Raw genomic sequence first — 72,089 nt, 5'->3', positions numbered from 1 at the left:
GCATTTACACGTGAAGAATACAATGATTAAAATATAACAAGTAACAACTTAGCCTAATGGTAAGTCAATTGTGGCTTAACTTGGAGGTGCAAGGTTCAAACCTTACTTGCACCCCTTGGTATGCACGAAAATGCTACTAGGACTTAGGGGTTCTCATTTCATTTATATTTACAACATGCTAACGTAGGCGTGTAACCATCACCCCATTCATTCGTGTGCACATTGCACCTTCTCGATTTTCTCCGGTCCACGTGATTTTCACACCGTTGCCGAAAATCTTCATGACAACGGTCTCAACAAGGATTGGTCCGAAGTGGAATGGATATGCCGGCGACACAATGAGAAGCGGTCGGCGACAACACGGCCCGAGGGCAGTGAGTGATGCACTACCACCGGAAGAGAGCTCAACGCATAATGGTTCGGAGGAGTTTGACCTAGAAGCATTGATATGTGAGGCGTACAAAATTGTGAAGTAGAAGATCGAAGCCGAAGAGGGGTTTATTATGGAGTTGGGTTCGACAGGATGCCTCCCTACACGCGGAGGACGGGGCCTATGTGGAGGCCGAAAGAGCACACAACGGCAGTGACGTGGGAGAGGGTGTGGAGCAAGCGACCCTCTCGTCTTGCAGAAAAGGGACGGCCATGGAGAAGGTCGGAGACTACGGAGCAATGAGCGCCACTTCGAGAGTGGGCAGAAGTTATGGGACATGGTTGCCTGAAAAATCGAACAAGGAGGAGGCTTGTGTAATTGAGAATGGGGTAGCCACGGACAACGGCGTCCAAATGGAGGTGGCTACAGACATGACATCAACGAGCGATGGTGCCGGGACTTTGCCTACACCGGTTCTAGAGACTTCGGCGGTCAGCCACGAGAGCCCACGTGAGACAAGAGAGACAGAAGGTGGCAGCAGCAAAGCAGGCAACCGAGATAACAACAAGGAGAATTAGGAAGTTTGTAGCGGACAAAGACGAGATCCCTCGACATCGGTGTCGGAGACTACGACGGTTATGCCCGAGTGCCAACTTAAGACCAGAGAGACGGCGGGTGGCGGCGAGGAGTCGAAGGCCGAAGCATATGAGCGTGCCGGAATAGGCATCCGGTGCGGAAAGACGGACGAACGGGGTCAAGAGGGCCAATCGGAATTGGAAGGGACTACGACGACAAAGGAAGAAGAGGCCAACGCGGAGGTCAGGTCTACGGCGGGTGAACGGCACGATACGAAGCATGGATTATGGATGGCGGAGGGCCAAGAAACGAGCATGCATCCGGAGGAGCCACAACGAGTGACCGGAAATAGCGGACCAGTTGAGACTTTGAGAGGCAAGTACGAGACGGAGGCCGAAGCGGTGAGTTGCTAAGATCGACGAATGAACGGCGTGAGCGGAAGGTTGTGTCTTGAAAACCAAAGGAGGTCCGTGGAGGACAAAGGGCTACGCACTGGGAAGAGAAAACGTGGCATCCCGGAGGACGTGCAAGGCCAAGCGGGTCGAGACAAAGCGGTAACGAGAGCCACAAAGGCGCCGAAGCGGGGTACACCGACACGGATGTCAGGATGGAGGTATGCTCTACCGCAAGGGATCACCGCAAACAAGGGAGAAACGAGGGGCACGTAATGTTACGGGCATAACCATTTAATATCCCGTGGTGAGAATTTACCGTAGTATTCTATACACGTGGATAAGTGTGAGGGTTAAACGAGAGTGTAAAGAAGGGGAGGATTACTTTTAATCCTCGGGATTGAGACAACCCATTAGGTCAAGTGTGAACTTGCCTGGGGGCCTTGGGTATCGCTATAAATAAGAGGCCTAGCTACCCTCATTTGATCATCTTTTGACTACATAAAGACTCTGCTCTTGTGGTGGATCAACTCTTGTAGCGAGCGCGCCAGCACCAAGTACGACTCGACGCCACGGCAATGGTATGGGACGCCGATCGAGGCTCAAGTTCGTCTCGATCCCTTCGCTCGGGGGTGGTCGGGTGGATCGGCACCCTTCTTTCTCTTTCTCCTTTCTATTTATCATTAGTTTATCCTTATCTTAAGCTTACTTTAGTACCTAGATCTCTAATATTTGGTATCAGAGCTATGTACTAATGTTTCTTTGTTTGTCTTTTGTCTTTTGATTGATGGTGATCGATCGATGTGCGGTCGGCCTTGATCTAGACAATGATCAACAAAGAACTTCGGTAACTCTTTCCGTAATTTTCTTTTCTTTTCTTTTCTATTCTCTCTTCTCCCATCTAATCATGTGTTTAGTTTATATGTCATTTTTTTTCATTAAGTCAATGATGTTGTAGTGGTCTTTAATTGATTATCTAAAACGTTTACATATGCGCACGAGGTCAATACCTCGTTTGACATATAAATAATATGTGATGAGTGTCGTATGCGTACGAGGTTAATACCTCAATTACGTATTACATTCACGAACATATGTTACGTTTGCGTATGAGTTTAATACCTTGATTTGTTGTAAAGGATATGTGTAAGAGGTCAAAACCTCAATTTCGTATTACGATGATCTCTTATTTGTGGATGTTTCGTGTGCGTAGAGGTATATACCTCGATTATGTATCTCGATCACATCATTTGTGGCTATTTAATATAACGATATGTTTAATATAGGCATATGTGGTCACCTATATACGTATTTGATCGTATATATGTGATAAGTAAACATATGTGTATATTCGTTATTACGTGATTATATCGAAAGTTGTCCTTGTCGGGAAAAGGATGTTGGTGGCCGTCCTCACATTTTTGTGAGAATGGCGTTGTCACCATCCCTTTTTCATAAATTTTTTATTCTTGACAACCCCGTTGATGACCTCGATTTTGTTACGTTGTCGTGAAGATTTTCGTCCATAGGCGGAAACCGGGGTGGAAGGGGCAAGTCGGTGGTGTGCAACATGTGCACATGTATACTAGGATATGGTGTATAGAAAGAGAGGGGAAAATTTTGTCCCACATTGTAAGGTCCCTCCCTCCTTGGGCTATAAAAGGAAGGGAGGGGTCACTTATGAAGTTGTTGCCTATTTTGTGCGAGTAAGGTATACCACTTAGTCTAGGGTTCTCCCTCTTCCCATTTCGTTTTAGGGTTAGGGTTGCGGTTAGGGTTTTCTTCTTGGGTTTCCCTTTAGGGTTTTCGGATAGTCATTTTGTTGCGGCCATGGCGGCCACCATTGTTGTAACCATTCATTGTTTTAATATAACTTGTTGAGCATCTTGCCTCCGCCGATCCCTCCTTCGATGTTGTGGTCTTATTCTTTCCTCTTCTCCTCTTGAGCTAAGCCTCCATATCATGTCCTATTCTTTCTCCTCCACTCCCTAGTCCAAGACCCCCGCGGTCCCACCCCTTCTACACGCACGCGCGTAACAACGCGACATCCTTGGTGAACCCGACGTGAAGATGGAAGAAGACTTGGACTTCGAGGAGATGATGGCAAAAATCGTGATGGAAGCCGGACGGAAGATGGCGAAGCGAGATGCGGCTCAACAAGCCGTCGAAAGGGTGGTCGATCGAGTCGGCCGGTTCGATGGGAATGAGGTCCCAAAATTTTTGGGAGCCTACGAGGCCGAGATGGCGAAAGGGGGCGTGGACAAGGAGATGCGGCTAGAGTATTTTCCTCGAGTGGCGGCCGCATCGGTGCACAAGGAGGTCAAGGAGCTACGAGAAGCTCACGAGTTGTGGGTGTCCTTGAAGGTAGCCCTATTGGAAGCGTGCGGATACGCGAAACCGGAGTGGGTATGCCGGCAACCCGATGGGGAGCAGTCGGCAACAACGTGGCCCGCGAGCGGCAGAGAAGAGAGAGCGGCAAGTGAGTACGCACTACCGCCGGAAGAGAGCTCAACGCAAAACGGTTCGGAGGAGCTCGACCTAGAAGCGCTAATACGAGAGGCATGCGAGCTTGTGAAGGCAAAAATCGGAGCCGAAGAAGGGCTTGTTATGGAGACGGGCCGGAGGCGATCAGAGGATGCGGAGGAAGAAGCCTCCCTAGACGTAGAAGACGGGGCCTATACGGAGGCCGGGAGAGCGTACGACGGCGAGATAGGAGAGGGTGCGGAGCAAGCGACCCTCTTGCCTTGCGGTGAAGGGACGGCCATGGAGGCTGGTAACTACGGATTCGGGACATGGCGGCCCGAAACATTGAGTGAGGAGCGGACAAGCGGCGGTGCCGCGACCTTACACACACCGGTCCTAGGGACTCTGGCATCCGGCCCGAGAGCCGGTGTGAGACCTAGAGTGACGGACGGTGGCGGCGGCAAGGCGGGCAACCGAGATGACGGCATGGGATAGATGGTGGCAAGCGTAATCGAGGTTTGCGGAATCGGAGATGGGGTAGCCGCGGACAACAACGACCGGACGGAAGCGGCTACTGACACAACGAGTGGCGGTGCCGGGTCCTTACCCACACCAGTCCTAGAGGCTCCGGCGGCCGGCCCGAGTGCCGGCGTGAGACCTAGAGCGACGGGCGGTGGTGGCGGCAAGGCGGCCTACCACGGCGACGAAGAGAACGAGGAAGAGATAGCCACGGACCACGGCGTCCGAACGAAGGTGGCTACGAACATGGCATTGGCGAGTAACGGTATCGGGACTTGTCCCACACCTATACTAGAGACTTCGGTAGTCGGCCCCGAGAGCCCACGTGAGACCGGAGAGACGGAAGGTGGCGGCGGCAAAGCGGACGATCGAAACAACGACGAGGAAGGTCATAGCGGACGGAGGCAAGACCTCTCGACACCGAGACCGGAGACTACGGCGGTTGCGCTCGAATGCCAACATAAGACCGGAGAGAAGGGCGGTGGCCATGAGCAGGTGTGGCCCGGAGCGAACACGTACGAAGATGAGGACGCGAGGCCCGGAATGGGCATATACGAGAGGACCGACGGAGAGGTCGGGAGCGGCAAAGAGGAGAGAGTCGGGAACCGACCCGACCGGAAGATGAACCGGTCGATAATCTGACATGACCGGAAGACGACGCGGAAGAAGATTGGAGCGGGGTCCGGTCAACCGGGCCCGAACCGAAGAAGAGCCGACAAGGCTGGATTTGTTCGGACAAACATGTACCAGCCGGTTACGATTACGGAAGGGAGCCGAGCAAACCAGGACTCGATCGGCCGAGACCGATCCGGGCGAACGGGCCACAACACTCGGTGGGAGCCGGTGAGCACAAGAAGGAGGCCAAGCATGCACAAGGAGTACGACTCGGTGGGAGGCCAAGAGCGAGAGGGACCCTCCTCACCTATTCTTGAGACTTTGGCGGTTGCGGATCGACGTAAGACCAAAGAGACGGCGGAAGGCGGCGAGGAGTCGGAGACCGGAACGGATGAGGCTACCGGAACGGGTACCCGGTGCATGAAGGCGGACGGGCACGGCCAAGACGGCAAGCCGGAGTCGAAAGGGGCTACGGCAACGAAATACGAAGAGGCCGATGCGGAGGTCGGGACTACAACGAGGGAAGTGTGTAACACAAACCATGCATTACGAGGTAGAACGGAGCGTGCACTACGGTCGGCGAAGGGCCAAGAAGCAAGCATGCACCCGGAAGAGCCGCAACGAGTGACCGACGATGACGGTCGGGGAAAGCCTTCAAGAGGCAAGTGCGGGACGACGGGCGGTGCGACGAGACGCCAAGATCAACAAAACGAGACGGGCGTGATCGGCGTGAACGAAGGATTGTGTTTGGGAAAACGGAGGGGATGCGCGGAGAACAACGGGGTACACACCAGGAAGAGAAAATGTGGCGGCTTCCCGGAGGGTATACAAGGCCAGGCAGACCAAGAGGGTGTACCTCGGGGCGAAGCGGCAACATCAGAGGTTGTGGAGGACACCGAAGACGAGAGCACCGACACGGATGTCGGGGAAGCAACGTACCTTTTCGAAAGGGGACGCAGAGCGGAGCGGAGTGCGAGACGTGCGATGTGGCCGCGTAAGGGCCGAACGACAAGCATGAGGATGATCGGCGAGCGTGAAAGGCTATGTCTTGAGAACCGGAGGAGGTGCGTGGAGAGCAACGGGCTACGCGCCGGGAAGAGGAAGCACGGCTTCCCGGAAGGCATGGGAGGCCAAGCGGGCCAAGAGGACGAGAGTCGGGATGAAGCAGTAACGGGAGTCGCGAAGGACATTGACATGGTGGTCGGGATGATGGTACGCTCTACGGCAAGAGAGCACGACGAGCAAGGGAGAAGCAAGGAGCGCGTAATGGGGTCACGTAAGGACCGAAGAACGAGCACGCATTCGATGGACGACAACGACGCACGGAAAGTGACTACGGAAGCCGAGTGCAGAACGAAGGGAGTCGGTACAAGGTATTCGGGGCGAGGAGAAGGTCGAGCCGGAGGTGGAACATACGCGATATGCGAGGAGCGGCACCCGACGAGCAATCGAAGTAATTGGGGGTCTAACCGGAGGACATGCGCAGTGAGCGAAGGAAGGGAGACCGGATCGGCAACGGTGTTCGGGATGGCCGGTCGAAGAAGAAGGTGCATGCGCCGGACATGGCGGATCGAATGGAGCCGACGGTTCGGGGAAACGCGGTGGACGTGGTGGATCGGATGGAGTCGGCGGGTCGGGGCCGGCAAGACGGATCGGCGCTAGCAAGGGACTGGCAAGGCGGTTGGGTGTCGGTAAGGCGAAAGACCCGGTTAATTACCATGGACGAAATCTCTCACCATTTTCCTTTCTTGGCACATACCGGTGGATGTGCGGTTTGGTGGGGGTGGATGTCGTGAAGATTTTTGTCCATAGGCGGAAACCGGGGTGGAAGGGGCAAGTCGGTGGTGTGCAACATGTGCACATGTATACTAGGATATGGTGTATAGAAAGAGAGGGGAAAATTTTGTCCCACATTGTAAGGTCCCTCCCTCCTTGGGCTATAAAAGGAAGGGAGGGGTCACTTATGAAGTTGTTGCCTATTTTGTGCGAGTAAGGTATACCACTTAGTCTAGGGTTTTCCCTCTTCCCATTTCGTTTTAGGGTTAGGGTTTCGGTTAGGGTTTTCTTCTTGGGTTTCCCTTTAGGGTTTTCGGATAGTCATTTTGGTGCGGCCATGGTGGCCACCATTGTTGTAACCATTCATTGTTTTAATATAACTTGTTGAGCATCTTGCCTCCGCCGATCCCTCCTTCGATGTCGTGGTCTTATTCTTTCCTCTTCTCCTCTTGAGCTAAGCCTCCATATCATGTCCTATTCTTTCTCCTCCACTCCCTAGTCCAAGACCCCCGCGGTCCCGCCCCTTCTACACGCACGCGCGTAACAACGCGACAACGTAAAGAAACGCCTATAGCCATAATGATGTTGAGTACGTAGGGCTTGACCCACTTCAAGTGAGGTCGCTCCAATGACACACGTATCCAACATCCCTCCCTCGTTACATGGATACGATGCCACCATGAGCTCGTTCTTACGAGAGGCATTCGTAATGACGTGACCATGTGATGGGCCACGTGGGCCTACTACGAAACGAGGGCTCATTTGGCTTGACCATTAGGTTGCACTTTGGCGTATGCCATCGTAATTACGAGACTTGAGGTTAGGTAACGTACCAACATAGTTTTGGTAAATGAGGGCGAAATAAGGACCCTTGACATATATGTTCTTTTAAAAAAAAACATATATGATCAAATGCCTCGCATATCTCTTATACGCATCAAACATTAAGCATTCGAGAAGAGCAACTTACTTGGTTGGCTCAAGTGTTTAATGAATATGTGTTCTCGAGGTCTTGAGTTCAAATATGACCAAGACCATACAACATCCTTGATACATATGACTATAACACATGTTTAGACTTAAGGTCTAAGTGCACTTCGGGGTCCTCGTAATAGGACTTAAAGAGCCAAAACCACATACGTGGGCAAAGAAACATAGTTTATTGTTAACATTTTTTTCGTGTATAAACTACTCATGACGCGAACATACATGGTTGAGCCTGTTGGAAGTAATGTCGTCTGTGCGGAAGATCTTGAAGCACTCGATTCCTGTTTATTCCCTGTGTATGACAGAATGTAGGTCGTTGCACAGAGAGAGAGAGAGAGAGACACACACAAAAGAGTTTCTTATTTCATAAAGCAACAATACAACAACCAACCTCACAAAGAGGTTACAAGGTCACTATATATAGTGACCGACTTAGGGCAACTGCCCTTTATGCTAATTACATAAATGGCCAAAACGGGATGGTGTGAATACGTCCATTATACACAGGTATTCGACACTCCCCCGTAATGGGCGTATACATGGGTTATCTAAGGTTACAGGTATAGACTTAGGTTCTCGGACATATCAGCTTTGTTCGAGTCGGCAGGGTCCGAAGGCAGAAGACCGAACTGGTCGGGTCGGAACAGTTGAAGCCGATCATTAAGGAACTGATGTCGGTTGTCGGGAACCATCCTGCTCTGTGTCCGGCTCTAACCGGACTGGTTTGTCGTTACGCCCATCTGATGCCGAAGAGACCGAAAACGGTCTGCCGAAAGACACTTGGTCATTCCATCTGCGACATTGTCGGTTGTGGATATTTTCTCTAGACCGATTTTCCCTGAAATGACGCAGTCCCGAACGAAGTGATATCGAACATCGATATGTTTGGAGGCGTTGTGGTGAACCGGATTTTTCGACAAGGCAACAGCACCTTGACTGTCGCTGTAGACAACTGGAGCCGAGTCATGTTCGACTTGTCGAAACGTGTGCGCCAGCCGACCGAGCCACAAAGCTTCTTTTGTTGCGTCGGACGCAGCTACATATTCTGCTTCGGTCGTTGAGGTCGCTGTGCACTCCTGAAGTTTCGACTTCCACGAGATTGCTCCATTGCCGAATTTGAAGCAGTATCCGGTTGTTGATTTCCGACTGTCTATACAGCCGGCGAAGTCCGAGTCGGTGTAACCGACTACGCCTGAGGTTCGGTTCGGACCGAAAAGAATGCCGTGATCTTTTGTGCCAGCCAGATATCTGAACACATGCTTGACTGCGTTCCAATGCGATCGGCCAGGATTGTGCATAAATCTGCTAACGACTCCTACGGCATGAGAGATGTCAAGCCGTGTCGCGACCATCAGGTACATAAGGGAGCCGACTGCCGGTGCATACGGTACCGACTTCATATCTTCCCCCTCCGAACCGGATGTCGGGCAGTCTCGCTGAGAGAGCCGAAGATTCATAGGGAGTGGGGTTGAAGCAGATTTGGCTGATTGCATGTTGAAGCGTTCCAAGACACGTCCGATATAGTCGGTCTGAGACAAAAAAAGATGTCGTTTATCGCGATGCCGACTAATCTTCATGCCAAGGATGTGTCGTGCCGGACCGAGGTCCTCCATGGCAAACTTCAACTGCAGTTGCCGAACGAGATCGGCAAGTTCGCCCGCGTGGCGTCCAAAAATTAGCATGTCGTCCACGTAAATGATGAGGAAGATGGGTGATCCATCTTGAGCTGTATTGGTGAAGAGACAATGGTCCTCATCGCTTTTGGAGAAGCCGATCGATTGGATGAAGTCGTCGAACTTCTTGTACCATTGTCGCGGTGCCTGTTTGAGGCCGTATAGACTCTTCCTGAGTCGGCAGACTAGATGTTCTTGGCCAGTTGCCACGAAGCCTTTTGGCTGCTCCATATAAATTTCCTCCTCGAGATCACCATGGAGGAAGGCTGTTTTGACATCTAGCTGAATCAGCTCCAAGTTGTCGGCTGCCACGACGCCGAGCAGAAAACGAAGGGTTGTCATTTTCACCACTGGTGAAAAAATCTCGTCGAAGTCGACGCCATATTCTTGTCGGAAGCCCTTCGCAACTAATCTGGCCTTGTACTTTGGGGTGGTCGAATCAGACGTCTCTTTTAGTCGATAAACCCACTTGCAAGGAAGAGCACGTCGGTTCCTAGGTAATTCGACCAGATCCCAAGTCTTGTTTGCACGGATGGAGTGCATTTCCGACTCCATCGCCAGATGCCAGGTGGCCGAATCGACAGATGTCGATGCTTCTTCGTAAGACGTCGGTTCGCCGGCGTCGGTGAAGAAAATTCCAGGAGAATACCTCTCCGGAGGTTGCGACAGTCTCTCGGATCGTCGAGGTATGATTGGACTGGTCGCATCGGGTATCGAGGTCGGATGGTCCGAAACCGAATCATTCGGGCTGTGCCGAGTCAGAGTTGTCCGAGTCGGTAGTATAAGGTTCAGCTACCCGTGAAGCTGACCGTGTGTTGAGAGCGGGGCCTTCTTGAAGGGTCGGCACATCGGAGAATGTTACCCTTCGGACTTCGATCGGTTTTTCGACTGATGGATTCATAGCCGACTCGTTGAACACAACGTCCGAACTTCGAACGATTTGTCTGCGTTCGGGGTCCCAGAGTCGGTATCCCATTTCGCCGTCTGATCCATATCCAAGGAAAATGCATTTCCTGGACCGAGGTGCAAGTTTTCGGCGATCATCTTTCGGAATAAGGGCGTACGCCTCGCATCCGAAGATCCTCAGCTTGTCGTAATTCGGCTTGCTGCCGATCCATAGTTCCTGAGGAATTTGAAGTCCTAGAGGTCTACTTGGCGACATATTGATTATGTGTACTGCCGTGAGTAGAGCCTCTGCCCAGAAGCCATCCGACAGTCCGGAGTGTTGGAGCATGGAAACTATCCTTTCTTGGATTGTCCGATTCATTCGTTCTGCAATCCCGTTTTGCTCCGGACTGTGTGGTGCCGTAAATTCATGTCGGATGCCGCGTTGTCGGCAGAATTTGACGAATTCGTCGGATTTGAACTCTCCCCCATTATCGGTCCGAAGGCATTTCAGCTTTCGGTCGGTTTGATTTTCTACCATAGCGAGCCAATCGGTGAAGATCGAGAAGACACGATCTTTGGTGCGAATTGGATAAGCCCACACCTTTCGAGTCGAATCGTCAATAAAACTGACGAAGTAAGAGGCACCGCCTAGAGACTGATTCGGCATTGGGCCACAGACGTCCGAATGGACTAGATCGAGAGGTCTCGTTTCTTTTGGTGCTGATGTCGGGTGTGATGCGGCTACTTGTTTGCCATACTGGCAATGCTCGCAGAATTGATGGTCGGAGAAGGAGAGTTTGGGGATGTACCCGGCTCTGGATAGATGCGTGATGCCGGCCTTGCTGAGGTGTCCTAATCTTCGGTGCCATAGTGATGACACAGGAATATCCACCAAAAACAGGTTACCCTCTCTGAGCGTAACATGTAACGGATACAATGAGTGTATCTTAGGTCCTCTAGCAAGCAGGAGGTTCCCCCTGTGGAGTGTCCACCCTCCCGAAGAAAAACCGGCACGAATGCCGTCTTCATCTAGTTGTCCGACTGAGATCAATGGCCTTGAGAGCTCGGGTACATGTCGGACATTGTGGAGTACAAGTGTTGAGCCACCTGCAAGGTTGAGCTCTACTGTGCCGATTCCGATGATGTCACAGTGTTGCGAGTTACCGACTCGAACTGAGTCGGAGTGACGGATCGTATATTGCCGAAATTGGGATCGATGAGGAGTCACGTGAAATGACGCGCCCGAATCTAAGAGCCATGTGTTCGACTCTTCAGTCGTGAGTAGAACTTCTGATCCGACTGGATTTTCGATTGATAGTATATTCGGGTCGTCTGGTAGCACATCAGCTGAGAAGCTGACGTAGTTGACCTCCTCATGCCGGCCACTCTTCTTGTTGTTCTTGTTCTTGAGTGCGCGGCAGTCGGCTTTGATGTGTCCGGGTTTCTTGCAATAGTTGCAGATTCGGTTATCCCGTGACTGGCTCCGTCTTCGCTGATTGTTCGGCGGTCGTGAGGAATCTCTTCCTCGTATGTTCGATCGGTCTGTCGAACCTTGTACTACGTAAGCGTCGTCTGTTGAGTCTTTGGCAAAAGACTTTCTCCGAGCTGCTTCGGTCAGAATTGCGCTCGTGACTTCGGAGTATTTGACAGCCGTGGTTGACGCGTTGCACACGGTTGTGACGAAAGTTTCCCATGATGAGGGAAGGCTACTCATGAGTATCATTGCTCTGAGTTCATCCTCGATTGCCGTCCCCTGTGACGAGATTTGGGAGCTTATGCTTTCGTACTCATTGAGGTGTGCTTGAACCGAATCGGACTCTTTCATCCGCAAGTTGTAGAGGCGCCGGATCAGAAACATCTTTGTTGCGGCGACCTTCTTTTCGTAAGTGTCCGACAGTGTTTTCCACAGTTCGAATGCTGTCGTACACGATTGCACTGTGAAGTATACTGATTCCGATAGGTGCATCCGAATCGTGGCGCGGACGATTCTGTCCAGCTTTTGCCACTCAATTGGTTTGTATCCTTCTGGAGGTTCTTCATTTTCGATGGGATCGATCTGCCCCTTGACTATGAGATAGTCCTGCATTTGTTCCTTCCAGAAGTTGAAGTTCGATCCATCGAACTTTCGTAGACTCATTTCTGACGAGCCGGATGTTGATGCCATCAAATTCGGTTTCAGTTGACGAAGCTCGGTTCGAAGTTGACTACGAACCTTGTTGGAGTGCAGCCGGTTGGCTCACCCGATATCGTTCTAGTCAGATTTGAACCCGAGTCGGTTCGGCTTCGGAACTTGCTCGAATTGACTTCGGTAGCTTGAGGGACAGAACCGACTGGTCTTCCCGAATGTTGCCGAGTCGGAGCCTGGTTCGTTTCGGATATATATGCCGAATACCGATTATTAAAACCGATTATCTGAACCGATTTTGCTTCGGTTGACTGCAGCGACGAGAGAGACGGATCCGACTGATCCTCCCGAATGTCGATCAGCCAGATGAAGCACGAATTTGGGTTGTTGTCAGAGTTGCACAAGGGGATTTCACCTCGAGCGGTTACGATCACGGGGAGCGGAGTACAACCTACTGGCTTACTCCAAACAAAGATGATCTAACGCGATGAGATGCAAACCTGGTTTTTCTTCTTCTTCTCTCTTCTTCGAATGACGCAGGAAACCGAATGCAGAGACGACGGCCGACAGCGGATTGAGGGACCGACTACTGTGCAGGCTCTGATACCAGATGTTGGAAGCAATGTCGTCTGTGCGGAAGATCTTGAAGCACTCGATTCCTGTTTATTCCCTGTGTATGACAGAATGTAGGTCGTTGCACAGAGAGAGAGAGAGAGAGAGAGAGACACAAAAGAGTTTCTTATTTCATAAAGCAACAATACAACAACCAACCTCACAAAGAGGTTACAAGGTCACTATATATAGTGACCGACTTAGGGCAACTGCCCTTTATGCTAATTACATAAATGGCCAAAACGGGATGGTGTGAATACGTCCATTATACACAGGTATTCGACAGAGCCTTGGGGAGCCGCCATGAAAAAATCGATATAGAGATCAGGGAAAGACATTAAATTGTCACCCCCATGGTTTTTAAAACACCTTTGTGTTACCATAGTAACTTGATCTTGAACCTCATCTCATACGTCTAGAGGGGTATTGACGTGAGATCATGATATCGATTAATGTTTGCCCATGATATGTTTACATCACGACATGATGTTATGACTATCTCTCTGACCTTATCCTATTTCTTTTCCAGAAATAATCTTTAATGGCTCAAATTAACGACCTGATGTCATCCGCTCAAGCGGAAGGAACTCGAGGGAATCCTCCTGGACAAATGTCCACTGAGATGTATTTGGCACAAATAAGCCAATACCTTAGTTTCACCGCTCAACAAATGACCGAACTTCGGCAATCTCAGAGTGCTCTTGAGGCACGTGTCATTAGTCTACAACGTGAGACTAATAGACCTAATGAGAGACAAGGTGAACCATCATTTGTTGTTAAGCCATTTACGGGAGACAAAAAGGAAAGAACCGAAGAAGCAATCTGCACATGGCCGGGACGATGGGAGTCTCATTTTGAGCTCTATCCCATGCCAGATAATACGAAGATTTCATATGTCGGCCAAGAACTCAGGGGTAAGGCCACCACCTCGTGGCGTGGGCTCCGTACTATGGGGAAATTGCCCGATACCTGGACAGATTTTGTCACGGTTTTTAAGGGCCAATTTCTCCAACCTCCCTCTCGAACCGAGGCAACACAAGCTTTAATGAACCTCTCCAGCAGGAAATTTTCCTCTCTAGAAGACTATGTTCACCATGCTAGAACCCAAATCCAAAAATCGGGTCTAGAAGGGGACAATTGGTTGATACATTGTTTTGTCAATGGCATCCCCAATTCGGACTATCACTGGATAGTGCACGATAAGGATCCAAAATCCTTCGAAGAGGCCGTTGAAATAGTTCTTCGCTACCAACGCACTTCGAAGAAGGACCACAACAAACCCAACGAAGCGCCCGGGACTAAGCAGTCGCAATTTGTTGGGAAACGCAAGACACCCAACGAATTCCTGGATCACGATTGTAAGCGACAACAACCGTTTTGCATATTCTGCAAAAAGAAGGGTCACACAAAAGAGCAATGTCGAAAGCTCCAACGGAAAGAGCACGATAGCAAACCTAAAGCTTTAGACCATAAAGGTCAGATTCCTAATGTCCTTCAGGTCTATACACATCATTTAAGTAATTGTCAATGTTCTTTCCCTCACTATGTATTGGGTCCCAATGATTTACTACATGCAAATGGGTATATCAATGAATCTCCTGTACAATTTTTATTTGATTCGGGAAGCTCACACAATTTTGTGAATGATCGTTTGGTTAAGATATGGGGAATCCAACCCACCGTAATCACACCAACACGGTGCACTTGGCTGATGGAAGAGTACAATACATCAACGGGGCGATTCATTCATTAGGAATTTCTATTGATACTTATATAGAGGAAGTAGACTTCCATGTAATGAATCTTTGTACCACCAATGTAATATTGGGTTATCCCTGGTTTTATAATAAAAACTCTTCTTTATTTATTGATTGGGTTCGCCATTCCATTTCTTTTGTACTGAACAATTGTACGCATTTTATTCAATGTATCAAAAAACAATCCCTCTCGATTGTTTCCTCGTGTTCATCAAAATCCGAGTTGTCTTGTTCTACGTTATTTAATTGTGTACTTGATCCGGACATTCACATTTACAATATCGATAATGTCCCGGTTCAATTAACATATTTTGAACAATAACTTGATGAAATCTTAAATGATTTTCATGATGTTTTTCCAAGTGAACTACCTGATGGGTTACCTCCTAAACGTAATATAGACCATCGTATAGATATTGTACCTGGTGTTGCACCAATAAGTATACCTCTGTATCGCTTAAGTCGATCCGAAGAAGATGAGGTATCTGAGCAACTCAAGGACTATTTACGAATGGGTTATATACGTTATAGTAAATCTCCATTCTCTTGGTAAAAAAGAAAGAGGGCACATGACGTATGTGTATTAATTACCGACGCTTGAATAAAGTGACGATCAAGAATTCGTACCCATTGCCCTGGGTTGACGATCTAATTGACCATCTCCAGGGAGCTCGGTATTTTACGAAACTTGATCTCCGTACTGGCTACCATCAAATACGAATAAGTGAGGACGATGTTCCTAAAACGGCATTTCGTACGCGCTATGGCCATTACGAGTTTTTGGTTATGCCTTTTGGTTTGACCAATGCTCCAACTACTTTTCAACAAGAAATGAATGACATTTTCCGAGAACAACTTGGAAAATTCGTCGTTATTTTCTTGGATGATATTTTCGTTTATAGTCGTACATTAAAAGAACATGATAGACATGTCCGCTTCGTTTTACAAACATTGCGTGACAAACAGTTTTATGCGAAGATATCAAAATGTGAGTTCTTCAAGAAATCAATTACTTATCTAGGACATCTCATAACCGAACGAGGAGTTGAAATTGATCCTTCTCGCATTGAGAAAATCAAGCTTTGGCCCACTCTTCGGAATATTCGAGAAGTTCGATCATTCCTTGGTTTTGTCGGGTTTTTGCGAAAGTCTCTTTGTAATTACTCCCAATTGACGACGTCGTTTACTGATCTTTTAAAAGGTCAAACGCGTAAGTCTGCAAAACCTATTGTGTGGAATGTTACACTAGACCTCGCCTTTAAGGAACTCAAGGACCTGGTTTGCAAGGCTCCTTCAATTCTTTTACCTGATCCTTCAAAACCTTTTGAGGTTGAAACCGATGCAAGCGATTATGCTATAGGTGTTTTCTTGTATCAAGATGGTAAACCAATAGCATTCGAGAGTAAGAAACTTGATTCTGCTCAATGTCAAGTATACCGTTCAAGAAAAGGAATTATTTGCAGTTATACATGCGCTCAAAACATGGCGCCATTATCTTTATGGAAATCGCTTTGTGGTAACTACGGACCACGAGTCCTTGAAATATTTTTGTGACCAACAAGACCTGAAAGGTCGTAAGGCACAATGGGCTAATCTCATCCAGGACTTTTATTTTTCCATACGATATCGTAAAGGTTCCATGAACACTTTCGCTGATGCACTAAGTCGCATTCGTGAAGTTAACATGCTTAGCTTCACTGAAATAACATCAGATCTTTATGATCACCTTCGAGGAAAGTATCCTGATGACAGTTATTTTGCAAAATACAGGGCAAGAGTTGAGTCTGGAACAGACACCACCACATCCTCGAAGGAATACTTCCACATTACTAACAGTTTGCTCTACCGTAATGGGAAGGTTTGTGTTCCAGATTTACCCGAGGTCAAAAAGAGGATTCTTTGGTTCACCCTCAGTTGGGCACCCTGGAATACATCGTACACTCATTCTCATCTCCACTCAATTTTATTGGCCTAAGATGCGTCTTGACATACATAGCTATGTGACTAAATGTCACCAATGTCAGGTTAACAAAGTCGAGCAACTTAAAGCCGCAGTACTTTTACATCCCTTGGACATTCCCAATAATAAGTGGGAAAGTATATCCATGGATTTTATTGTTAGCCTTCCTCGCACCCGAAAAGGTCATGATGCCATCTGGGTTGTCATTGATCGACTAACTAAAATGGCCAGATTTATTGCTATTAAAACCATGGTAACAGCTCCTGAATTGTCTTACCAATTCGTTGACGAATTATTTCGTTTTTATGGGTTACCGATGGATATCGTGAGTGATCGAGATCCAAAGTTTACTAGTGACTTCTGGATGCAAGTCTTTAAGAAGTTAGAAACTACGTTGAGCATGAGCTCCACGGATCATCCTCAATCCAATGGACAGACAGAACGAGTAAATCAAATTATTGAGGACATGCTTCGAGCATACATTGGTGCAAAACCAACAAAATGGGAACATTATCTCCCAATTTTGGAGTTTGCTTATAACAGCTCCAAGCATACGTCGACGGGATATAGTCCTTTTATGTTGATGTATGGTTTTCATCCACGAGCCCCGATTGATGTTAATATACATCATGATGAGTTACGAAGTACGCAAAACTTTCTTCGGGATATGGAAGATATGTTGCATATTGCACAAGATAATATAAAAACAGCTCAAGATAGAGCGCGTTTTTATGCCGACCATCATAGGCAACCTCGTGTATTCAACCCTGGACAGAAGGTATTTTTACGTGTACCTCACAATTCTAAGACATTGTCTACGGGTAAGTGCGCTAAGTTAGCCCCACGGTTTTGTGGACCTTTACAATCCTCAAACGCATTGGGTCATCAGCTTATCGTCTCGCTCTTCCCGATGGCGTTGGAATTCATCCAGTCTTCCATGTGAGTCGTCTAAAAGAACTTCTAGGTTCTGGTGACAACACAGTTACAACTGAAACTCTGGTTACTTCTGAAGATTTATCTTCGAAACCACATGTACCAGAAAGAATTCTCGATGTTAAAACAAAAAAGTTACGTACTAAAGAAATCCGAGAATTTAAAATTAAATGGATGGACAAATCTATCAAAGATGCCACATGGGGACGTGAGAATACTCTAAGAACAAACTTCCCTAACTTTCCATTGCAAGAGTGCAATGTTTTAAAGAAGGGGAGTATGTTACGGGCATGACCATTTAATATCCCGTGGTGAGAATTTACCGTAGTATTCTATACACGTGGATAAGTGTGAGGGTTAAACGAGAGTGTAAAGAAGGGGAAGATTACTTTTAATCCTCAGGATTGAGACAACCCATTAGGTCAAGTGTGAACTTGCCTGGGGGCCTTGGGTATCGCTATAAATAAGAAGCCTAGCTACCCTCATTTGATCATCTTTTGACTACATCAAGACTCTACACTTGTGGTGGGTCAACTCTTGTAGCGAGCGCGCCAGCACCAGGTACGACTCGACGCCACGACGGTGGTATGGGACGCCGATCGAGGCTCGAGTCCATCTCTATCCCTTTGCTTGGGGGTGGTCGGGTGGATCGGCACCCTTCTTGCTCTTTCTCCTTTCTATCTATCATTAGTTTATCCTTATCTTAAGCTTACTTTAGTACCTAGATCTCTAATACGTAATGTGGTCACATAAGGACCTAAGAGCGAACGCGTATTTGAAGGACAACAATGACACATGGGTAGAGCCTACGGGAGGCAAGCGCGGAACGGAGAGAGGATGCACGCCGAGGTGCTTGGGACGAGGAGGCGATTGAGCCGAAGGAGGAACGCACGCAGTATGCGAGGGGCGGAATCCGGCGTGCAATCGGAGTAACTGGGAGCGCATCCGGAGGACATACACGACGGACAAAGGAAGAGTGACCGGATCGGCAACGTTGTTCGGGAGGACCGATCGGGGAAGAAGGTGTGAGCGTCGGATATGGCGGTTCGGATAGAGCGGAGGACGTGTGGCGGACACGGCGGCCCGAGAGGCATGCTTGAAATGGAGGACACGGCGGACACGGTTCGTGTGGAAGGGACGGGCATGCTTGAAATGGAGGACGAAGTCGAGCAAAGCCAACGAGGACACGGCGGAACCCGGTTGATCATCATTGCCGAAAATCTCACCTCTTCTCCTTTCTTGGCACATACCGGTTGATGTGCGGTTTAGTGGGGGCAGATGTCGTGAGGATTTTCGGCCATGGTGAGAAAACCCGAGCAGGAGGAATAAAACAAGATGTGCAACATTGCACATGAACTTAGGAAAATTGTAACATAGGAATAAAAGACAAATATAAGGAGGAAAAGTAAGATGTAAAGGTATAAAGGTGATGTGCACTTTGTAGACTAGAGTGAGGCACATGAAGTATGGGTGTAGGGAGTAGTGGGCATTGAGTATGTCGGTGAGAGGAGAGGGAGTTAAGACCCATCAATCTCACCTCCTAAGATCGAGGTCAAATATTATCCTTTGAAAGAAAGGGGATTTGACCACTCCTTTTGTAATGTGCCTCACCCCTTACTAGTATAAAAGGGAGTGAGGGGTCTCTTGTGAAGGGGTTGCCTATTTTGAGTGAGGAGGGGCTTCCACTTTTGGGTTTCTTTGGGTCGCCATTAGGGTTTAGGGATTTTGGGTTTTAGGGTTTTACTATTCTTCTTCTTCTTCTATCTGATTAGGGTTTCTTATAGTGGGTTGGTTCGGCCTACGCGGCCATGGTTGTAATCGTTTTGTGGATTCTTATTATAGCTTCTTGATGTCTCTTGTCTCTATTTTCTCATTCCTTGTTAATCTCCTATTCTTTCTCATTTCCTCTTGAGCTTGAAAGTCGTAAGGGTTAAGCTCCCATTTCTCCATTACTCCCTAGTCCAAGACCCCCGCAGTCCCGCCTAAGATCCTACACGTACTCGCGGAATACCGCAACACCGGCTGAGTAGCCCGAATGAAAAGCTGAGTCGGAATGACCAACCCAATGGAGAGTCGATGAGCAGTGACGACTCGGTCGTGCACTCCCCGCACAAGGAACTGAGGAGATGGTTCACGCACAAAGAGAAGGGGAAGATGAAGATGTTGGAGTACGGCAAAGACAGAGGTGCATCAGATCAAGAAGAATCTGACACCAATCGAAGCAATAACGGACCTCAAGAGTTGAGGTCTAATGCGGCCAAAAGGGCTCTGAAATCGGAAATGAAAAGTTACGCCGATCAAGTCACCACAAGAACCTACTGATCCGGTTTGGATAGAACATGACGCACCACTATGCGTACATGACGAAAGTGGCAGAAGTCCACAAGTTGGAGACCTATGCAGAGGCATCACATGATGCCAAATGGCGATCAACCATGGATGAAGAAATGCGGGCACTTGCTCCCAACAAGACATGGGACCTGGTTGACCCTCCCCAACATTGCAAACCAATTGGATGCAAATGGGCGTACAAGGTAAAGTACAATGTCGATGGTTCAGTCAACGATACAAGGCTTGATTGGTGGCCAAAGGATATGCGCAGAACCATGCATCGACTACGACGAGACCTTCACACCGGTGGCGAAGATGACAACTATCTATGTGGTGCTGACGGTAGCAACGAAAAGGGGGTGGCATCTCCACAAGATGGATGTAAAGAACGTGTTTCTTCAAGGTGACCTTGAAGAACAAGTATTTATGGTCCAACTCCCTAGTTTTCAGTCTGAGGTGAACAAATTGGTGGTATGCCGACTAAAGAACTCGCTTTATAGACTCAAGCAAGCCTCCCGTGCTTGGAACTCGAAAATCACGCACCGGTTGCGTAAGATGGGGGTTGCAATCTCCAAATCCGAATCTTCATCCGGAAAGGTCCGATGTGTATATTACTATATGTGGACAACTTGGTCGTCACCAGCCCCAACCTTACTGAAATCAACCAAGTCAAGTCCCAGTTGTCGGGCGCATTCGAAATGAAAGATTTAGGGGACCTTCATTACTTCCTTAGGATTGAAGTGATCCACGCCCCCAATGGCATATTGCTCACTCAACGACATTATGTGTTTAATATGCAGTACAAATTTGGGATGAGGGATTGCCGATCCATCTCCACTCCTCCCGACAAAAACCTGAAGCTTCATCCTAACTCAGGAGCGGCCTGCAATGAGAAACGGTTACAAATTGTCGGAAGCCTCATCTATCTAACCATTATCTGACCCCATCTTAGCTATCCAGTGAGCGTGATAAGTCAATTCATGCAGAAGCCGACAGTTGAGCACCTTCAATGCGCACATCGGATATTGCGATATGTTAGCGGCATGAAGGATTGAGGATTGTTGTACCAGTAGCATAACCGAGCAGTTGGTCGGCTATACTGATGTCGATTGGGCCGGATATGCGGCAGATTGACGGTGAACATTAGGTTTCATGTTCTCTCTCGGGAGTGCGGTTGTAGCCTAGAGTAGCAAGAAGCAGCCGATAGTGGCCTTATCAAGCATCGAAGCTGAGTATCATCGCAACTTGTGATGTTGTATGGCTCCGACGATTGTTGCAAGACTTATGGGTCGAAGTTCCTACTCCGATTCCAATCTATTGCGACAACATTAGCAACATGTAGCTGGCCAAGAACCTCGTGTTCCATGCTTGCATGAAGCACATAGAAGTGCATTATCACTTTGTGCGCGAGCGGGTTCTGAGTGGTGAAGTCAAACTTTAGTATGTTCGCACCGATCGGCAGGTGGTCGACATCTTCACCAAGGTGCTTGGGACGGACAAGTTACAACACTTCTTGGAGAGCCGAATTTCATGAAGGCCAAGTCGACAAGGAGACAGCCGAAGTTGACACCGAAACGAAGGTTCGACAAGTCGAGGGGCTCCAATACTACGACAGTAAGGGATCTGACAAGGGCCTTACAACCAAACAAGCCAATCGAGGAGGTCCAAGAGTGCAGGATCGGACAGGTCGAGGAGCGCGTGCCAGAAGACAAGCTAGCAGGAGAAACCGGGGCGAGGAACCATCAGATCAAATGGAACCTCAAGCTGAGCTTGAGGGGGAGTGTTGAGATGCAAGCTCAACATGGGCCGCATCGAATCAGATCCGTGGGGAGCCGACAAACCCTTTTAGAGGCCTACGCTCCTAGTTTAGTATGCAATTATGCCCTTAGGAGTTAGTGTTAGTAGCTCAATTATGAGCATTGAAGTACTTGTTAGTACTTTTGACCGTCCTTTATGGACTTGTATAAAAGTGCCCTCTGAGCACAATTGTATGTACAAAGTGTTATTATTTTTTAATCTGAGTTTTAGACTTCTGCTCTCTCTGTCTCTCCCACGTACTACTATGTTCTCCATTGCTCTTCTCTGTGTTTCTTTGTTGCTATCTGGTTGAGCCGGTTGTGTTTTGTTTAGCATCCGCACATTAATCTTTACACACATTCATGTGTCCTACACACTGTAAAGGACTTCTCTGATCATCGAGTCCTCCAGGGAGAGGATTTTTCTTGATCATGAGTCAGCAACATTGATTTGGTTGCCAATTGGAGAACGGTTCGAGTCGGATTGTCCTTGTGTCCTATCAAATCGCCGACATTCTCTTTTCTCTTTATTGACCAATAGTCGAAAACTTTGTGAATACTCTTTCTACAATGAGTGTAGAAATCACTTGATCAACTATTCCTCGACTTCAACTATTGTTGATCTTCCCTCCTTCTTGGTCGGCTAGTGTTTTGACTAGTTCTTTCGGCTTGTTCTCTCAATTGCCTGGTTCGTCCAATCGACTTAGTCGAGTAGTGAGCTTCTATCAATTCATCGATGGTGAGTCCCATCGATTTTCGTCGAATGTCCTCAGTGAGGACTTGTCTGATTCTCTCGTCCAAATTGAGTTTTGCTATTGGCGAATGTCATGAAGAATACCTCCCGACTCGCCGACAAGCTCAAGAGGAGGGCAAGGGCTTTAACTTCTTTGAAGTTAATCCCTTGAGAGGAGAGAATTCAAACAACACCCGGTTGAAGGTGTTGATGTGGGAGGTCACTGGATTCGTCTCTCTCAGCTTCATGTTGAATAACCATTGAATCAGTATTAGCTTCGATGAGGACTTTTTCTTGTACAAAGCCAGGAGTTTCTCCCATAAAGAGAATGTTGTCATCTCCTTTGCCATGCTGACATAGAGGTTCTCGGCCAAATGCATCTAAATGGTCAATCTGGCTATCTCCTCCATAGATTGTCATTCTTCAGTAGACATTGAAGCCGGCTTGGTATTATGCCGAATGGCTTCAACTTGTCGTCGGATGTTAAGAACATCCTGCATCATCTCTTTCTAGAGGGCGAAGTTCTTCCCATCGAACTTCCGGATTTCCACATTCGTGCCGGATTGTGTCGCCTTTTTTTGAAAGTAGATGTTGTTGACCTAGTCTTTTCTCTCAACCAGATAGCTTCTTTTTCATCTTTCTACCGTTCGTTGTTGTTGGACAGCAAGATCACTCTAATACCACTTGTATAAAATATATATATAAGAAGATGTGAGGACCTGCAAGTTAATGTGTCAAGCAAACAACATTGACACGACAGGAAGACAAAGTATGCACAATAGACAAGAAGTAAGAAGCAAGATAGATAGTGTAGCCTGCTCTAATGGAAGTTTTTGTCGAGAATCAACCGGCCACAACTGATTGTCAAGTATGCATATCGAGAATGACAATATGCAGACATGCCAAAAACAGAAATACAGAGACCCAAGTGTTTTTACATGGAAAACCTGAAAGGGAAAAACCATGGGGGTCCACAAACCCCAAGAAACAAATCACTATATAGAGAGGGGAATACAAGGAGACTCATAGGCACCGACCTCAAGCACGTCTTTGTCGGCGGTAGAGTTACAACTCTCACTCACTCACTTGGTTACAGTGGCAACAACCAACTACGACTTTCTCAACAATGATCAACTAGTATTCTGATGATAACATTATGATTGCCCTAGGTGTATTTGTACTAATACAACATTCCGGGCTATTTACAAATATAACCCATAGGGGCACATTAACTCTATTTACAGATATAGCCCCGAGTCAGCTTCGACCGATTCGACTATTGGCCAAATCGATTCGGATTCGATTATTCGGCCACAACCGAATCAAACAATCGATTTGATTTTTCGGTCTCAGCTGAGTTGTTGTCAACCGATTCGGTCCTTTCTTCGACTCGTGCTCCTCTTCCCATTCCAGAGGGACATGTTTCCTAACAACTTTGTTATTCTCTTCTATAAAACTCTCACTCTCTACAATGATGCAGTTGGGCTTATATACTCAAGCCCTAACTTGTGAACGTGTGTGTTCACACTAAGGATACATAGTGGAAGGAGTCGGCCTTTTATTCCAACAACAATGATAATGGATGATGATGACCATCAACATTCCAAGGTAAAAATCCAAGAAAGTGATTGCAAAGAACCCTAAGCTTGATGTTGATCACTATGGAATAGTTGTTTATATTCTACCAATCATGATTAACTCATCCTGTATATAAGTCCTTGGAGGTCTACACGAAGGTCACAAGTTCAAATCCTAGAAGACCGAACACGTGTGTTTGTTTTTCTTCTCTCTTTCTTGCTTTCTATTACGAATCTCCAACGTTTGGGTTTCGGCTTAACCGATTTGGCCTTGTCCAAACCAAACCGATATAAGCCTTAACCGGTTTGAGAGTTTCAAAACTTGAACCGAACTGGTTCCTAAACCGCGTAAGCCTAAACCTATTTAAGAACCGGTTTAGCCTAGCTGATTAAGCCTTAACCGGTTTGGCCCAAATCGGTCCGGTTCGGCTTGAGCCATCCCAACCGAGTTCAAACCGGTTAACAAAGCTCAAGCCTATAATGGAGGTCTACGCGAAGGTCAGTCACTAAGTTCAAATCCCTGAATACGCAGCATGTGTGTGTGTGTCGTGTCTGTCTTTCTTTCTCGTTTTCTATGGTAGAACAAAGCAACGACTGCTGAACAGTGCACTCGAATTTCCTTGCGACCTCCTCTCACGCCACGCATTTCTTCTTCCTCCCCCCCCTTCCCTTTAGTCAGAATTCAGAGGATAGATTAGATCTTAGATCTCTACCCATCTCTATCTATCTCTCCACGCCCCTTTTTGGATTTGATTACACCTGCAACCCCAAATTTATATTGAGTCCATCAGACCCATAATCCGTCAATCTTGAACTCGGGACTTTAGGTTCCGCCTGCTCTGACCAAGAAAGAAATCAACATCTCCTTTGATGAGGAGTCCATCCATCTACTACTGCCAGAATACCTGCCTTTACTGCCATTGAAGGCTTTGTGCAACAGTAAATCCTCCTTGAATGCCATTCAGAAAGGCGGATTTCACATCCATCTTTCTTGCTGTCGGACGACTTCAATTGTTCCAACTCTTGTAACGCGCCTCCATAGCTATTCTTTTCTCACCAAGGTTCCTAGTATGTATGTACTATAATTAGGTTATTAACTCTAATGCCCAACTTTTCTACTGGATTCTCGCTGTTGTCCAGCGAGGTCAGGTGCACTAACGACTTGGGTAGATGGTGTTGTCAATACCTGCGTTTTTTCTTGGTGTTTTGTCGGGGAAATTTCCGTAATAGTCCTCAGTTTCTACCTTATTTCCAAACTGCCCTTGTTCAAGCCCCACAAGAGCAATTCTGCGTGGTCTGTGAGCAATTTATATGGTCAATCCGTATCCCCAATTTCCTAATTTTCTTTGCTATTTGAGCGGTTATAATATGTATTGTCTATTCATCGCTTTTTTCTCTCTTCTCAAGGACGGCCAGGTGCTTTTCGGGGAAATAACGAAAACTGTGGGGCAGTTGGAGAACGAAAAGAAACCTATCTCTGTCAGTCTTTGTCTCTGTCTTTGTATCATGGTAGAATCGCCATGAAGCATGTTTTACAATTCCCTCTCTCTATGTCCCATTAGTTCTCTGCTTCCTCAATGCTTCATCAGAGAACTCAAAGGTCTCTTGGAAAACTACAGAAGATCCAGAAACCCGAAATATGCACTAACCCTGCTGTCATACCTAACAGAAGCAGGGCAAGAAAGAATACTCCAAAACCACCTGGTATTCATAATGGTTGAATCTGTGAGTATAGATGATGCTCAGTTTGTTTTTGAATGGTTTCCGGAAACTGCCTCCAATTCACTCATTATTGGTTATGTCGAATATGGGAAACCACAAGAAGCTCTGAATTTGTATGAAAAAATGAAGCAAATGGGATGTATAAGCTATCATGATGATGGTGGGAGAATATTTGTGTCTTTGTTGAAGGCTTGTGCCCATCTAAAAGACATTTCGAAAGGCATAGAAATTCATATAAGAATCAAAATGCTTGGTTTTCTCGACCACAATGTGTTTGTGGGAAGCACGCTGATCGATATGTATGCGAAATGTGGCTCCATTTCTTGTGCCCGACAAGTGTTCGATAACCTCCAAAGTCGCAATATCGTGTCGTGGACGGGTCTTATCTCAGGTTACATATACCATGGATGTTGCAAAGAAGCCATAGGTCTATACAATGATATGATTCAAGAGGGTGTTGTGCCTAATGAAGTTACTTATCTTTGCATCTTGAAAGCATGTGGCAATATGGGTGACCTTACTCTAGGTGAATGTATACATAATGAGATAGAGACGCAAGGTTTGCTTGAGAGAAATGTTGCTCTTGGGAATACTTTGATCGATATGTATGGAAAATGTGGTTTCATCACGAAATCAAAGATTGTTTTTGATAACCTTGTTCAGCGCGATGTGGTATCATGGACGGCATTGATTTTGAGTTATGTTGAGCATGGCTATAGTGAAGAAGCACTTAAACTGTATGAAGAAATGCAAATTGAGGGTGTGCTTGTGAATGTGGTCACGTATGTGTCTATCTTGAAAGCTTGCTCTGGGGTTGGGGATATTCAAAAGGGTGAAAAAATACATATTGAGATCAATAAAAATGTCAGGCATAAACGAGACATTGTACTTGGAAATGCATTGATTGATATGTATGGTAAATGTGGTAATATTATCAAAGCACAAAAGGTTTTTGATAAGATAAAGACCCCAAATGTTATCTCATGGACCACTTTGATCACTGGATATGTTGAAAATGGTCATAATGTTAGTGCACTTCACTACTTTGAGCAAATGCAACTGAAAGGTGTCACCCCTAACGTTGTGACATTTGTTTGCATCTTGAAATCTTGCAGTAGTTTACAAGATGTCAGTAAAGGGAAGGGATTGCATGCCGAGATTGAGAGACAAGGTTTACTAGAGAAGGAAATCATCATTGGAAATGCATTGGTAGATATGTATGCGAGGTGTGGGTTGATTTATATGTCACAAGAAGTGTTTGGGAAGATTCCATACCGGAATGTGGTCTCGTGGAATGCCATCATAACAGGATATGTGGAACATGGACATGCTGAGGAAGCACTCAGTCGATATGAACAAATGCAACGTGAGGGCTTCTATGCTGATGCAATCACATTTGCATCAAGCCTAAAAGCTTGTAGCATTTTGAAGGCCATTGATATTGGGCAAAAGATACATGCTAAGGCTGAAAGACAAGGATTGATGCAAAGCGATGTTGTGGTTGGTAGTGCAATTGTGGATATGTATGTCAAATGCGGTTCTCTTGTCATAGCACAAGCAGTGTTTCATAAACTTCCAATGAGAAATGTCATTTCATGGACTGCACTTATTGTGGGATTTGCTGAGCATGGTCACAGTGAGAAAGCAATCGAGTATTTTGAGAGAATGCAGCTTGAAGGGATCTCATCAGATGGTGCCACATTAGTTTCTATGTTGAAAATTTGTGGTACCTTAGGAGACCTAAATAAGGGTCAAGAAATACATTCAGAAATCGAGAGATATGGACATCTCAAAGGGCATCTTTCTATTGGTAGTGCTTTGATCGAAATGTATGCCAAATGTGGTTTGTCTCACAGAGCAAGGGAAGTATTTGACAATCTTTTGGCTCAAGACGTAGTCATCTGGAGCACATTGATGGAAGGATATATTGAAAATGAGCACAATGAAGAAGCATTGGAATGCTACGAGCATATGCAACTTGCACTTATACCTCCAAATTCAATTACATTTGTTAGCAGCTTGAAAGCCTGTGGAAGCATAGGAGCTATAAAAAAAGGCCAAGAAATACACGCCAATATTGAAAGGCAAGGGTTGCTTGAAGGAGATATTATTATCGGGAACACCTTAGTTGATATGTATGTCAAATGCGGTTCACTTCCAATGGCACAACAAGTGTTTGAAAAGCTTTGTGATCGAGATGTAGTCTCGTGGACGGTACTGATGGCAGGATATGCTCAACGAGGACAAAGTGAGAATGTTTTTGATATTTTTGATAGAATGGTGGGAGAGGGTACTGCCCCTAATATGGTGACTTTCATTGTTATTCTTAGTGCTTGCAATCGTCGAGGTTTATATAGCATGAGCCAGTCATACTTGGAAGCTATGAGTAAAGATTATGGAATTGTTCCATCTAATAAGCATCATAATTGTGTCATTGATCTTCTTGGGAAGGCAGGCCAATTGGATAAAGCAGTAAATGTTCTCAAAGAAAATCCATTCCATTATACCAATCTTGTGGCGTGCCATGCGATTTTAGGTGCATGTAGAAAATGGGGTGATGTAAATTTAGCAAGGGAAGCATTTGAACATGCGCTACAATTGGATGAAAAAGATTCAGTTGCTTATATTCTAATGTCTCATGTTTATGCAGATGTACAACCTAATGTCTCATAGAGTTGGGATAAGCGTAAAGATTTAGCACAAGCATCTATTCATTTTGTTTCACAATTTCTGCTAGAAAATGAGGAAACATAAGCAAGATTACGAATTGTGAAGGAAAACATGAGCGACATTATGAATTATGAGGAAAAACATGAGCAAGCTTATGATCGACAAGATTAACTTCAAAAAAATGCCAAACACTCCAAAGGATGTGTTTGACCTCAGAAATGTGTAAAAATCCACTCAAAAAGTACCATATTGAACCATCTTAAGGAGCATATCAGCAACCTCAACATTTGAAATAAAAAGAATTGAACCAAATTTGCATCAATGCGGGATGGAGGAATCTAGTGCCCAATTGTTTCAAAGAGGAATAATTGGAGCTCCTAGCAGTGTAATGTTTTTGGTTTGAGACCTGAAACGTTCAATGATTGACACTAGGTCGAAATGTGTATGATAAATAAGTGAGAACTAACAAAAAATACTTTGAATTTCATCAAAGGAGGGATCCTGTTAAGAAGCAACAAGACGAATATTATCAACTTTTGCTTTACTATAGGAGAAGACTAATGAAGGTGTAGATTTAGGATTTCTCCAATATTCACTTAAAATTTTAATAGTGTGACTCATTTCAAATGCCAAACTATTAAAATTTCTCTATTGACAAGCAATTCAACATGCATTGGCATTTTATTTCAGTGTCCATATTTATTTCCCAAGTCTACCCATTACTTGATGAGGGTAATTCAATCATATAAAAGAATCAACAAAGTAGATAATGAGCACCAAATATGGTCATCCCCCAAAGATATATGAAACCTACTTCACGGAGCTCTCTCATTCTCTCTATTCATGAAAAACAAGTCAATTTTAATTCCCAAGGACAACAATAAAATCTCTCTTTTGATGGTGAAAACACAATTATATCAATACATTTGTGCGAAAAACATACAATGCTACCACAATTAAATTGGTGTCACTTCTACATGGGTAGTGTAGGGACATGCATAATCAACATTAGGCAAGATGAAGATTCCACAATCCACTAAGAAAAGAATTTTGACTTGTTCCAAGAAACAAAATTGTCACATCAATACTAACTTTTCTAGTTATGCCTAGCTCAATGTCTACCATAAAATATAAAATTATTGTGGGATATCCTAATCATGATTCATGACACAATTCCCAATATTCAAAAACAAGAAAACAATCTCCATCTCTAATCTTGACTCAAGCTGTGTAAATTGTTCAAACACCCATCGTCTTGGCATCAAATGACAATGTGACAAAACTTGCCAAATCTAAGAAATGTTATACCAAATCTGAACAACAATAGGACACTACATATATGAATCAATGAATACTACTTGGATAGTGCAAAAGAAATAAGTGCTTGTTCGAATGCCAACTAAGTTTGCAAGTTATGTATTTACTTTCCATTATTGTTTAACCTTAGTTGTAGTCATCAAAGACACCCAATAGAGTACTGGTACAAGAGATTAATTAGTACGTACTTGAAAAAGTTGAGCTTCACCTTGTAAACATCAATCAATTCATGATTTCTCTTCATTTTAAATAAGTAAAAGATCTGATATCTATGTTACACAGTACTTACACTTGTAGCTAAAACCAAACAAACCCATCCATAGTTGGCCAAGATGCATAATATTTGTTACACCTCAACAAAATAAAAAAATCATCAACCATGGGCCTCGAGTACATCTTGCACATTTAAGTGGAATGCATCCGTTAAGTAATTGCCACCACTATGCCTAAAACCATTTTCCTCCTATGTGTTACACCCTCCTTCTCAATGAAGTATTGGACAATAGATATACATGGTTGTGAATGCAAATACATGTCTTGCAAAAATGAAATCTACAAGCTATATTATTTGTCTGTAAGTCCAATAATGCAACTCCTTCCAAGTGCTTATGAGTTGTGTGATGGTTTTGCACAACCCATATCATCTCGATCTTATCCCTCTTTCTCCACAACAAACATTGAAGAGCTTGTAAAACGAAACGCAAAGCCTTCTTGGTCCAAGGTAGCAATGACAAAAAATATTGTATCATGAGTTCCATAGTACATTACAACTTCAAGGCACACACAAAATGACCATGATTTTTTTCTTTGAGTACGTGAAATTATTCCTTAACCTGCTGCTCATCCATTCAATTAATTGGCCATTCATAACAATCATTCATGATGGGTGTCACAAATGTCGACATAGAGTATTTTACAATCATAGATCCTTACCATCCTAGACATTCCATATTGTTGAGTGACAAGCTCAACATGCTGAATCGGCTGAAGAAGCCAAAAGGCTAGATCGACTTGGAGTCGACACGTCGTTTGACGCCTATACTCCTATTTTTATCAATGGGAGTATAATAGGCAGTTGATGTTAGATGCTCACTTATGAGCATTAAAGGACTCGTGTCCGCCCATTGTCAGGGCTTGTATATAAAGTGCTCTGTGAGCACATTGTCTGTATTGAGTTTTATTTTTTAATATAGAGTTTGTTGTCTGCTCACTAAGTCTCTCTCTCTCTCTCTCTCTCTCTCTCTCGTGTATTATCCATCTCTGTGTTTACCTAAGTGTCTTTTGGTGTCCGGTTGAGCCAGCTGTGTATGTTGTCTTACAAGCTTCCACACATGTAAACCTTTACACAAATCCAAAACAAATCACTATATGAGTGTGTACAACTGTTTTCTTTTCCCTACCTCAGTAGGGGAATTTCAAGTTTATCAAGGTCACAACCTTGAGCTGACCTTCGTCTCACAAGACGGGATCACATGTGTTTCTTTCAACTTAATCTAAAATTACTAGGCCTGTAGCAAGGTAGATCATTAACATCATGGTCCATTTGTGATCTCTTCCCATATCTTGTTTCCTACCACTCCCTCTTCATATGCATCTTCAACTAGTGTTCAACATCTCATTTTTGAATCCCTATATTATTAGTTCCACTTCATATCGAGTTGTTCCAGCCCTCCCTAATTTAGCTTGTTAATGGACAAATACAAAGTTGATGAGCTATAAGATCGTGTATAACTAACAAGGCATATACCTTGTCAATTTGTTGAGTTATGTCCCAACTCTATGTAGCATTTCTCATCACTTTGTGAATTGAAACATGTGCATCTTGAGGCATGACCTAGATTTTTAACCAACATGAAATGTTACTATTCACACGATAATTGTGGTAGCATCTTGCATAATGGACAAGCGACAAATTTGTACATTAGTCAAGTGGCTAGTCAATATTAAGGCGAGGTGTGAAGATGCAAAAAACTAGAGGTATTAAATTTATGGAAGGGCACCGGTATGCATTCAAAGATCCCTTGTTATTCTTATAATAAATAAAGATCCCTTTCTCTATTCGATTCTTGATGGATAAAAGCTATTTTTTATGTACACGTACATTACAAATGAATAATTGTTTCCGATCCTCCATTACCTCCTTTTTTATTTATCTAGTTGAGATCCCAATGGAAGCATACCCAACAAATATTTCCACACTGTCATATGCTTCATTGAAGTAGTATAGCTAGAGTCCAAATGTTGATAAGTTTTTCCTTTCACCATGCATCCTACCTAGTGATTTTTCCATAAAGAATGTCCATGAGTTTGTACCCAACGAGGAGAACGAGGCAATATCTCAATGTTATGAGCGGATAGTCCAACCATTAAAACCTACGTCACCTTGTTTCAATTGTAAATAAAAACGCCCATTGAATGCTTCTAATGTTGGTGGTGCAATGGTAAATGGTTAAAGTTGTTTCATGGTTTTCCACCAAATGTTGATGAGATGAGGGCTAAGATTGCATCGTAGTGCTACACATTTTCGAGAACTTAGCACATGTCCAACATCATCGCGAAGTTAAGCCCCTCGTACGCTCTCGCTCTCTCTCTTCTCTGCCTACAGAGCTCCACCTTCGGAGTGCTATGACTTTATTCGCAGACATACGTACGGTGTGCAGAAGGAGGCCGGGTTCTGCTGGTCCGTGAGAGACATTACATACTCGAGTTTGCGGGCAGAAAACGAGATGAAACGACAACACTATGTACATATAGAAATTGAGCACGCCCAACCATGGCCATTAGTAATTACATAAATATATTTATTATGGTGTGAATCGCTAGATGTAGTATCTAGCCATAGCCATAGCCTAGAAGAAGAAGAAGAAGAAGAAGAAGAAGCAGAAGCAGAAGCAGAGAGGAGGAGTACCTTTGCGTGTGTCCACCGACTGACTTGACTGATCGACCGACTCACTCACTCACTCACACTGCAGCATTATAAAAAGCAGGGTTTCCTGATTCCCTCCTCTCTCAGACTAGTCAGAAGAGACAGCAACGAAGAACGCAGGGGAAGGAGAAACTGAGAAGGAGACAGGGAGCAAGCAAAGCCCCGGATTTCCTCCTCTCTTCTTTATACATACATATATGTACATATATGTATAGCAGGGGAGAAAAGAAAGGTTAGGAGGTTGATCTGTCTTTACTTTTTCTTGTGAAGCAGGCAGGCAGGGAGGGGCAGTAGAGATCAGAGCAGAGAGGTTCATCCTCCTCCTGAGGCAGAGGCAGAGGCAGAGGCAGAGATAGGGAGGTAGAGTAGTGTAGTATGCCGAAGAACAAAGGTAAGGGAGGGAAGAACAGGAAGCGTGGGAAGAATGAGGCGGACGACGAGAAGCGGGAGCTCGTGTTCAAGGAGGATGGGCAGGAGTACGCGCAGGTGCTGAGGATGCTGGGGAACGGACGGTGCGAGGCGCTGTGCATCGACGGCACCAAGCGGCTGTGCCACATCCGTGGGAAGATGCACAAGAAGGTGTGGATCGCATCAGGCGACATCGTCCTGGTCGGCCTCCGAGACTACCAGGACGACAAGGCGGACGTCATCCTCAAATACATGCCCGATGAAGCCCGCCTCCTGAAAGCCTACGGTGAGCTCCCGGATAACGTCAGGCTCAACGAGGGTATCGCCGGTGGCATGGATGAGGAGGACGAAGGAGGCGCCGATGACTACCTCGAGTTTGAGGATGAGGACATCGACAAGATCTGAGCAATGAATGCGTGCTCTATTCTATAGTTCTTTCTCTCTTCTTTTTTTTCTTTTCTTTTTACCACATATGGATGTTTCACTGCTTGACTTTTGTTGTAGCAATTGTTCTCTTTCTTTCTTTCCTGCTCCCTACTTTTCTTCATGCATTCTTACAGAATTTTGACATATTTCAAAAAATGTATATGTGTGTGTGTGCTTCGTTCTTGATCACTCATGAATTTTGGATCACCAAAGTTCTCTTGCCTATCTCGCACCTGTCTCATTTATATGATCTTCACAGTTTTTTGTGTTTGTCGGAATCTTGAAGACATAAATCTATGTGTATGCTCTTCTATTGTCCCGCACATAGTCAGGTACTTGCATCAGGGATAATAGTTGTTTGTTCGTTTCTCATATGATTCCATCTATGGGAACTACTAATGATCGTGTATTTTCATCTGTTTAAAATCTCCTCATTTTACACATTTTGTAACTTTTTCTCCCAACAATACCTTTTGAGCAATAATATGGTGATTTGTTCTATTGTTCTGTATGTGTTCGATCAGGGGGCTGAAACAAAGTTGTAAATGTGGAGGCATTTAAAGGAAAATGGAAGTGTTCTGTGGTTTTTTGGTTGTAATACTGTAATTTTCTTCACATTTCCTTGGGTGCATCTTTGTGTTTTGGGTGTAGAATGAGATTGGTTTATTGCCATGGCTGATAGCTGTCATTTGAAAAGTGTCAGATGTAACCGTGGAATATGGTTTGATCGAGTTGTCTTCATGCTGTCTTCTGGAAATTTGTTGTGGTGAGTTTGGTCTCTGCAATATCCGAATGGGTTCATTTTGGAATATGGTTTGCTCTAGTTATCTCTCTCCGCTGTCTTCTGCGAAATTTGTAGTGGTGAGCTTGCAGTATCTGAATGGGGGCCATCTCTCAGTCGTGTGATGGAAATTTGTATATAATGCAATACGCCCCAAATCCTATTTGTTATCGCTCTGCTCCTCTCTAGGAGTTACAGGTGCTATACATATTTGAGCTCAAATATATGGTATCCCGTTTTTACTAGTGATTGAAAACTAGTCCAGTCTTAGGTGTAGATTTTATTGTGTGCAACGAGGCTCTTACTACCATGACATTAGATATGTTCTGAGGTTTAAGGGAAAATCAACATACCAAGTGGCATTCCTTGAGCACTGTATTTGTGTTGTGGAGACTTGCGTATAAAATTTTAACGACCTTGTGTTGCTAAGTAGGTTGGCTACTCAAATATTTTAGCCTGTAACTGTGGTAATTGTACGCAGTGTAGGGCTGCCCATGTATTTCTAGTTAAAGTCCATAAGTGCATTAGATGCTCGGCAATATGCTGAAACCTAAATCAGAAGTGTGTTGGATGCTGGGCAATATGCTGAAAATCTAAATCAAAAGTGAGTGCAATAAGCCACCCTAGCATCTAATTGGCTGTTGGTTGATTTTCAAATTTGGCCCAAAGGCCTTCCTAAACCAACCTTTATGACCTTCCTATATCAATCCCAGGACAATTTAGGAGATTGGCTATGGCTAAAGCCAATTTCTTGCGTTGTTGCTATGTGCTATGTCGATGCAACAACCCATTGGCTATTCCTCTTATCCTTTGCTATGGGACATCGTTTGTGCCAAACCTAGACTAGGTTCCACATTAGTAGACACTACAACTCACCATTCCCTCTCACTTATCATAAAAACCCATTCCCCCAAGAACTTTACCCAAACATAGGAGGGACCTAGACTTGGTTCCACATTAGTAGACACTACATCAAGTCACCCATTCCCTCCCACTTATCGTAAAAACCCATTCCCCCAAGAACTTTACCCAAACACAAAAGGAGGGGGGACCTTGAGCATTGGGTTTGACCAATTGAACTTATACTTGGTTTGAGCCTAGCTTCTATATTACACACCATGGTAATTCACCTTCCCTCTCACTTTTATAAACCCACATTAAATTTCAAAGAACTTCCAACCCATAAATTTACCTCAAACAAATTAGGAATACTCACATTACACAAGAGTGGCACACACATTTTACTTGTACATACAATATAACGAAAAAATAAAAGGAGGTTTGTATACCATATTGGTAACAAAATGGGCAACAATGATTGCCAATCATTCTTGAGCCACTATATTTACACTATCGTAACTTTGTGAACAAGTTACAAACGCTCTCACTCTCACTTCCTCATGTTAAACCTTGATTCTCTGACCTGTACACAAGAGGTTTGCGAACAAGTTACAAACGCTCTCACTCTCAGTTCCTCACGTTAAACCTTGATTCTCTTACTCAAATTACACAAGAGTGGCACACACATTTTACCTGTACATACAATATTGTAAAAACGAAGGTGCGGAAGTGTTAGACAAACCGGCTTAGCCGGATAGCAAGAGAGAGAGAGAGAGAGAGAGAGAGAGAGATTAACACACAGAGTGTACATAGGAGAGACAAAGAATGAGCAGAATGTTAAAAATTTATTACAAAACAATAATAGTTCTCTGTACGAAAATACTGTCTACTTACAACGTGCTCAACAACACTATTTATAAAATTCCTAAGAGGACTGACAGAAGTACGGTGTACTTCAATGCTCACACGAGCGTCTGGCACTAACTGCGAGTCACTAACTACCTAGTAGTCTAGGCTACTACTAGGCTTCCGGTTACTGCTAGATCCGGCTAACCGTCTCCCCAGCTCACCGGCCCTTTTGATTCTGCGCACCTCGACCTCCTCGGTCGGCTTGTTTGCTCAACAGGCCCAATTCAGCTCCCTCGCTGCTGTGACTTCGGCGCTTGTCGATCCGCCGGTTCCTTCGTGTTGGTGTCGACTTCCACTGCCTTCTCGCCCGCTTACCCTTCAGTTGATCTAGTTCTTCCGAATCCGTTTGTTGAACCGAATCGACTGTCTCTGATTCGTCTTCTGGTTCCAGGCCCTTCGCCACATCGGACCATGTCCGGGTCTTGGCCTTCTTCTTGTCTCCCCCTTTGTCAATTCTTCTCTCACCGACGCAATTGGCAATTTCTTTGCCTTTGCCCATTCCGGTGTCTTTGCCTGTTCTCCCCCTGAAGTGTGGCACATCGAGATGCTGAACACCAAGCATTTCGTTGAAGTGCTGCAACTTGTCCGATCTGAGCGGTTTGGTGAAGATGTCGGCAACTTGCCGATTCGTATGAACATACCGAAGTTCAACTTCACCGCTCAGAACACACTCACGCACGAAGTGGTAGTGCACTTCTATGTGCTTTGTGCAAGCATGGAATACGGGGTTCTTGGCGGGCTGCATGCTACTTATGTTGTCGCAATAGATCAGGATCGGGGTCGGCACCTCGATCCACAGGTTTTGCAGCAATCGCCGAAGCCAAATGGCTTCACAGGTGGCAATGGTAGCGCCCTGATATTCAACCTCAGTGCTCGAAAGGGCCACTGTTGGCTGCTTTTTGCTGCTCCACGTAACAACCGCACTACCAAGGGAAAACATATAGCCGGAGGTGGATCGACGATCTAATGCATCGCCGGCCCAGTCGGCATCGGTGTAGCCGACTAGCTCTTTGGTTATACCATGCTGGTATAACAATCCTCGGTCCTTCGTGTTGCTCACATATCACAAAATTCGATGCGCGCACAGAAGGTGCTCCACGGTTGGCTTCTGCATATATTGGCTGATCATGCCAATCGGATAACTAATGTCGGGTTGGGTGATTGTCCAATATATAAGGCTTCCGACGATTTGTCGGAACTGCTTCTCATCGCACGCCGGTCCTGAGTCGGGACAGAGCTTCTGGTTCCGGTCTAGGGGTGTGGAGATCGGTCGGCATTCCGTCATGCCGAACTTGTACAACATATTCAACACATAGTGTCTTTGTGAGAGCAATATGCCGTCAGGGGTTCGGATCACCTCGATCCCAAGGAAATAGTGAAGGTCCCCTAGGTCCTTCATCTCAAATGCGTCCGATAGTTGGGACTTGACTCCGTTGATTTCATCAAGTTTGGGTCCGGTGATAACTAGATCATCAACATACAACAAAATGCAAACGGGACCGTCCGGACCTTGCCGGATGAACAACGAAGAGTCAGACTTGGAGGCCGCAAACCCCATCTTACGCAACCGGTGAGTGATCTTCGCATTCCAAGATCAGGGGGCTTGCTTCAGGCCATAAAGTGACTTCTTCAGCCGGCATACAATCGACTTGTTCATCTCCGACTGGAAACCGGGGGGTTGGGTCATAAAGACCTCTTCTTCAAGATCGCCTTGAAGAAATGCATTCTTCACATCCATCTGGTGATGATGCCACCCCCTTGCCGCAACAACCGCCAACACCACACGAACCATCGTCATCTTTGCTACCGGAGCGAAGGTCTCGTCGTAGTCGATTCCGCGGGTCTGCACATATACCTTCGCCACTAACCGGGCCTTGTACCAGTTAACCGAACCGTCGGCATTGTACTTTACCTTGTACACCCACTTACATTTGATCGGTTTAAAGTGTCGGGGAGGGTCAACTAGGTCCCATGTGTCGTTGGCATCAAGTGCTCGCATTTCTTCCTCCATAGCGGCACGCCAATTTGCGTCCTTTGCCGCTTCTACGTAGCTCTCCGGCTCACGCACTTCCGCCACCTTGGTCATGTACGCTTTAGTGATGCGCCATGTACTCATTGTACCCGTACCGCTTCACGGGGTTCTTCTGGCGGGAAGATTGGTGTAATCTACCGTTACCTAGTTTGAGGCCGTTCTTGGCCGATTCGGACTTTGTTCCCGAAGATCCACCTTCTTCCTTACCAGAGTCGGATTCGCTCCGATCCGACTCAACGTTGCCGGTTTCGTATTCCGGCATGTTCTTCTTCCCCTTCTCTTTGCGCGTGAATTGTCTCCTCGGTTCTTTGCGTAGGGAGAGCACGACAGAGTCTCCACTACTCACCGGTTCCTCATTCGACTGGTTATCCCGACTCAACCACTCATTCGGTCCACTTAACCGAAACGATTCCGGACTCTCATCTAGAGTCTTGAACCCTTCATCTTCTAACTGGACCAGTTCAGGCTCACTAGCCTCATCCTCTGGTATCGGGTCGAGGTTGGAAGTCGGAGCCGGTAAGGCATACCATGATGCCGTCTCATCAAAATTAACATCCCGGCTAACTCAGACCTGCTTCGTCAGGGGGTTATAACACTTATACCCCTTTTGCTCATGCGAGTAACCGACCAGGATGCATTTTTCCGACTTTGCATCCAACTTCCTCCGCTTCTCATCCGGCACATGCACATAAGCAATGCTATTGAATATCTGAAGGTGTCGCAAATTCGGCTTGCGCCCAAAATATAGCTCATGCGTGGACACCTTGTCATCGATCCGGTTTTGGATATAGATGGCCATCCAGACCGCCTCAGCCCAGTAGAATTTGGGCATGCTCTTCTCCTCCAGCATCGCCCTTGCCACGTCGATAAGAGATTGGTTCCTCCTCTTGGCCACTGCAATTGAACTCTCTTTGAATTCCTTTTTGCTGTAGATAACTGTTGAATTGACCGGGAAAATATTCTTTTCCGCCATTCGACCGCAGGCACTTGATCTTCCTCTCCGTTTCCCGTTCAACTAGGCTTTGCACGTTCCGGAAACACTCGAAGACTTTGCTCTTCTGCTCAATGAGGTAGATCCATGTGTGCCGGCTGTAGTCGTCAATGAAGGAGACGAAGTATCGACTCCCGCCAAGACTAACGTTCTGTGCCGGTGCCCATACATCCGAATGAATAAGGTTGAGCTTGTTATGGCTACGGTTTCATTCGGTGGGGAATGGAAGCCGGTGTTACTTCCCGAGTTGGTAGGCTTCACAAATTTCGGCCTTCCAGTTGCTAAATTTTAGGAAACCGAAAATGACTTGTTTCGATTGCAGGTCTAGAAGCCTCCGATAATTGACGTGGTCGATCTGCTTGTGCCAGAGATCAATATCCAATTCAATCTTCTGTCCTTTGGCGAACAAAGCGGTGCTGACGTCATTGGTGTTGAGGATAAACATCCTCTCGTCTCTGCGCCCTTGCACAATGATTTGGCCCTCTTCCTCGATGAAGCACTCGAGGTGCGTAAACCGCACCTGCATCCCCTGGTCAACAATCTGTCCAACAGACACCAGGTTCTTCGTGATAGTCGGAACGTGTAATACGTTCATCTGCTTCCCCCTCTGTCCAACGTGGCTCAAAGGGACTTCTCCAACATGCACGATTCGGTGAGGAGTGTCGTCTCCGGTTTCGAAAACTCCCGGTTGTCCCGGTTTCTCTAGGAAAGAGAACCACTCTTTGTGGCTCGTCATGTGATTCGACGCACCGGAGTCAACATACCACACTTCCTCCGATTTGGAAGTGGTCTTCTTCATTGAGTTAGCCTCGTGTTTAATCACCAAGGCTGGCCCTTTACCGACTTTTTGGGTTTTGGATCCTCTCGATCCTTCTGCATAGTGCGAGTATTGTCGGTTGTCTCTGCCAACCTTGCCAGATCCGGATCTGTCCGAATCGGCGCGCTTCTTCCAGCACTCGCTTTCTCTGTGGCCCTTTTTACCACAATACCAACATTTCGTGTTGGCCTTTGCTTGCCGGCCTCCGGCACCGCCTTGACTCCCCTTGCTTGTGGAGGGTCCGGAACTATTGTCGGCACGTTCTTTGTGCCTTTGGTCCTGCTCTTGCCGGCCGCTACCATTGTGAGCTGACCCGCCTCGTCCACCACACCCACAGGGCCGATCCACCTCCGTGTACAGCATCCAACTGTCGGTGGGTGCACTTGTTGATGCACCGGCGTGGTTCTCGTCTACAAGGAGCATTGATTGTAGGTCAAAAAATGACGGCGTATTCTCCCTTGTACATACAACCATTCATAACGCTCTGAACTTAGATGCTAGGCCCCCTAGATAGATCTGCACCATCTCATCTTCCTCTATAGTGACGTTGATAGAGGCAAGTGAGTCGTAGATCTCTTTGATTCAGGCTGTGTAATCGGCTACTGACATGTCCTTCTATTGGACATTGCTCAACTCCTATTGGAGTTGCAGCTTCTGGGTCGTAGTGCTTGCCGCGAAAACCTTCTTCAGGTTTCCCCAAGCAACTTTTGGTGTCTTGGCATCTCGGACATGGCTCAGCAGCTGGTCTCCGACACTGGACGCAAAGCAGTACATCACTCTGCTTGCTGCTTGTTCCCACACTGGGAAGTCCTTGTGTGCCGCATCAGGTGCTGTGTCATTAGTTTCGTTGACATAGCTCTAGTAACCATGCCCAAGCAGGTGTTGGTGCATCTTGTATGACCAAGATGCGTAGTTGGATCTGTCGAGCTTCTCCACCAGAAGCGAGCTAGCCATTCCTCTATCCATCACTTCTCTTTCTGTTCTTACCGAGTCTTAGGGTTTGTCTTCTGATGCTGATGTCGGCCGTAGAGGTTCTCAACCCTCGCGCTTTGATACCATGTAAAAACGAAGGTGCGGAAGCGTCAGGCAAACCGGCTCAGGCTTATTCAGCCGATCTAGATCCGGTTGAGCTTGTCGCTCAACAAATATAATGAAAAAACAAAAGGAGGTTTGTATACCCTATTGGTAACAAAATGGGCAACAATGATTGTCAATCATTCTTGAGCTACTATATTTACACTATCGTAACTTTGCGAACAAGTTACAAACGCTCTCACTCTCACTTCCTCACGTTAAACCTTGATTCTCTGACCTTGATTCAGAGACTAATTAAGTCTTAAGACTAACAGGGAGGAAACATACACATAATAACAAAGACAAACAATGTGTATATTAATGTCAACCGATTAATAAAAGACCTTACAATACACATACAAGGAGTGTATAAGGTATAACTACTTTGTAGGAAAAAGAAGGGAGAGAGAGAGATAGAGATAGAGAGAGAGAACGAGGGAAGCCCAGATGGATGTAGCTTAGTTGGTAAGGTTGCCCAGTGGAGACTAGGTGGTCATGGGTTCAACCCCTACATTCCATAGTGGCATCTAGTGAAATAGAGATATATATGAAGTATATAATAGAGAGGTAAGGAAATTGGGTTTCGAACCCAAGACACAGTGCTTGTAGTGTTATCGACTTACCACTAGGGTAAGCTAATTACGATAAAAAAAAGAGAGAGAATGAGGGAACAAAAGTTTTAGTATGACATAACACCCTAACTATTAACAATGGTGGTGGCTATAAAAGACCATCACCAAGGCAGTTTCCTTCTCATGAGGGAAACCTCATGAGGCAGTTTTCTAGAAGTGTAGATTTTTATCTTTGTCTTCAATTACATCGATTAATCCAACTTGCTTGCAACAAATAATGTGTTCAGAATGTTGGAGAGGTTTAGTTAGAAAATTTTCCGTGTTGGTGAGTATCTTAGCCGAGGCCGAAACGGAAATGGAAACGGAAACCATTTTCGAAATCGTTTAAGAAGACTATAATTGTAAATAGTCTAAAATGCCCTTGTGGGCTATACTTGTAAATAGCCAGAAAGTAGGGCAAACTTTAGTAAGTGTAGTTGATCATTATTGTAAAGTTAGAACAAGGTAATTGCCTTTGTAACCATGAGTGAGAGTGTAACTCTGTAGCCATCTGTCAGACAAAGAAGAACTGGAGATCGTTGTCTCCAAGTTCTGTAGTTGTGTTTTTTCCCATTTCGGGTTTTCCACGTAAAATATCGGTGTCTTTGTATCTTCACGTTTACGAATGAATATGAACGTGTAACGGGTTGTGGCCGGTCGATTCTTAACATGATGAACGAGAAACGTTTGCCGAAACCTTACTAGGCTGAAGCAGCGAACACGACCATCTATCTAATGAATCGTTGCACAACATCCAGAGTGCACAATGTCACCCCCCATGAGAAGTTCTATGGGAAGAAGCCAGATCTATCCCATGTACGAATATTCGGCTTTATCGCATTTGTACACATTCCCTATGAAAAGCGGCAAAACCTCGATCCGAAATGGGACAAGTGTATACTTGTGTGGTACTCGCTCGAAACAAAAGGGGTATAAGTGCTTCAACCCCTCAACCAAGAAGGTACAAGTGAGTAGGGATGTCGTATTCGACAAGTCGGCATCCTGGTACATGGTCGATTCGCCTCCATCCGACCTAATCGAAACCGATTTTGATATAATTGACTCGTAGGAGAATGATCGACTAAGGCTCAAAACTGAGGAAAGTCCAATCTCAACCGGAACTAGATTGAGTGAACCACAAGAGCCCCTGAGCGACCAAAGCATGTTGCCACCGAGTTTGAAGTAGGACAAAAGAAAGTCCAAAATGCTTGAGTACGAAGACCCAGATGAAAACGAATCGGATCACTCACCTGACAATGAGTATGGTGGATTGGATTTACCTAGCATGAGGACACCAGGGGCACCTCGTCGCTCCACTAGAGAAAAGAACGTAGTCAGCCGATTCGGCTGCAATGACGACATGGCATACCATTATGCATTCATGATGAAGGTGGTGACAACCCGAGAGCCGGAAACATTTTCCGAAGCCACGAAGGACCCACGATGGGTCAAAGCGATGAACGAGGAGACACAAGCACTCTCCAAAAATGAGACATGGTATCTCTTTCCATCTTCACCCCATCAAAAGGCAATCAGATGCCAATGGATATTCAAGGTGAGCCACAATGCGGACGACACTGTCAATCGGTATAAGGCTCGGCTTGTTGCAAAAGGGTATGTGCAGTCTCACAATGTCGATTATGAAGAGACCTTTGCCCCGATGGAAAAGATGACAACCATCCCAACAATGATCACGCCTGCAGCAGCAAAAGGGTAGCACCTCCACCAAATGGATGTAAAGAACACCTTTCTCCAAAGCGAGTTAGAAGAGGAGGTGTACTCCGGAAACAAGAGCCAGATCGATATCCGGATACAACCAGCCGGATCGGGGAGACGGATCAGAGAGCCGGATTCGAGTGCGAATTGGAAGCCTAGTTGTAGCCTAGACTACTAGGTAATCATTGTCTAGTAGTTAGTGTCAGTCGCACGTAGGAATATTGAAGTACCTATCAGTACTTTTGTCAGTCCCTTATGGACTTGTATAAAAGTGCTCTCTGAGCATATTCTATGTACACAAAATATTGAGAGTATTATTTTGAATAGATTTTTATGTTCGACTCTCTCTCTCTCTCTCCTGTGTATGTTTATTCTCTGTGTGTTAAGCTTCCATTAAGCTTTCTTCTCTTTATTGTTACTATCCGGCAGAGCCGGTTTGGCATAAGCTTCTGCACGCTAACTTTTACACATGTTCTAGGAGTTTTTAGAAAGTTATAGAACCAAAAGGTTCTAGAGGGTTCTAGAATATTCTAATGCATGTACTTCAACTCACAGTATTTATACTTGTAACCTCCTTGGTCCCTTTCAGGGGATTCAACACCAGTCATCGACACATCAATCTAGTATTCTCGTTTCGCCTCATCTTTGTCTCCTTGATCTTTATTTCTGTCTTCATGCCCTCATGTCGCTCATAACATCTAGAATTCCAAGCCTTGTCACATCTAGCTCCAAGTTCATCTGTCGCTCGTAGCCCCATCATCTGTACTCTGTCCTAGTCTGCACTTGGTGTGTCCATGACATGAAGTGGAACTTGTGTATGTTCCTGCAGATCGGCAAAACTGTTGATATCGTCACCAAACCCCTTCGCCTAGACAAGTTGCGGCAATTCTCGGGAGCACTTGGTTTGCAGCACCTCGACATGCTGACCTTGAGGGGGACAAGGAGTGGAAGACAACAAGAAGTAGAAGTCTGGAAAACCGAATCGGATGAAGAATTTGACTTCAGGACAACTAAAGAAGCCAATGACAGATACAGGTAGAGTGACCAAAGGAACGGACCTAAGCTAAAGCTGACCGAAGAAGGGGGAGGTAATGCCAAGAAGGGTAGGACCAAGACATGGTCAAATGTGGTTAAGGTCCTTGAAGAAGATGAATCAGAGACAACTGATTTAGAAGAAAAGAGTGATCTGGACGAGACAGATCCTGTGAAGGCCAGGTGGGACAAGAGGTGCGTGGAACTAGACGGGTCGTGGAAAGCGGGACCGGACGGGTTTAGGAGCGCGAGCGAGGTGTGGAGATGCTAGGAGTAGCCGGAAGCAAGGACTGACAAAGTCAAACACCATGATTTGACCTCAAATGGAACTTGAGGGGGAGTGTTGAGTGGGCAAGCTCAACATGATCCGGATCGGCTGAATAAGCCAAGAGCCGGATCAGTGTCCGAATTGGTGTCTAGAAAGGAGGGCCGTATCGGTGTAACTGGTAGGCCCTAGCCTAGTAGATAGGCATATTTTCAGGAGTTAGTGTCATAGCTTAATACGAGCATTGAAATATTAAAAGTGCTATGATGCACATTTGTATGTACAAAGTTTTTACAGAGCCTTTTTTTGCAATAGAGATTCATTGCATTGCGCTCTCTCTCACCTACACTATGTATTCTATTCTCTATGGCTTTTGTTGCTATCCGACTGAGCCAGTTGAGATCTATTTAGCTTCTGCGTAAAAATCTTTATAGTCGAGCATGTGAAGAGCAAGTGACATTCATCCTCTACCATTGCATACTTTACATGTCTTCAAATTCATTACATTTTGATACCATGATGCAACTTCAATACCTAACTGGCGAGATCAAGTGCGAAGTAATGTAAGGGCTCTACAAGCATTACAACTCATATTGGTAATGAGATAAGGTTGGATATGATCAATAGGCATTCTTGCTTTATATTGAGACCAACATTTAAGGTTAAGCATCTTCCCACTTCATCCTTTTATGATTCCACCAACCTTTCCTCGATTATTAAATATATATAGCATCGCTCAAAAGCTCTGAAAGATCATCCACACCCCATCTTCAAAACCATTTCCTTATGTCAACAACCCAACCGGATGATATAACTCTTATGATTCTTTTGTAGCTTACACATCCAACATTGTTGGTATAGCATATTCATTACCCAAACAAAAAGAGAGAAAAAATCCTAATCTTCCAGTTCTATTCATCAAACAAACTCCCACAAAAAGCTTGGGAAAAACAAAAACCCTAATTTCTAACACATAAAGCTTCACCCAACGCACAAAGAGACAAACCTCGATCGCGTTCTTCCCTATTTTATTATTATTATTATTTCTTTTTTTAATTATTTTTCTTTTATGCAGATCATAATAAAATGGACGGCCCTGATAATTTGAGATTCCCAAGACAAGTTCAAGGCAGTTCCATCCCTAGAAGATTCACAAGTTAAGAGCGCATTTATGATTCTTATATATCAAATAGTGACGAGGCCTTCAGAAAAGAACGGTACAAATGCCGTAGATAGTGACTAGAGATACTAACTTCCACTCGAAAAAATGCTTAAACCATGAGATAGAGAGAGGACAAATTAATTGGGACATAGTTACTAAATAGAAATTACCTGCCAAATAGAGAGGAGAAGGAAGACTCTTTTGTCCAAAACAAGACTAAAAAAGATATTTTATTATGTTATTTTTCTGCGTGCAAAAATGACACTTCTATAACGATAATTTTAGTAGCTCTTTTCTTTACTGACTGATGGGAGCTACATGTATATACAAGCTTAGGAACAAACAAGGTGAAAATTAGCTGCTGCTGCTATTTTGCTTTCTGTCTCCTCGTTCAGCCTTAGGGACCACACCTGGCACAATGACGGCCTGAGCCTGCCTTCCCAAGAATCCCTGCACGTAATCGGCCGGCACATTGAATGCCGATGCCACCACATCGGCCTCCACCTTCTTCAGCACCGAGCTCCATCCTAGCAGAGTATGTAGTAAATAATTTAAAAACAAGAGATAAAATACATGTACATTATATATATATATATATATATATATATCATCATCATCATCATCTCATACAATATGATATGATATGAATTTTTGTGTGTTTCATATCATATATTACCTGCAAGGAACTGGGGATGGTTGGGCCTGGAGGACGTTGAGAATCCCAGGAACTCCAGTGGTTCATTGGTAGATGCCACCTGACACATGCCAAAGTTCCGAGGGACGTAGAAGACGCTGCCTTCCCTCACCCTCTCCCTCACCCTCCTCTCGAGATCGCCATTACTTCTACTAACACTATCCGAATGCACCACCACCTGAATGTCTCCCTCCCCCTTCGTCACTAACGCGATCTCCATGCCCCTCGGGTTCCAATGGGGCACCAACATTGCACTCTGTGTGTGTGTACGTACATCAATCATCACTCAATTCATTCAATCGAAAATTCACATCTCTCTATACTCTATTTTTTTGTCCGATCATAATTCCTCAAAATACAATCATTAAAACTTTCTAACACTCTTTTCATGATGCATTGTGTTAATGTGAATAATAATTGCTTATTATAAATTTCATTCAAACTTTCTAAACACTGAATCCATGATGCATGCTTGATAAAATGCCTGGCATTTTCCACCATGACCCAATAATTATTACTACTACTACGATTACCACTCACAGGTTTCAATTTCACTGAAAAGACTCCCTTGTTGGCATGCTTGAGGAGCTCGGAATCGGTCTCGTCCGCCACGCTCGTGGATCCATACTCGTTCATGAACATGGGCTTCTTCTGGAATATGTTGAGTGGCTTCTTGGCAGGAGCTCCTTCTCCTTCTCCTTCTTTCTTCAGTATGCTGTGCAGGAGAAGGGCACTCGTGTCTTCAAGCAAAACTTCTGCCACCACATTCACGAGAGGCTTTTCTGTTGTTGTTGTTGTTGAAGGAACAGAACTTGATGATTGGTTGCGCTCCTTCGACGCATGATAGATGATGATGGGTCCTTCTTCCCTTCCAGAGCTCAGCAGATCATAGACTTCGTCACCAGATACCTGCAAAATCATAAAAAACATATATCTTTTCATTAAGCCGCATCCTATTTCCAAATAATTATGCGCGCAATTATTTAGCTTAAATTATCCATAGAGTGTAACCAAAACCTAAATCCTTGTGTTGTGTAACCATACAACATACATTGAAGGCGGTTGAAAGCACATCCTCATCAAACCCAGATAGAATGGTCTCTGCCCCCGCCACGTTAAAGAAACCCTGAATACATTATTAAACACAAAAACAAAACATTGACTAATGGATCTCATTCAAAACATCAAAGAGAAAAGGCATCGGTTGCTCAAATCAATGGGTATGGCCATATATTATAAAAACACACAGAATTTGGAATCGCACCCCGTCTCTGATCACAGATCGTGTAGATCCTCCAGCTGCCAAATCATGGATGCCAAAGACATGCATCTTTCGATTTTGATCGTCATTGAGGAAATAGAAGACAGTGCCACTCTCTATCCTATACACATCTCCTTCCTCCAACTGCAACTTTTGAAGATCCTCCCCATCAATCCATGAAAAGAGGCCTCTGCCTGTAGTAATAGTAATCATCATCAATCATCATCATTTGAACATTTACATATATGCACACAAGAATGAAGGGAACATACATATATAATATACTCATAGAATATGGGCCATGCTTATCATGCAATACTATTAAATCATTCAAACATCTTCATGCTCAGCCTAGCACCACAGATATATATATATTACACTGAAAAACAAAAAGGGAGAAAACCTTTGTTGATCACAAAGAGGCAGTCTGAATCTGTATAGTGTGGCAACAACAGGGCGTTAGGCTCTAATGTTAGGAAGCTTAAGCCGATCCTCTGCCTTGCGAGCTCGTTATCGTGATTGTCATGATCATCAGTGGAATCTCGTGGCAAAAGGAACTTCGTTTCTCCGGCCTCCGTGCTGAAGACTGTTGTGTGGAAGAGAGACGATGATCTGTCATCATCAATATCCAGCACAAAACTATGCCGATGTCCTCCACGATGGCTTCTTGTACCATCACCATCACCATCCCGATCATCATGATGCCTTGCAGAAGGAGGAGCCTGATATTGCTTCTCATCTTCATCATCATACCCATGTCGATAAGATTTTGCATAACTCTCTTCTCCAGCTTCTTCTTCATCATCATCATCATCATCATACAATGCGTTACGTCTTCCCTCATGTTTCCATGGATCATTAAGAGCAGTCGCTGCTGCGAATGTCTGTTGTTGGCATATGATAACTAGGGGGGCAGAAGACAAAAGGAGCAGGATGAGGAGGAGGAGGAACATGAGAACATAAGCAGCCATGGTGTGTGTGTGTGTGTGTGTGTGTGTGTGTATGTAGTAAATAAACCCCTGTTTCGTCATATCTGCGACAGATGAGTACGTATATATACATATATATATATATGTATATGAATCTGTGAAGGCATGCAATGCAATGCAGCGCAACACATATGTATGCCATGTATGCCATGCACAAAGCTGGCGGCCTGTCCAACGTCACAATCCCATTCCATTCCCAAGGGCATTTGGGTGGGCCACATATACGCCTAATAACCTTAGGCCTAGCCTCTCTCTCTCTCCCTCCCTCTCAATATTGGGAACTCTACCACATCCTCATGGGTAGGGATTCCGCCCATGCATAGAAGAGACTACGGGAACGGAGACCACAGACACCCATCGAGGATCCTAACACTTGGCACACATATACATAGAGACTTTACAAGTCCCAAACCAGCCACCCATTCCAATGCCTTCCACACCTCGACCTACCATGGGGACACTTTTCACGACCTCTAGGGTCACCAAGGTCATAAAAAAATTACAACATAGGAAGTCCATGGACCACACAGGATTGCGAGCCAAGCACATCATATATGCTCAAGAGTGCCTAGCTCCTTTCTTACTCTAATCTTCAGCTGCGCCCTCACCGAGGGTTTTGCTGAGGGTTTTCCACCACAAGGGACCATGCACACAATGGCCCCTATACATTAAGGAGGGGACCCGATAGACCCAAATACATATAGGACCATTATGATAGGTCATACGCTCGCAGAATTATATGGTGCAGTAATGGAAGTAGAGCTCAACTATTATATGGAAACCTTAAGTCTTCGAGCACCTCAACAGGCTGGCTTTAGACGAGCCTTCTCCACTATTGACCATATCTTCACACTTAGATGCTTAATTGACCAAACAAAGACTCGCAAGAAGAAACTATATTGTTGCTTTGTGGACTTCCGCAAAACCTTTGACACAATTCCTAGGGAGCAGTTGTTTGATAGGCTTAAAAGCCTGGAGATACAAAATGACATTATCTGGGCCATCTAATATGCTCTATATGAGCAAGTCTCTAAGTGCGTAAGATGCCCATGTGGCTTATCTGATTGCTTCATGAGCACCATTAGTGTAAAAACAATGTTGCCCCCTATCACAGACTCTTTTTGGGATCTACATTGATGAGATCACTGATTTTATTGCTCGTAAGGAAGCAACGGAGTAGTCATTCGGGGTACATAAGTTAGTCTCTTACTCTATGCAGACGACATTGTTTTGCTCTCGGAGTCTGAACACGACCTACGGAACCAACTTAATGCCCTACATGACTTTTGCACACAACGAGGATTGGTAGTGAATTTAGCGAAAACTAAAGTCCTTATTAGTCATACATCATCTCAAGTTAGGAGTAAATGTTACCTAATGCTCTCTCATAAACTAGTTGAGGTAGTTGGATCATATGTATATTTCGGAGTCACTTTTAGTGCTCGCTTAGGTAAATTCTCAATAAACCAGGCAGCCAAAGATAGGCTAACGACAGGGTATGCATCCTTGTCACTCTTAGAGAGACAATCCTACTAGGCATACTTTCAAGAGCCACGGACTAAGGGATGTCTCTTTGACTAATTAGGAACCCCTTCCCTCATGTATGCACTAGTAGTTTGGCCTCTAGGCCTACCATCTTTCATGACGCAATTAGAGAGACCTTTGGTGACGATGTTATCACGCCAACTCTAAAACAAATCGATAGTACCACATGACATTATTAGAGCATACTTTAGTTTTCCCCCGATGTTAGTAGAAGCACTTTTCCAAATTGTAGTTTTTATTTATAGGATACATAGCCAACCACAAGATAGGATATCTCGTCAAGCTTTTGAGGCATCCCAATCCCTATATGTATTCACCAACATGTAACTAATGAAACTTTTCAGGAACAAGGGGAGATCAGGAATCTAGACACACCTACACCACTCGGCCTCTCCCTTGTTAAAGCAGATAAGCAAAGAACAACCAAAAGCCCTTGGATGTTGGGTTTCAAAGAAACTCGACGTGGGGTAGAAACAATTAAGAAAATAAGGGAATGTGAGTTGTGCTACCTAGAAGCTATGGTTGGGGTACGTTTTACATTGGGACCATGGGCCACATCCACATTGAAACCCTTTCACCTCCCGCTTCTTTTTGAAAGACTTGGATGTAAATGAAACTAGGCCTAGTATAAAGTCATTTCCTTTCTAGAACATGTTTTTTACTAGAACTCTTTAGCTTAAGTTTTATTTTATTTTATTTTAAGTTTTACTTTCGATGAATGGGTAAATACCCCATTTTTGTTGTAAACCATTTGTTTCATGGGTCAATTTTGGTCTTAGAAGACGTTAATATATCTTTCATTCATTCTCTCTCTCTCTCTCTCTCTCTCTCTCTAACACACACACACACACACATCCCAAGTGGAGAGTGCTCTCATTCATTCGTTTGCTTGTTTTTCTAGGGGTGAGATGCCTCAGGTTAGTTGTCTACATTGTTGTCATGTAGCTCTTGTTGGTCATGCGTGACATACAGACGTCCAAGTTTGTTAGTTAGGTGTTTGTTGTTAGTTGTCCAATGATGTCCACTAACTTCCTTTAGTGCGGACCGTCGGGCTATTGAATTGGTTTTAATAGCGGCTCAATTACCAGGGAATGTACATCCCATGGGGAAGATGGAATCGACCCTCATCGATAGACGACCAACAGGGTGGTTGCAAGTGTTAGAAATATTGAGAATTGATTAGATAGGTATATAGAGTTACAACCACAAAGATGGATATATGAAAACAAAACTTCTATTACATATGAGAGTAGCTCACAATGGCCGTTCACCCATGCGCTCACACCTTAGAGCTTAGATGAGATCTGGACCAGCTCACTACAAAATTAGTGGAGACTGATGATCAATCCAACTACTGTGTAAGAAAGTGGATTATATTCTATGTTTGGTCTAAGTATAACATTAAATGTGCAAGTCAATTGATAACAGTGGAGATATTCCTTTTCTGTCAACTGACCTGTCATTTAATATGACACAACTCCCTAGATACAAGCTAGTGCTAGATAGTACTTATCTTGAAGTCAATGGCACATAGTTCAAGACTAAGTACATCGTAACTTTCCAACAAAATATGCTAGTTGACTTGATTAGCCAATCCTATTACCTATCTCACTCTTTCCTAAATACATTGTGTCCTACGCATCTATGGTTTCCTAGATTAACACCTTATTGACCTATATGGTCGAGTTGCACACTAGTCGTTCCTCATTTGGGCCGCTACCTCAAAATGTGCACTCTAAGAGCACATATGGGGATAGATTTACATCTTGGGGTTGATAATTGATTATTTCTAATAGCCTGGACACGCATCAACTAGACTTTGTGTGATAAAGGTCGTAGGTTTCTTTAGAAAATACCATAACAATACCTAATGTATACTTAGAAAATAGTAGAGGAATAACACGAATTAGAAAAACCAAATTAGCTTAATGAAAATAGGTAATGTTGTTAAAATCAAGTTATTTAGAGTGACGCACTCTACCATATTATGGTAATAGGAATACTAAGAGATATATTTGGGTTCACCCTGTACATTACATAATTCTCTAGTCATTTATACAAGGGTGGTTGATGTTTTCTATTGGTACTATGTTGTTCATCATCTCAGTATATTGTGTTAAAGGGGTGTAAACGACTTTATTGTACTTATGTCTTCCGAGTCCTAAAATGGTGACGACTGTTGCCCTCATCCTTCATTCCTAACTTGTTACCAATGACTAACTCTTTGTTGATTAAGTAATCTTGTTTTGAATTTTTTGCGATGATCACTCAAACTAGATTCAGAGCCTATTATAAAGCTTGCGTTTTATGTATTTTTCTCCTTTTGACCATCCCCAAGCTATGATCAAGACATAACCTGCTTATGATCAATGTACAATGTTGTTTGATATTAGGATGCCTCGTACCTTAGAAGAGGTAACATGATCCACACGACGATAGCCTAGTGCACACCATTGGTGCCTCATATTGGTCCCTTGAATTGATGAGCTTTTCTAAAAGACTCTACATTCGTTGGTTGTCATGATGATGATAATGCATGCTTGTATCATTGATTCTATCTGATTACGTTGGTCCCTTTCTAACATTAGTGAACATACCCTTGATTGTTTTGTAAATATTAGTGCCCTACCCTCATTTACATTATATAGGCATAATTGTTACATCCATAACCATAATTGATCATGGGATAGGTTTTTCATAGTTTTCCCTAATCTTACAATGCGTATGTGCCGGTTATTTCTAAAAGGCACGAGGGTATGAATTGTAATATTCAATTGTATAGTGTGGGATAAATATTGTGTTATCACGTGACCACTTCATAAAAAGGAATCCAATTTGAACACACTAAGTCCTAGGTTTTAATTTGACCTTTATAGGAAGGCTAGCTACCATCTTTTTAGGGGGCTTGACTCATGTTGCGACTACCACAATGTGGTTATGGTACCTGCTAGCAAAGCACGTGTGATCCTCTTAGGACCCAAGGTATGACTTGCATCAACCCTTGATCATATGGGAATTTGAGGAGGTTCCGGTCTATCTCACATTGTTGCTTGGGGATGGTCGGGTGATTTGGCACCCCTCTTTCCTTTCTTTGGTCTATAATTCCTTATGTTTTGCTTAATTAATTAGTTAGACTCTAACAATTCGTATGAAAGCATATCAATTTTTTTTATGTTCACTTGGTTTTTTGTGATCCCCTAAGCAACAAATGAGGCATGACCTCTTGATCCCACAACAAGTAGAGTGTAAACTTCAATATTCATCATTTGTTATACAAGATGTTACACTTACTTGTTCCCTCAAGTAGCTTTGATGTGAACTCTTTCCCTATACATGGGCACTTTTTGCTTTAGAGTTGGTTAGAAGTTTTTACCCCATGTTACCACATATTGGATTCCCTCATATATGTGGTGGTACTTAGTACTTATGGATTATTATTTAGCTTCTTCTTTAGTAGAGAACATGGATAGGGAAAGCACTCCTAGACTTCATCTTCCGTATGTCTTCTATCTTGCCATCCTCAGGGCTTCTTATGTGTGCTTCTCTTGCTTGTTCTACTCTTAAAAGAAGGACCAATAGTGGTATCAAAGCAAGTTCACCTTGTTCTCTAGTTTTAATTTTTGCCTTGCGGCCCGCACAAATCTTCAAGAGTGGAAATTGACTTTGAAGTCTTGAACAGTGAATCTCAGCCTTTTGAAGAAGCATTCCTAGTAGTTCTACTATGGTTTTTTCCCCATTTCAAATCCATTCATGTAGCCCAAATCACCATCAAAGTTATAGAGTGTGAGGTAATATTTTTGCACCCATTTCAACCTTTGTCGAAGTTAGTATCTTGCTACATTCTTGTTTAACGAAATGGTGGGAAACAATGGCTTGTTTGGCATGCTTGAAGTTGATGATAAGCTTGATGGGACTATTTATCCAATCTGTTCATACATGATGAAACATGTTATTGTCGCAAAACAACTTTGGAACATATTGGTAGATGTAGATTGAAGACCTGTAAGTTCTTTTACTTCACAGTCTACTATCATAGATGTATACCTTAAGTCAACTTATGCAGGATGTTTATATGGATCTTCTTAAAGGAATGAGCAAGCATGAAACAAGTAGAGTGAAAGAATAGTGCATTGTTCAATAACAACAAGAAAATACACAAGAGGGTGAGAGATAGTTACACAGTTTAGAGCAAGAAGGGACTGTTACTTTTTAAATCCCGCCAAATTGTATGACAAGGGTTAGTTCCCCTTATTTATAGTTGGGGTAACCAAGATCTAACTCCAACTGGAGTGTTCACACTAGGATGCAAATGGGTAGAGTGGGTCTTTTGGTTCAACAAACTCCCTCGGGAAAGGTCTACTCTAATTGTTACAATGGATTAGGGCTTGTCTCCCCCATAAACTTAAATACAATTTGAATTCGAAAAGTTACAATTAGAAATTACAAGCTTAGAGCTAGTTCTCAAATCGGGAGTGGTAAAATCGGCTTAGTCGGCTCCTCTAGCCCTACGGCCCTTCGATCGGATTTTGGCTCTATCGACCCTTCGATCACCTTTCGTTCTTTTTGGCTCTTTCAATCCCTATGATGTTTTCCAGCCTTTTAACCCTTTTCAACCTTCGACTCTTTTGGTACTTCCTCAAATTCGGCTTTCTCATTCCCTTCAGCTTACTATAGTCCCAATTTTCTCCTTAGTGTTTTGAACCGGTGATCTGGGAGCGGGTTCATCAAGCTATAAATGATGTTTACCTCTGTATCGACCTTCCGGACTTCGAGCTTCTTGTCGTTGATGAGCTTCTGGATATGGTGATACCTCACCTCTATATGTTTTGTCTTTGTGTGATAGAAAGGATTCCATATGCGGTGAATTGCACCCTATGAGTCACAATATAAAGATGGAGCAGGATGGTCGTTTCGGCTCTTGGCTGAAAAATCAGCCAACAATTGTTGTATTCAAATAACTTCCTTTACTGCCTCTGACGCGGCAATGTACCCATCCTCTATGGTAGAGAGTGCCATACATTCTTGGAGCTTCAACCCCCATGAAATTGCTCTGCCTCCAGAGGTGAAGACGTAGCCTGATGTCGACTTCCGATTGTCGGGATGGCCGGCATAATCGGAGACGGTGAAGCCTTTGACTTCGGTCGGATGATCCTCGGTTCTCCGAAGGTATCAGAATATGTGCTTCCTAGTGCTTCTTTCCAAGATAATACATGTTGTGACCAGTGGTGTGTACGCCATATGCAAGGCCGGGTCGAGTGGCCACCATTGCATATATGAGACTTCCTATGGCCGATGCATAGGTATCTTTCTCATTTACTTGGTTTCTACCTTAGTGGAGGGAGACTCTGTGTCTGATAGTCGGATCAATGTCGGAAGTAGTGTTAGTGCCGACTTAGACTTGTCCATATTGAACCACCTCAACACCTTTTCGATATATTTAGATTGGGAGAGCCTTAAGATCCTCTTCTTCATATCTCTCTCTATCATCATGCCCAAAATATGTCGAGCTTCACTGAGTTCCTTCATCAAGAGTTTCTCATGAAGTTGTCGCTTCCATTTCTCAATTTTTGTTGCTTCCTACGTTGAGCATATCGTCCATGTATAGGATCACATATATCCTGGACTCGTTAGATGGTTCCCGAAGGTACATGCATGGGTCGGAGTTGGACCGGTTGTATCGAAGCTACCAGATGTATGAGTCTAACTTCTAGTACCACATCCTCGAAGCTTGCTTTAAGCCATAAAGAATTTTCTTCAGCTGCCATAGTAGGTGACTTTCCTCCCCCTGTTGAGCGGACAAGCTCAATCGGATCCGGATTGGCTGAGAAAGCCAAAGCCGGATCGGTGTCTAGATTGGTAACCAGAACCAAGGGCTAGATCGTAATACGAATTGGTGTAACTTGTAGGCCGTTAGAGGCCTACGATCCTAACCTAGTACGTAGGCATATTCTTAGGAGTTAGTCTGAGTCGCTCGGTACGAGCATTTAAGTACATGTCAGTACTTCTGTCAATCCTTTTAAGGACTTGTATAAAAGTGCTCACTGAGCACTCATTGTATGTACAGAGTATTGAGGTTATTTTTTAATATAGTTTACATTCTGCACTCTCTCTACCTCTCCTGCTCTCTCTGTTTATTCTTGTAGCTTCCATTAAACTTGCACATATTTTCTGTTAATATTCAATGAAGTCAATTCTATTTACAAGCTTCCACATGTCACTCTTTTCATGGTATCAGAGTGCCAGGGTTGAAAATCCTCTACTTCCGACAAAAAGCGCTAAGTAGACAAGAAAGTCTAACTTCCGAAAAGAACAGGCCGAAAAAAATAAATAAAAAGAATGAACAGAGGCATGGCTAGCTCGTTACCAACTCAGAAGCTCGACAGAAATAACTACGCATCTTGGTCATACAAGATGCACCAGTACCTGCTCGAACACGGATACTAGAGCTATGTTGAGGGAGTGAATGAACTAGCGTCGAAGACAACACAAAAGGACTTCCCGATTTCGGAGCAAGTAGCGAGTAGAGTATGATACTATTGGGAAGTCGGTCCCTCCGGATGGGATCCGGTTATGAATGAAGAGGACCCGGTGAGAACCGGAAGAGATCCGGAAACCGGATCGGATGGACCTGGTGAGAACCGGAAGAAAAGACATATTTGTAAATATGTTTTGAGTAAGCCTATTGAGGCTATATTTGTAAATAACCTTAAGTTCATATGAGTATAAATATGACCTAGGGCAATCACAAAAATGTGTGGTTGTCATATTGTTGTAGGTGCATAACTGTTGTATATATAGAGAGAGATACAGAACGATACTTTGTTATAACCGCCGCTTGGCGAACATACAGAGGTCGAGGTCTTGCCTCCAAGTTTTTTATTGTACCCTTTTCTTCATAGTGATAGATGGAGTCTGTGGGCTCCCGTGGTTTTTCCCATTCAGGGTTTTCCACGTAAACATCTTGTGTACTCTCTATCGGTGTGTGTGTATGTGCGTTCACTCTCTATTTCCCATTTCTGTGTTTCATTCTCATTGAAGTGACTCATTACTCGGTTGTGGCCGAGTAGTATTCCACGCTATTTCTCTTTAAACTGGTATCTGAATGAGCAACACAGGAAATGGAAGAATCGTTCGGTGGTATGTTCAAGCCCACTGGCTCCAACTACTTAATGTGGAAGTCGAAGATGAGGGATATGTTGGTGGTTAAAGATCTTTGGTTGGCGGTTCAGTTTGGGGACAAGAGACCGGATAAGATCAAGGCCACAGTGTGGGAGGTGATGCACATGAAGACGACGACATACATCCGGTGCTTCATCGACATGAGCCTGTACAACAATTTCAATGAAGAGAGCAAGGATCATGAAGTATGAGAGAAGATCAACATCATGTTCCAGAACAAGAATGTTGTTAATTGGGTTTCGGTATTCTGGAAGCTAGTGAGGCTCCGATACAAGGACGGTGGAGAATGAGTTAAACCTTGTCAGCGACGAGACAACGTGGGTTGTCGATAACCTCTTGAGCCATATGGCTTCGCATGTTGCAACCGCTCCTCGGTACTCAGCCACCTTTCTCACTAGTGCTATTGCCGGCTACTTTTTATTGCTCTAGGCGAATGCGGCGCTTCCAAATGAAAACGCATGTCTGGATGTAGACTTGCAATCGCTCGCATTTCTGGCCCAATCAGCATACGTGTAGCTGACAAGATGTCCAGCTTGTCCTTAGGACTCTAATGTATCTTAGGATTCAGTGCGATACAAAAACCCCCTTTTCCTTAGGCCGTAACGTATCGTATGATTCGGTGCATGCACTGAAGGTGGTCCACGGTCGGATGCGCCATAAATTGAATGATCAATCTGACCGGATAACTGAGGTCCGACCGGGTGATGGTCATATAGATAAGGCTTCCGACTATCTATCGGAACCTTTATGGGTCTCATGTTATTTCGAAGTTGGGGCAAAGCTTCACATTTCGGTCCCAAGGAGTCGAGACGGATTTTCATTCCGTCATACCGAATTTGAAGAGCATATTCAGCACATAATGTCGCTGACTAATCATTACATGCCCTCCGGAGTGTGGATAACTTTGATCCCGAGGAAGTAATGAAGGTCCCCAAGATCCTTCATGTCAAACGATGCCGCGAGTTCAAACTTGACGCGGTCGATTTCGTCTAGGTCGGCGCCGACAAGGACTAAATCATCAACATAAAGTAAAATACTAATCGGCCCGTTCCAACCTTGCCGGATAAAAAGTGAAGAGTTATGATTTAGACAGAACAAACCCCATACTGGTCATTCTAACACAATCGCTCATGCGGTCCACATAGCCGAAATGAGGTCGGACTCTCATCTAGAGTACCAAATCCTTCTTCACCTTCTACTCGGATCGTTTCGGGCTCACTGGCTTCATCCTCCTTAATCGTGTCGAAGTCAGACATCGGAGTTGGGAGAGAGTACCATGATGCTGACTCATCAAATTCGACATCTCGGTTCACTCAAACTTGTTATGTTCAGGGGTTATAGCACTTATAACCCTTTTGCTCATGTGAGTAGCCGACAAGGATGTACTTCTCTGACTTTGGGTCCAGCTTTCTCCGCTTCTCATCTGGCACATGCACATATGCAATGCTACCGAATATCTTAAGGTCCCTTAAATTTGGCTTTCGCCCGAAATATAGCTCATGTGTTGTTGCCTTATCCCCAATTCGGTTTTGGCTGTAGACAGCCGTCGGGACCACTTCGGCCTAGTAGAACTTGGGCATGCTCTTCTCTTCCAGCATTGCCATGCCACCTCCACAATTGACTGGTTCTTCCTTTCGGCCACACCGTTTTGATTATGTGTGTATTTGCAACTGAATTCTCTCCAAATTCCCTTCTGTTGCAGATAACTGTTGAATTGGCCAGAAAAATATTCTTTTCCGGCATTTGACTGTAGGCACTTGATCTTCCTCTCTGTTTCCCATTCGACAAGACTTTGCAGGTTCCGGAAATAGTCAAAGACTTCACTTTTCTTCTCGATAAGGTAGATCCACGTGTGCCAGCTATAGTCGTCAATGAGGGAGACGAAATATCGGCTCCTGCTAAGACAAACATTCTTTGTTAGTCCCCATACATCCGAATGTTTTAGATCAAGCTTGTTACGGCTCTGGTTTCTTTTGGTAGGGAATGGAAGCCAGTGTTGCTTCACATATTTGGGCCTTCCGGCCACTGAATTTTGGCAATCTAGAAACAACCTATTTCGATTGCAGGTCTTGAAGCCTCTGGTAATTGACGTCGCCGATCCGCTTGTGCCAGAGATTGATGTCTGATTCAATCTTCTGTCCTTTGGCAAACAAGGTAGTGCCGACGTCGTTGGTTTCGAGGATAAACATCCTCTCGTCTCGGTGCCCTTGTGTGATGACTTTGCCCTTTTCCTTGATGAAGCACCCCAAGTGCGTGAACTAAGCCTGGATTCCTTGATAGACAATTTGTCCGACCAACACTAGATTCTTTGTGATTGTCGAAATGTGTAGGATGTTCATAATCATTCCCTTCTGTCTGACATGGTTGAGGGGAAACTCTCCGATGTGCTCGATGGTATGCGACCACCCCCGATTGTTCCGGTTTTTCTAGATAAGCAAACCAGTCCACGTGGCTTGTCATATGGTTTGATGCTCTGGAATCAACATACCATACCTCATTTGGTTTCGATGTGCTTGTCTTCATCGAATTGGCCTTGTGTTTCATCACAAGGGTTGGGCCCGATCCATCTCCGGAACCGGATCCTTCCGATCCTTCCGTGTAGTGCGAGCCTTTCCGATTTCCCTGATCGGTCTTGCCAGATTCGGATTTGTCCGAATCGGCGCACTTCTTCCAACACTCACTCTCTCTATGGCCCTTCCTACTATAATACCAACAGTTCGTCGCAGTCTTCTCCCAGCACTACCTAGACTCCCCCTGCTTTTGGAGGGTCCGGAACTTTTGTCAGCACCATCATTGTGCCTCCGATTTTTCTCTTGTCGGCCGCTTCCATCGTGTGCCAATCCGGCTCCATGTACAACATCCTGTTGTCGGTGTCCATGCTCATTGACGCAGCCACGTGGTTCTCCTCTACTAGGAGCATCGACTATAAGTCGAAAAACGAGGGCGTATTCTCCCTTGTATAGATGTTGTCCGAAATGCTTCGAACTTTGACGCCAATCCCCTGAGACAAACCTGCACCATCTCATCTTCCTCGATAGTCACATTGATTGAGGCAAGTATGTTGCAGATGTCTTTGATCCGGGTCGTGTAGTCGGCCACCGACATGTCCTTCTGTTAGACATTGCTCAACTCCTGTGGGAGTTGCAGCTTCCGGGCCCTGGTGTTTGCGGAGAAGACCTTCTTCAGGTTTCCCCAAGCTTCCTTCGGCATCTTGGCATCCCGGATATGGCTTAGTAGTTGATCGCCGACATTGGACGCAAAGCAGTACATAACTCTGCTTGCCTCTTGTTCCAAAGTTTGGAAGTCCCTCTGTGCCCCATCAGGTGTTGTATCATTAGCTCTGTCAACATAACTCTAGTAATCGTGCCAGAGCAAGTGTTGATTGGTGCATCTTGTACGACCAAGATGCATAGTTGGATCTGTCGAGCTTCTCCATCGGGAGTGAGCTACCCATGCCTCGATCCATATTTCCCTTCTGTCTGTTCTCTATTGGGTGTTAGAGTTTGTCTTCAGAAATTGTTCGTCAGTTACAAAGGTTCTCAACCCTCATGCTCTCACACCATGTAAAAGATCATGTGCAGAATCTTGTAGATAAAACTAGTTACACTAAATAGCAACAGAGAATAAATACAGGTTTAATGGAAGCTTAGAATACACAGTATACGGGAGAGATAGAGAGAGCAAAAAGCATAAAATCAATTCAAAATAATAACATTGTGTACATACAATGTGCTCCGTGAGCACTTTTATACAAGTCCATGAAAGGACTAACAGGAGTATTTACAGAAGTATGGACAGGTACTTCAATGCTCATACGAGAGATTGACACTAACTCCCAAAAATATGCCTACGTACTAGGCTAGATTCGTACGCCTCTAACGGCCTACCAATTATAATCCGATCCGCCTCCTAGTTTTGGATACCATCCGGACACCGACCCAGTTCTCTGATCTGGCTTTGGCTTATTCAGCTGATCCAGACCCGGTTGAGCTTGTCCGCTCAACAACAATCTGCCAAGACCTTCCATGCTTCATCTTCTTCCGGTGTAACCGTCGACATTTCCTGTTGTCTACTTTCCAACTTGTCGGCTGATAGGTTATTTTCCTATAGCATTGGAGCAACATTGTTGTTTTCCGTTTCAACCCATTCCTTCGTTGCTTTACATACAACTTCTTGTGTATTGTTCTTTTGTTTTCATGGAACAGATGATTCAGTGGTCAATTAACTTCATTCCTCCTCTGGTCATAGGACCTTCTCTCTTCATGATCTCTACTACCCCTGTAAGGTTGTCGATTATTTCTAACTTGCCGAGGTGAATAATCCCGGTCATAATTGTTCCTACTATCTCGTCCATAGTCATCTTGTCGATCATCTCCTCGTCGATAGTCATTGTATCGATCGTTTCATCAATAATCATCTCTACAATTATCACCTTACCAATTATTATCCGACCGATACCAATCATCGTATTGTGGCCAATCGTCGTCCTGAAATGGGACTGACTGATTACGGTCCTCAAAGCAATCAACTTGGGGTTGTAGCTGTCTGACCAATGTTGCAACTTTATTAAGCAGATTGTATTCACACTTGTCGATCGTATGCGCTTTGGAATGGTAGATCGGACAGTGAGTGCGTAATGTGTATTCGACCATAAAATGGTTGGATTCAGACAAGTCATACATTGGATTGCTTGTCGGAACCGTATTTCTTCCGACGTCGGTAAAGATCTTTGTAAGGATGCCATAGACACACTATTATTGGTCTGTGTCTTGTCCATGAAAAGTGCTTTGTCAATCACTTGCTCTAGTGATTGATCCTTGAAATCAAACACAACTATCATTGTTCGAAGGGGCTCTCGTAAAGCCGACAAGAAAGTTTCCTTCACATCCTCTTCCAGAAGAGGTGTTGGTAACTGTCACCTAAGGTTTCGAAACCGAATAATGAATTGCGGCATAGTTTCATGGACTTCTTGATACGCCGCATTTTAGTTCCGTCTTTGGAACTTGTCGATGAAATAGCCTAATAAATTTAGTCCTTAATTGCTTGAAAGACTCAAACTCATCTGCCTCATGCTGTGAGTACCAATTCGTCGATTGCCGGTCAAGCGATAATCCAAATTCTACTGTCTTAGATTTGTGGGCATCTGCTTCCGACAACCGTTGTGATACATGGTTCGCTTGCCATCTCATGAGAAAAGCGCGCACATGCGCTTCCGTGTCGACTTCATCATTATACTAGGATAGGGATACGGCATTGTATCCTCACAAAATGTGATTACGTAACTTTGGTCGGACTGCTCCTCATTACGTAAATTGGGAAGTCCTCTTAGTTCCCCTTCAGCTTCTTGTTGGACTTGTTCGGCAATCTCTGAACTATCGAAAATACCACCTTCTGCATGTCAACTCTCTGATCTTGTGCGTGGTCTTCTACTTTTTATAGGTTGATCTGTAATCAGTCGACTAGACGACATCCATTCTGCTTGTTCTCCGCATATAGCAGATGTAACCGGGCATGCCAAAATATTGTGTTAACTTGCCGACAACCAACAAACACAATAGGTTGAACGTTTGACTCTGAACATTCTGTCAAAAGATTGTGGTGAAGAGATGGATTGATCGATGCTAGTCTTTCACGTAGACTAGTTACTATGATATACTTATGATCAACTATTAGATGCAATACAACTTGTGCAGTAGAGACTGTATTTGAATAATTCGACACTAAGACAGTTAGAAAACTGACGACACAATGTAGTCGACATAGTAGATACTCTAACTACTAAACTTATATTACTCAAAATAGACTGATATAATTACATTGTTCTCGGTTCCTTTTTATAGGTGATTCGAGAGTTCCTATAACAAGAATACACTTGACTTATTCAGCAAGAACTACAACAAAACTATTCTAACTCAAGATGGAGGAGGTGGTTGAGGCATAGGTGACTTACTCCGTTCGTGGAAGTAGATTGTTGGATTCAGCGAGATGGTTATTCAAGGATTTTGGTGGCGAAAATAGTGGCGGGAGTTATAGAATAGTATACTCATTTTGTCTTTTTTTTCCTTTTTTCTTATGTACAGGCCTTTGTTGTTAATCGACAAGAGGGTGGACGGGGAAAAAAGAAGAAGTTTTTCTATCTTTAATGATTGAAGATGATGTCAGGGGCTGTAGCATATTTTTAGGTACAGGACACGAGCGATGAATGGCAAGATAGTTGATGTGGAAAGTGAAGATGATTTATTGCTAGAAGAATGAGTGAGGATGTTGTTGACGGTTGAAGTAGAATTTCATGAGGGGATGAGGATAACTGATTCATTTTGTTTGTTGTCTATACAGGAATTTGGTGGAAAATGGTGAGATGGTTGATGAGGAAATATTTTGAAGCAGATTTATTTATTTTTAGTTTTAGAACGATGAGTGAAGATGGTGACGGAGGCAGAAACAAATTTTCATGAGGGTCTGAGGAGTGTGTATATACAAGAAATTACTATAGTCTTAATTGACGAGATGATGGATGTGTAAAATGAAGCTTATGTTTTTATTTGATAAGGATGGTGTGGGGGGGTGAAGAATCTTTTCATTAGGCATTAAACCATCCTTTCATTACGGTATAAGAACAATAGAATCATTTTGGTTTTTGTAGGTGGAGGAATCGGGCAATGAATGACAAGATGGTTGTAGTGGAAAATGAAGCTGATTTAATTTTGAAAGGATGAGTGAGGATGTTGTAGAGGGTTGAAGTAGCATTTCATGAGTGGATGAGAACAACTGATTTGTTTTCCTTGTTGTCTATATAGGATTTTGATGGAAAATGGTGAGATGGTTGATGTGGAAGTTTCTTTGAAGCATACTTATTTATTTTCAGTTTTAAGAACGATGAGTGACGATGGTGGCGGAGGCAGAATCAAGGTTTCATGAGGGTTTGAGGAGAGTGGATTCATTCTATTTTGTGTATGTAAAGGAAATTGCTGAAAATAGAGATATACAGGACTCGGGAATGAATGGCATAATGGATGTTGTGGAAAATGAAGCTAATTTATTTTTGAAAGGATGAGTGAGGATGTTGTCGAGGGTTGAAGCAAGATTTCATGAGTGGATGAGGACAACTTATTCGTTTTCTTTGTTGTCTATATAGGAATTTGATGGAAAATGGTGAGATGGTTGATGTGGAAATATTTTGAAGAAGATTGATTTATTTTTAGTTTATACAACAATGAGTGAAGATGGTGGCAGAGGCAGAAGCAAATTTTCATGAGGGTCTGAGGAGATTGGATTGTAGTAGAGAACTAGTATTTTAATATGGTAGGTTCATATGGATATGATGAACTCTCAGGTGTAGCATCGATCTAGGAATCATTGTGAAAGAAGATATATCACTACAACATGTTGAATACGATGGAATTGGTGTTCATCGATTGTGGAGTTCATGTTTACGAACCAAGTTTGGTGAGGTGCAAGAAATTTGGAGGATTCATTGGAGTTATGGTGCAGAAGCAACAAAGAAAAGAGTAGAGTTTGGAAATTGAAGGTGTAACACACTATTTTATGAAAGATGTAATAGGTAGGGCACCAATGAATGCATTGATTACATGCTATGCAAACAGTGGTAATAGATTTGTGCCTTGAAGTTTTGGCAAAAATGTTGGGTGACAAGGTCGAAATAATCTTAGATTGTGGTATTTGTGGTTTTCATAGGTTGTCATGGCTACACCCATTGTAATGTTGTTAGCCTATTCAGGTCGTCATGTATGCAGAATTTGACTAATCAAGCATATTTTGTTATGAAAAAAAACTATCCTAACTAACTTACTATATTTTATACTTCGCAAAATTCATTATATTAATTTCCGTCCTTTCCATATTTCAATTTTGGCTTTGTCCTTCCGACCTTCCAACTATTGTTTACATTGTCAACTGTGACTCTGACCCTTGGACTGTAGGTAGCCGACCGACTAACACTCACACAGACCAAACGTTGTATAGATATGCGTATAGAGATGAGACACGGAAATTACCCACAAAGCATACATGTATATTCAATTAACTTTAGTATACAAGTACATATACAAGCATCGAGTATAATTGGTGAACACTCACTCACTCTCTCTTAGTCTATACTAACGTAGTTTTCTAGATTCTTTTGCGCCCCCTTGTGTTCGTTACTCCCCGATATATAGCTTCATTCTACTCGGCGCTTTCCACCCACTCCCTCCTTGATGTTGGACTTCCCTTATTCAGCCGTTAGTGCTCGGCTCCCTTTGGTTTGTTTCACACTTGTCCCACTTGTGTCACTAGGTAACAATTTCCATCAAGTGGTATCAAAGCGACCTTGTTGTCCGACGGCAACGAATAGCAAGAACTAAGCTTAATTAATCCTAATGGTTTTTTACGGAACCAGATGATTGAACCGGACAGTGACGAAACCGGATCGGATGGGCGTCGGTCGAGACAGACGGATCATGCACAGGCCGAACATTACGGATCATGCGACGACCTAAAGTAAAGTAAAATAAACTAAAGTAAAGGTCATGTGAACACATGCATAGAATGAAGCATACGTATCATACGTGCATTCGCATTCGAGAATGATTCAATCAAACGGGTAAATCATCTCAAAGTTGGATTGGATTGGATTTACTAGGGTCTATATTAATAATTGATTCACTCTCAATCCCAATAAGTGGACTCTAATCCATTGTGAACCACCAACATAAGTATGGTTGCAATATTTGCATTGTATCACATGCAAACTTTTGGGATGTGAATCAAGACATCTTTATCATCCTCACTTTAGAACTTTACAAAAAATATAGAGATTGAATCAAAATATGTCATTATAAATTATAATCAAACATTCAAAAACTCATAAAATGTATATTTGAGAATATGAAGAAAACATGATATAGGCAGTAGTAGCATAACAACTTACCACGAGGGTGACCTAATGTCTAATAACAAAGAAAGAAAAAAAGAAAAAATCAAAAACTCATAAAACGTATATTCGAGAATATGAAGAAAACATGACATAGGCAATACTAGTATAACAACTTACCACTAGGGTGACCTAATTTCAAATAAGAAAGAAAGAAAGAAAGAAAGAAAGAAAAAGGAACATGACACTAACATAAATTTTTGCCATGACATAGGCAGTAGTAGCATAACAACTTACCACTTGGGTGAGCTAATTTCTAATAACAAAGAAAGAAAGAAAAAGGAACATGACACTAACATAAAATTTTGCCATGACAGTAACAAGAGAATATGAGAGAAAGTTGGGAATTGAACCCAAGACACAAGTAATAGTAGCACAACAACTTACCACTAGGTTATGCTTAGTTCTAATAATTAAAAAAATAAAAGAATAAAAACTATTATAACACTAACATAAAATTTTGCTAGAGAGAGAAAGAGATGGGAAAATTGGGAATCGAACCCAAGACACAAACAACAAATGGCATGACTCCTTACCACTAGGGTGAGCTAAATTGTAATGATAGTAAATGAAAAAAACGAAAATAAAAAGGAGCACATATTTTTCCCATTTCAAACGTGTTCGTTTCCAAACGTTTCCAAACGTTTGAATGCTTGCACGAACACGAATATTACGTTTTATGAACGCATGCAACTAAGTGTGGAGACCATGCCACTAAAGTAAATGTCATGTGGACGCATGCAACTGAATGTGGAGGCCATACAACTAAAGTAAATGCCATGTGGACGCATGCAATGGAAAGGTAGAGGCAAAAACTAAAGTTCCTTCATGCAAGTATTTTTTTTCGGGGGGGAAGAAAAAGGAATTCATCTCTCATCGAAGCCAAGAATCCTAATTATCTTATAAAAACCATCTCTCATCAAAGCCAAGAATCCTAATTATCTTATCAAATCCATCTCTCATCGAAGCTGAAAATCCTAATTATTTTATCGAATCCATCTCTCATCGAAGTTGAAAATCCTAATTATCTTATCGAATCCATCTCTCATCGAATCTGAAAATCCTAATTATCTTATCGAATCCATCTCTCATCGAAGCTGAAAATCCTAATTATCTTATCGAATCCATCTCTCATTGAAGAAAAAAAATGTTAATTTTCTTATCAACCCATATCTCACTAAATCTAAACTTCTGTATTCCCAATCTTGGGATTGGTTGTAATCTTTCTTTTCCTTTGGTAATGAAAAATATTAATATTTCTGATTTTCGTTAATTCTTAATACATAACATACGAATTTGATATCCTCTGGTCACAGGCCCCGGGGTCCTGCCTCAAGTTCACGTATTCTTGTCGTATTTTCGCGACATTGTAAAAGGACTACTCTTTCCGTCATGTACAAGTGTTTGGGGTTATCTCCCCCATAAACCTAGATTACAAAATTAATCTAAATTTATATTTACAAGTCAGTCGGCATGTGACTGAGTTGGCAGAGATGTGTTCAATGTCTAGCTTGGTTCGGCTAGTTAGTCAGATTGACTTGTCTGAGTCGATCGGTTCGACTTACCTTTTGCTCCTCGTTCGGCCTTCTTCTGCTCAGTTCTTGTCGCAATCCCATCTTTGTCCTTAGTGTTCCGAAGCGTTGATCAGGGAGTGGCTTCATCAGGCAATCAGAGATATTCACCTCGATGTCGATCTTTGGGACTTCGAGCTTTTTCTCGATTATGAGCTCTCGAATGTGATGATATCGCACCTCAATATGCTTTTTCTTCGCATGATAGATAGGATTAATTATAAGGTGTATTGCACTCTGTGAGTCGCAATAAATCGTCGACGCGGGTTGGTCATTTCGTCTTGTAGCTAAGAAATCGGCAGTTAGTCGATGCAACCATATCGTTTCTTTTGCTGCCTCCGATTTTGCTATGTACTCGGCCTTTGTGGTCGACAAGGTCGTGCACTCTTAAAGCTTCGACCTCCATGATATAGCACTTCCACCATAGGTGAAAATATAGCCTAATGTTGACTTCCAATTGTCCGTATTGCTGGCATAGTCGGCGTCAGTGTAGCCTTTGACTTCGGCTGAGGTTGTCAAACCGAAGGTCTACTATGTGTCTTCGGTTGCTCTCAGTTACATGAACATGTGCTTGTCGGCTTCCCAATGCTTCCGTCATGGATTTGACATGTACCGGCTGACCACCCCTACACCATAGGCTAGGTCGGGTTAGGTCGTCACCATTGTGTCATGATACTTCCTACGTCCGATGCGTAGGGCATCTTTGCATTAAGCTCTCTCTCCTTGTCCGTTGAAGGAGAGTCTCTGTCTGATAGTCGGATCGACGTCGGAATCGGTGTTAGTGTTGGCTTCGCATTCTCCATGTTGAAGCGCTTCAGCACCTTTCGGATATAGTCGGCTTTGAAGGATATCTTTTTACCAACTATTTTCTAATGGTTCCGTTAAGAGAAGATTGATTCTTCATTGAAGACTACATCACTGCTCTGGATCAGTTTCCGATTCTCTAGGTCCCATAGCCTATAGCCGAAATCCCCATCGGTTCCATAGGCGAGAAATATGCAAGTTTCGTCACATGGGGTGCCAACTTGGTCCTTTTCTCCCTGGGGATAAATGCGTAGGCTTCGCATTCAAATATACGGAGCCTATCATAGGCTGGTTGTGTGTCTGACCATAGTTTCTATCGCACTTTGAGCCTGATTCCTTTCAACGGTGATAGATTTACTAGGTATACTGTCGTCTGTAATGCCTCGGCCCAGAACTCCAGCTTCAGTTCGGCTTGCTGCAACATTGTTGTCACCCTCTCTTGGATGATTCGGTTGATCCATTCGGCTACCCCATTCTGCATGGTGTGTAGGGAACGGTCTTTTGATGTCGGATCCCTTTTTCAAACAATTATTGTTTGAAAACTCTAGAGGTGTACTCACCTCCGTTGTTGGATTGGAGTGTCTTCACCACTTCGGATCCCCGACCGGTTCTCCACTTCGGATATCCACTGAGTGAAGACCTTGAGTGCTTCGTCTTTGGACTTGATGGAGTAGGCCCAAACCTTCCGTGTACAGTCATCTATAAAAGTGATGAACCAGGAGTCTCCTAGTGATCGCTCTGGCATGGGCCCATATATATTTGTGTGCACGAGCTCTAGGGGTTGTCGTACCATCTCATATGGGAGAGAATGCGGACTTCGGGTCTGTTTCCCGTATCGACAATAGTTGTAGAAGTCTGTCTTTGCTTGACGTTTCCGGATGTAGCCCACCGCCATTAGCCGATCGAGTCTGGCTTGAGACATATGGCCAAGTTGGCCATGCCATAGTTTTGGGTCAGTCTTTTCAGCTACGTTCACGACCCCTTCTGGATTGATCGCCATTAATGGATACAAGTTATTGTACTTGTGCCCGCTACCTATTTTGAGATTTCCTCTGCTGATCACCCATACCGACTGACTTAGAGTCATTCGATGCCTGTCTTCGGCTTGCATGCTGATGGAGACCCGACTCCTTTTCAGATCGGGTACTTGTCGAACTTGGTGCATGATTATTGTGTTATTGTTTGGCAGTTGAATTGGTACTTTTCCAACTCTTGCTATTCTGCACTCTTGCCCGTTGCCTAGTCAAACTGTGTCGATGGCGTCAGCCGAATAGTTTGAAAACCATTCGATGTTGGGGGTCACGTGGAATGTGGCACCAGAATCTAGTAACCACGTGTGTGCTTCTTGTGCACTCTAGAGGAATTCTTCGATCATTGAATCCTCTAAGGAGAGAATTTCTCCAGATCGAGTGTCGACAACGTTGATTTGGTTGCAGACCGAAGAGTGGTCCGAGTCGGTTCATCCTTGATTTCTCTCGGATCGCCGACCACTTTCTTTCCTCTTGATCGGCTAGTAGTCAGAAACATTATGGCTAGCTTTTCTGCAATGTGTGTAGAATTCGCCTGATCAGCTCGTTCTCGACTTCGACCACTGTTGGTCTCCCCTCGTTTTCGATCAACGATGGTGTCAATCGACTCTGTCAGCTTGTTCTTCTGATCGATTTAATCGGTTGACCGACTCACTCAAGTGGTGGGCTTTTGCTGACTCATCAATGGTGATTCCCATCGATTTTCGCCGAATGTCCTTAGTGAGGACTTGGTCGATCGTCTCATCTAGATTTAGGATTGGTCAGCTATTGGCATATGTCGTGCAGAATACCTCCCAACTTGTCGGCAAGCTCGATAGGAGGGCAAGTTAATCCCTTTTGAAGAGAGTTCTAACAACACCCGGCTGAAGGTGTTGATGTGAGATGTAGGCAGACCGGTCTCTCTCATCTTCATGAGGACTTTTTCTTGTACACGGCTTGTAGCTTCTCCCATAGTGAGAATGTTGTTGTCTCTTTTGCCATGCTGAAGTAGACGTTTTCGGCCAGATGCATTATGATGGTGGAGAGTGCGATTTTGTCTGTAGATGTTCATTCTTCGGCTGTCATCGAGGCAGGTTTTTCACTGTGTCGAATGGCTTTGACTTGTCTTCTGATGATCAACACATCCTACATCATCTCCTTCCATAGGGCAAAGTTTTGTCGTCGAATTTTCTGATTTCAACTCCTGTTCGAGATGTTGAAGCCATGTTCTTCTTCAAAAGTAAGATTTTTTTGACCTATTTTTTTCTTGTTCTTCTTTTCGGTGTTTCTGTTGTTTGTTGCTGTTGAACCGCAAGTTGCTCTGATACCAGTTATTGATGGAATATGCGCATAAACGTGTGTGTGTGTGTGTGTGTGTGAGAGAGAGAGAGAGAGAGAGAGAGAGAGAGAGAGAGAGAGAGAGAGAGAGAGAGAGAACCTTTCGTATGTGTTCAGCAAACTACACAGAATGGAGACAAGAAGATATTACAGAAGATAGACATGGTTTAAGCTTTAATGGAAGCTCTGTTATTGCATTCATTCTCACACTCTCTCTCCGAGGCTCAATAAAAGATGATCAAGAAGGTGAAGCACCTTTACAACGTTAGGTTATCATTTATATACTACGTCCTAATTCTTTGGACGAGTTCACACTTGGATACAAAGTGGAAGGAGTCGGCCTTTTATGCCAACACTAATAATTGAAGACAAGTTGAACCCATCCAACACAACACTTGGCCAACATTGATGTTTGCTGAAGAATGGAGATCTATGGACGAAATCACACGCTCCACTATACAGATGCACCTAACAAAAAATGTCTATTTCAGCATGGCAAAGGAGACAGCGGCATTCTCCATGTGGGAGAAGTTACAAGTCGAAACTCATATTGATCAAACAATTGTTCAATATGAAGATGAGAGGGTCGGATCTGGCAACATCCCACATCAACACCTTCAGTCGGGTGTTGTCCAAACTCTCCTCCTAAGGGATTAACTTTGAAGAAGAAATTAAGGCCCTTGCCCTCCTTTCGAGCTTTCTAGAGAGCTAGGAGGTCGTCTGTACGACGTTTGCCAACAGATGTCTAAATCTCAATTTGGACAAAACGGTCGGACAAATCCTATCGGAAGACATTCGACGACGATCGATGAATCTCACCTTCGAAGATTCGGCAAAAGCTCACCACTCAAACGAGCCAACTGAAAGAATCGGCCAAAGAGGAGGGATGATCGGAAAAGGTCAAAATCAAGGAATGGTCAGGCGAATGCATGTTGCACACATTGTAGAAAGGTCAACCACAACATTTCTCACTATTGGTCAATAAAA

General features: G+C 44.1%; 3 protein-coding genes across 3 annotated transcripts; 2 read left to right on the top strand and 1 right to left on the bottom strand.

Moving 5' to 3' along the window:
* Positions 1–25,318: 25,318 nt before the first annotated feature.
* Positions 25,319–28,956, top strand: LOC147849897 (pentatricopeptide repeat-containing protein At2g33680-like). Its single transcript, XM_087337206.1, has one exon. It carries the CDS (start codon positions 25,611–25,613, stop codon positions 28,476–28,478), a length of 2,868 nt encoding a protein of 955 aa, XP_087193332.1. The 5' UTR covers positions 25,319–25,610; the 3' UTR covers positions 28,479–28,956.
* Positions 28,957–33,069: 4,113 nt separating this feature from the next.
* LOC147849896 (eukaryotic translation initiation factor 1A) lies at positions 33,070–33,649 on the top strand. Its single transcript, XM_087336895.1, has one exon. The coding sequence runs from the start codon at positions 33,094–33,096 to the stop codon at positions 33,529–33,531; it is 438 nt and encodes a 145-aa protein (XP_087193021.1). The 5' UTR covers positions 33,070–33,093; the 3' UTR covers positions 33,532–33,649.
* Positions 33,650–46,136: 12,487 nt separating this feature from the next.
* On the bottom strand, positions 46,137–46,696 carry LOC147849895 (vicilin-like seed storage protein At4g36700). The gene is made up of 2 exons (XM_087337275.1): positions 46,459–46,696; positions 46,137–46,309 (listed from the first exon to the last, which is right to left on the bottom strand). Exons 1-2 carry the CDS (start codon positions 46,694–46,696, stop codon positions 46,137–46,139), a joined length of 411 nt encoding a protein of 136 aa, XP_087193401.1.
* Between the last annotated feature and the right edge of the window lie 25,393 nt (positions 46,697–72,089).

This window comes from Azolla caroliniana, unplaced genomic scaffold (assembly GCF_043228905.1).
Source record: "Azolla caroliniana isolate FFs.n. ecotype wild unplaced genomic scaffold, voAzoCaro1.0.p SCAF_22, whole genome shotgun sequence".
NCBI lineage: Eukaryota > Viridiplantae > Streptophyta > Polypodiopsida > Salviniales > Salviniaceae > Azolla > Azolla caroliniana.
This window is presented reverse-complemented; position numbering and strand designations above follow the sequence as displayed.

Coding starts and splice junctions, on each gene's coding strand:
- LOC147849897 (XM_087337206.1), top strand. CDS start 25,611: ATGTTTTACAATTCCCTCTCTCTATGTCCCATTAGTTCTCTGCTTCCT.
- LOC147849896 (XM_087336895.1), top strand. CDS start 33,094: ATGCCGAAGAACAAAGGTAAGGGAGGGAAGAACAGGAAGCGTGGGAAG.
- LOC147849895 (XM_087337275.1), bottom strand. CDS start 46,696: ATGGAGATCGCGTTAGTGACGAAGGGGGAGGGAGACATTCAGGTGGTG. Junction 46,310..46,458: donor CCATCCCCAGTTCCTTGCAG/GTAATATATGAT, acceptor ATACTCTGCTAG/GATGGAGCTCGGTGCTGAAG.